The 60948-nt window shown below is 41.7% G+C and overlaps 9 protein-coding genes and 1 non-coding gene across 12 annotated transcripts in view; 2 read left to right on the top strand and 8 right to left on the bottom strand.

Moving 5' to 3' along the window:
- LOC8059391 (inactive leucine-rich repeat receptor-like protein kinase CORYNE) lies at positions 1169-5695 on the bottom strand. Its single transcript, XM_002456842.2, has 2 exons — positions 3888-5695; positions 1169-1907 (listed from the first exon to the last, which is right to left on the bottom strand). The coding sequence occupies exons 1-2, from the start codon at positions 4829-4831 to the stop codon at positions 1598-1600; spliced, it is 1254 nt and encodes a 417-aa protein (XP_002456887.1). The 5' UTR covers positions 4832-5695; the 3' UTR covers positions 1169-1597.
- Positions 7307-11847, top strand: LOC8059390. The gene is made up of 2 exons (XM_002458974.2): positions 7307-7472; positions 7607-11847. Exon 2 carries the CDS (start codon positions 7608-7610, stop codon positions 9906-9908), a length of 2301 nt encoding a protein of 766 aa, XP_002459019.1. The 5' UTR covers positions 7307-7472; position 7607; the 3' UTR covers positions 9909-11847.
- On the top strand, positions 12613-17015 carry LOC8081299. 2 transcript variants are annotated; one of them, XM_002458973.2, is made up of 3 exons: positions 12613-12887; positions 16237-16318; positions 16633-17015. In XM_002458973.2, the coding sequence occupies exons 1-3, from the start codon at positions 12729-12731 to the stop codon at positions 16842-16844; spliced, it is 453 nt and encodes a 150-aa protein (XP_002459018.1). In that variant the 5' UTR covers positions 12613-12728; the 3' UTR covers positions 16845-17015. The 2 variants fall into 2 exon arrangements, with proteins under 2 accessions (XP_002459018.1, XP_021311264.1); XM_021455589.1 differs by having other exon boundaries at positions 12672-12887; positions 16636-17015.
- Positions 18305-20263, bottom strand: LOC8081298 (trihelix transcription factor ASR3). Its single transcript, XM_021455588.1, has 3 exons — positions 19714-20263; positions 19559-19612; positions 18305-18932 (listed from the first exon to the last, which is right to left on the bottom strand). The coding sequence occupies exons 1-3, from the start codon at positions 20261-20263 to the stop codon at positions 18580-18582; spliced, it is 957 nt and encodes a 318-aa protein (XP_021311263.1). The 3' UTR covers positions 18305-18579.
- LOC8081297 (histone-lysine N-methyltransferase, H3 lysine-9 specific SUVH4) lies at positions 21351-29822 on the bottom strand. Of its 2 annotated transcripts, none has more exons than XM_002456840.2 (16): positions 29691-29822; positions 29102-29546; positions 28931-29020; positions 28696-28776; positions 28542-28596; positions 28292-28401; positions 26784-26963; positions 25284-25382; positions 25041-25139; positions 24584-24633; positions 23838-23926; positions 22749-22911; positions 22560-22665; positions 22148-22327; positions 21782-22012; positions 21351-21703 (listed from the first exon to the last, which is right to left on the bottom strand). In XM_002456840.2, exons 2-16 carry the CDS (start codon positions 29537-29539, stop codon positions 21590-21592), a joined length of 2085 nt encoding a protein of 694 aa, XP_002456885.1. In that variant the 5' UTR covers positions 29540-29546; positions 29691-29822; the 3' UTR covers positions 21351-21589. The 2 variants fall into 2 exon arrangements, with proteins under 2 accessions (XP_002456885.1, XP_021313638.1); XM_021457963.1 differs by having other exon boundaries at positions 28696-28773.
- Positions 35742-39949, bottom strand: LOC110433482 (serine protease Do-like HtrA). Its single transcript, XM_021455704.1, has 10 exons — positions 39596-39949; positions 39410-39520; positions 38634-38761; positions 38263-38546; positions 37088-37157; positions 36860-36990; positions 36619-36739; positions 36317-36403; positions 36087-36211; positions 35742-35996 (listed from the first exon to the last, which is right to left on the bottom strand). Exons 1-10 carry the CDS (start codon positions 39729-39731, stop codon positions 35960-35962), a joined length of 1230 nt encoding a protein of 409 aa, XP_021311379.1. The 5' UTR covers positions 39732-39949; the 3' UTR covers positions 35742-35959.
- Positions 39859-40398, bottom strand: LOC110433777 (predicted GPI-anchored protein 58). Its single transcript, XM_021456347.1, has 2 exons — positions 40329-40398; positions 39859-40178 (listed from the first exon to the last, which is right to left on the bottom strand). Exons 1-2 carry the CDS (start codon positions 40396-40398, stop codon positions 39859-39861), a joined length of 390 nt encoding a protein of 129 aa, XP_021312022.1.
- On the bottom strand, positions 42042-42113 carry TRNAK-UUU. The gene has a single exon. It is a non-coding gene; the product is annotated as a tRNA-Lys (tRNA).
- On the bottom strand, positions 42243-46229 carry LOC8081296 (random slug protein 5). Its single transcript, XM_002456839.2, has 6 exons — positions 45814-46229; positions 43451-43709; positions 43328-43364; positions 43100-43205; positions 42748-42858; positions 42243-42630 (listed from the first exon to the last, which is right to left on the bottom strand). The coding sequence occupies exons 1-6, from the start codon at positions 45913-45915 to the stop codon at positions 42505-42507; spliced, it is 741 nt and encodes a 246-aa protein (XP_002456884.1). The 5' UTR covers positions 45916-46229; the 3' UTR covers positions 42243-42504.
- Positions 59997-60948, bottom strand: part of LOC110434134 (omega-hydroxypalmitate O-feruloyl transferase-like) — a 1568-nt gene continuing 616 nt past the window's right edge. The window contains exon 1 of the mRNA XM_021457890.1: positions 59997-60948. This exon is cut by the window's right edge and continues 616 nt beyond it. Coding sequence (XP_021313565.1) covers positions 60219-60948 — 730 coding nt within the window. The 3' untranslated portion in view covers positions 59997-60218.

Here is a 60948-nt window from a genome sequence, read left to right as displayed (position 1 = left end):
CAAGATGACACAACTGAACAAGTTTGAGGACATATATGGGAGATTTTCAAGTTTAGGAAGCGAGATGACACTGCCGAACAAGTTTAGGTAAATAGTCATTTTGCAAGCTTAGGGACCAGGATGACACACCCGAATAAGTTTAGGGAGCAGTGATGGACTTTACTCCATACTATATATAATACTATATAGATACACAATAAAAATAATGAATCAAAAAAAAATCAAAACATCTCATAATTGATAACAAATGGAATATATCATTTTGGAATTTATTTTGACTTGCACATTTCAGAGCCACGCACTAGACACTATTTTGGTCTATTCTTTAGAAGGAGAATGGTAGATCACTCTCTCGTAGGTTGGAGAGACCACATCAATAGAGATTTTTTTTTCATCAAATGGAGATCTTTTGAGAGCCGGGTTTGTAATAAGGGATGGTTACGGTCACGTCGTATATAGAGGTCGTAAAAAAATCCCAGAAAACATATTTTGCCAGCTCTTGCTCATGTTCGGACTTCGGAGTGCTACTGCTCATCTTGTCGGATGGAAAGGTGAGCGCCGGGAACAGCCGCGCCGTTCAGTAGCCCACATGCAAAGGCTGCGATGCGGCATGCATGCTGTACTCGTGCGATGCTCGTCCTGCCACTGGGCCCCGTCAGCGCTACACGCATGGCCCACTGGCATGCATTGCATAGTGCCAGTGTGCCACCACACAACCCTGGCAGTCTTTGGGAAGAAATAGGCCTTGCCACTGCATCCCTGCAGCTCGCAGGCCTTGGCCACCCCGATCCCAATCGCTGCGTTGTGTGCAGTGCAGGGGCTCACCATCTCCTGAGGCCCATGGCCCATATCATGCATGCCATTCAGGCCACTGCAGGTAGACAGTGAAACAGGAGTGGTTGGGTCGGCATAAAAGCCCTTCAGAAATGGTGCTTGCAAATTGCAGTGCAGCGAGACCAGAGTCCAGAGCAAGGGACAAGAAGATAATTTTACCAATGGTCCGGTCTCAGTCACACATAGGATTCTTGTTACCGGTCTCAGTGTCTGACAGAGTCAAGGAGTCTAAGAACAGGCTGCACATGGAGGCAATCAAGCGAGCACAGTGCCCAGCAGTTCATGACCGCGGCAGTGCTCCTCTCCTCGCGAACACATGTGAGACGCAGAGGAATGCCATGGGAACTGTTGGCCCCAACAGCCTGTTAAATACTTGGCAACAGATCCATGGCACAGAGCACAGCACAACACATCTACAGGTTACAGCTAACACCAACGGATCCATGGCACAGAGCTTTCTACAGAAGATATATTCACAGCCCATGGGCAAAACAACCCAGGAAGCTCAACCACCAGCATGTAGCTACTACATGAGTACATGACTGAATCATACAGGGAACAGCCGCTGCTTGTATGCGGCTCTGAACTGTCGGGATCCCTTCCCCTGTCGACCATCGGCTTGTGATTCACAAGCACGACACTGGTAGTGATAGCTGCTACACTCACCTGTGCTGTGCAACAGTAAACATTGATCCAACAGGATCCGGCAACGCGCCCGTGATTTTAAGGACATGCGCAGCGCTCAGGAAACTTGCGATGATGATTATAAGCTGTGGAGCTGCATTAGCATTGCGACGAGCTCGTCGCTGGATGGCCGATCTGATGGCGAATCCGAGAGGCAGACGATGGCAATCCTGATTGCCATCAGCATCTCCTCTTCTTCTCCCTCGTCACCCAGGATGCTACTATCCAGTGCTTCTTTTGGATCCGCGGATTGCTGCACATGCCGGAGCCATCTGGCGAGGCCGCCCTGCCCAGCTTCTCCCGAGAAGAAAGAATCTGTTGGGTCTCTCCCAGTGAGCAGCACGCCCAGGATCATGCCAAGGGCATATACATCACTCTTATCTGTGTACCTGTACCATCAAATAGTTGAGTTTATATGAGATGAGGCGCCTACATGTGCGAGTCATTGTTGTCTTAAATCATCAAGAAGGAAATACTTGGACAGATCTGTAAGAAAAACTGGCATTCTAATAAGATCAACTAGTTTTGAACAGAAAAAGAAGATCAATTTTATTCAAAACAATCAGCATACTTCTTACTCTCAAGGGCGTAGATTCAAAATCCATCACTACCATGACTGAGGTAAAGCATTAACCAAGCCCTTATACATGGGTTAGATAAATGAGTCTGATTTTTCTTTTCTATGAGAAAGATATTAGAGTCTCGTAGAAAGGAACTGCTTAGAAATTAACCCTCTAAAAATTACTGTAGCTGGGTTTGTCAGGAAAGAGGACGGAATATGAACAATAGAATCCGAATGCCAATCCTCAAAGGATTTATTCTTTGATGGACATATGGAAGGTCCGTGTGAAAAAGATAGCAGAAACATTTTGGAGATGAAAAAGGGAGCAGGCCGGTATTCTGTATGCCCTCACGCAGGAATTTATGAAAAGCGGGAGCATCAAAGGCAGGCAAATTGAGGTCCTCTAGCAAAGTAAAGATTCTCATGTCGCAAAAAGCAAAAGTTAGATACTTTCACTAAGCCCTAGGGATAATCATCATTTTTATGCTTTATGCCTTCTCAGTTACTCTTCTGGCAAGTTTAATGACAGAGAAGACTACTAGTCGTAACCTGGAAAAACTGAATGGTAGCCTCCACACGTCAATGGATGTAGTATATTATCTAGCGTGTTAAGAAAACTTTAATAAAAAAATATTAAAAAAAAACTCGACCAGGGGGAGAGACGTCCCCCTGTTTTCGTTTTAAGAAGATGGTGCCATGCCCCCCTGATTTTCATCTTAAGAAGATGGTGCAATGACTCGAACCCGGGCTGGCTCAGCCAACCGCTTCTTTGGGGAGTTGTGCTGACCAGTTACACCGTGAGAGTGTTGGCTAATAAAAAAACGTGTAGTAAAAAAAGATACCAACCTAGGAGGAATAGGCACTTTTCATTGTTATTAATCATTATCATTAAGAGGAAAATAAACACTCAAATTTGAGTTGACGAGGGCTCGAACCAGCATGGTTGGGTGCATAACCACACCTCTCACTCTCAGGCTCCCACCCAACCAATTGAGATACACTTCCTATATAAAGTAGAAGTTGTAAGCTTAATATTTGTTTTGCCAAACCAAAGACATCAAACTGCCACTAGGTATTCTAAAACAATACTCAGATGCTTGGGCCATCAAAAAAAAAATACTCAGATGCTTGTGGTATGGTATCACTCCAAATCCAGGCGGATGTCACAACAAGATATAGTTTCCCTACAATGTCAACTAGCTCGACAATGCCAAACAAAAATATTAAAGGAACCTCTATATACGTCATAGATTTCTACAATTCCTTTCTTATCTCCATGTTTGTATAATGAAATGCCTTTGGTATTTGCATGGTCCAAGAATTTTATTAGAACAGTTGAGATTTGATATCAAAAGGTGAACATATACACACCAGCCATCTGGTTCTAGGATTTATATACATGCATAGCAATTAGCAAAGAACAAAGTCTGCAACATATTCTTCTTGTTCATGGGTAACCACTGGCCGAGCAAGAATGATATATGATCATCATCCATGAAGAATGCACATAAGTAACCTTCAGCTAATACTATAAAAGCTTGAATCACTTAGATTTATGTCTCCTTCTTCAGTTCAAGAGTAACTACCACAAAATTTTATTTGTATGATCAAATATGGGTCAACAATAAGCTAAGAGCCCTTAGAACATGGGTCTATATTTCAATACTCATACAAGACTTGGATTGTTTCCTGTAAAATTTCATGTTTTCCCACAGGTTTGTAAGAATGTTGATGAGATTATTCAGGAATTTAACTAGTTCTTTAAATCGACAAAAAAACACTGAAAATGGTAACGCATTGATGTTACCTGCTGCTTTGGTAGCATTCTGGAGCAGCGTAGAGGCCACTGCACAATTCTGGATCACCTGAACTTGCTGCAATCAGCCTTGCAACACCGCAATCTGTCAATATTGGCTCGAAGCCTTCGTCTAGCATCACATTGGATGGTTTGAGGTTGCAGTGGAGTATCCTCGGATTGCACTCAAAATGCAAGTGCCTCAATCCCTTGGCGATCCCGACAGCAATCCTGCTCCTGGCATCCCAACTGAGGCTGACTTGCTGCGACCTCACCCTCTTCATCACATCCTCGAGGCTCCCCCCAGGAACGAAGTCGTACACGAGCGAGAGGCGGTCCGGCTCACGGACGTACGCCTTGAGCGACAACACATTCTGGTGCCTGACGCGAGCAAGGACCTCAAGCTGCCTCTGCACCCTCCTCATGTCCGACTTGGACGCGCTCGGGGACATGGACGGCGAGGCCTCGGGGCGGCTGGCCGCCTCGAGCCGTTTGACGGCGACGGTGAGGTCGTTGTCGAGTGCGAGCTTGTAGTACTTGCCATGGGGCCCATGGGCGAGCGGCTGCGCGGCGGGGAGCGCGGCCAGGAGGTTCTTGGCGGAGATTTGCGGGACGAAGGAGACGGGGCCTTTGGCGATCGCGGGCGTGCTCTTGGCGTGCAGGATGGCGAGGCGGATGGCGTAGAGGAAGGCGAGCGCGAGGAGGAAGCCGGAGAGCGAGCCGAAGAGGACCCCGAGCGCGATGCGGCGGAGGCGCGCGGCGCCGCCGACCTGCGCCCGGGGAATACTGGTCCGCGGCGGCGGGGACTGCGTGGCCATGGGCTCCGAGTGGAGCGGCTGAGAGGAGGCCGGCGCGCACAGCGCGAGGAACGCGAGGAGGAGGAGGACAAGGGTGGTGGCCAGGAGCGGCAGGGTTTTGGTAGGGTTCCTGCTCGTCATCCTAGCTCCTACCACCATGAAACAAGTATGCAGGACTTGCTAGGAGAAACGAGCAAAATTCCTTGGACTTGGGAGAAACGGGTGAAGAAATCGATCAATGCTCAGGTTTTCCCTGTTCCACGCCCACCTCACTCACACACCCAGCACAGCAGCTTTCCTCCATGGAAATCAGAGAAAAACAACAGGAGACAAGATGCAAAGGATGCAAGAAGCGAGGAAGTTGCGGAGCTCCAAGAACTCGCGCATGACGCTCGTGATCTTTTCTCGCAGAAACTGCTCTACAAGGAAGACGAATCGAAAAGGCAGTCGCCCAAGGCGCGAGCGGCGTGGAGCTTGGAAGGAGGGGGAGTACCTGACGACGAAGAACCCAGACAGAGACAATACCGAGCGAAGGAGCACGGCACAACCTCCCGCCTCGCAAGCAGCAGGCGGCGGCTCACGCACGCACTTGTCGCTTCCCACCAAGAACTCAAAAGAAGAGGTTAGCGGCGCGGGCGCTCACCGCAGCAAGCATGATCTGCTCCTCCCTTTTTCTTTCTTTCACTCCTCTCACTGGTACCGAGCTGTGTGCTCCCTCCAGAAAGCTTCAAACCAAAACGACAGCAGGGAGCAAGAATTATCCAAAGCTGAGCCCTCGCCGGCCCGCTCGCTCGCTCACCTGGGGCACTGCTCGCAATAAGTTACTCGGAGAGCAGAGCAGTGTGGCATTGGTGTGGGCGCCCGGAGCTAAAAGCCGAGAGCATTCTTGACGCATCCCCTCCCCTCGCAGGCGGCTCGCGTCCTTCCACCTCCATTGCCGTGCGATGCGACCGGACCGGACCGGACCAGCCAGACATTCTCCTCCTCTCCTCCCCCCGTCCCCGCTCCCCGGCGCGCGCGCGACTGGCAATTCTTTTCTCCCGTTTCTACCCGCGGGGCCCGGGGGTGCAGCGCGGCGCGTGGCCGTAGCGGAGGAGCCCGAGACGGAGCAGAGATGCTTTGATGCCCGTGCACAGCAATTGCCCTTGCCCACGCTGTTTCGAATCTCTTCTTTTATCTGTCCTTCCTCAAAGTGAGAACTGTCGCTTCTCCCCACAGAACTGCCGCTGCTCGAGTAAAATTTTCTTTTCACCTGGAACACAGTAGCACTCCAGCGTCCACTGTCCAGTCAGTAATTTTTTCCCCTTCCCGGATTCGGTAATCTCGCTCGCCGTGGAAAACATCGGTCAAAATACACAGCAATTTAGGCCTTGTAACCCGATACACCTAAAAATCCAAAACTTTACAAGATTCTTCATCACATCGAATCTTGCGGCTCATGCATTGAGCATTAAATATAGATAAAAATAAAAACTAATTACACAGTTTGTCTGTAAATCGCGAGACGAATCTTTTAAGCCTAGTTACTCCATAATTGGACAATGTTTGTCAAATAAAAACGAAAATGCTACAGTGTCAAAATCCAAAAAAATTTGGATCTAAACAAGCCCTTAGAATACAGACAGTAGTACTGGTACTGTATTTCAGTACGCGCAAGTGATGTCACTGATCCTATAATGACTCGTTTTTTTACCGGTTTATCTAACTCTCTCCTAACTCATGAATTTAACTCGGGTGAACACTGTTTGGTAATGGTAATCTTGCATTCCTGCTCCTGCAAATGGATTACTGCTCCGGAACCGGAGGAGCAAAACAACTTTATTTGGGGACTTGGGGTCCTTTGGCTGCTGCTTTGGCGCTGGGGAAAAAATTATAGGCTTGAGATAAACATTTTTTTTTCTAATTTTGAAAAAGTATTAAACTTATTGCCCGGCAACGGATATTTCTCACAGCGCGATGAGCAAGTCTTATATCTCCAACTAAGTTTGCTATAAAATTATACTTTGTCTATTTCAAATTATAAGGCACTCGACTTTTTTAGATATAAAAATTTTCTATACACTTAAGTATACACGGTGTCTATATATATATATATATCAAAACGTCTTAAAATTTAGAAGTTGACTAAATATTTATTAATATTTCTTACATATATAGTAAATGTTAATGATTTTTCTGTATTTGATTAATTAAAACTGAAATGTTCTCCGGAAAGCGAGAACTGTGTTTGTTTTCGGCAGAGGTTTGCAGTAAAAAGCATGGGACGTCATTATACCGGGGCCCGTACTTTGAGGCCCTTTTTGCTTTTCCCGCCGCTTGTGTTCGGCCCCTCTTTTCGGCCACCGCGACGTGACCCTCACTGACGTGTGGGGACCTGGCTGCTCTCCCCACGTGCCGCGGAGGCGACGGCGAGACGCGAGACGGTCAGCCCATGTGAGGACCTCTTACCGGATGGGCCGTCGTTAAGTGAGATAGCATGCAGACCCATAATATTACCGGGCCAGGCCACAAAGAGGAGAGATCGAACAATATGGGCCGTACACATACTGTTCGCTACGGCTCCTTCGAGGCCCAGTTCTATTTGCATATACATCAGTATCGTAGAACTGGAAAGCCTCGGTTTCTTCTACGCTGGCAGCATAGCAAACAAATTTACGAGTACTGGCAACACCCAAATCGATCCGGCGAGGTAATCCATGGCTGGCTGCTGTGCTAGGGTTTAGGGCTTCCTCGCCCAATTCCATCCGCACCCACCCCTCCCACGGCGCTGCGGCCTCGCGGAGCAGGATCGATCGGTTCGGTAAGGACCCAATCCCCGTTCCCCCATTCCCTGTTGAATGCGCATTTCCGTCTGATCGAACGCCACGAGTTCGGTTAAAATCCGAATGGGAACCCGCGGCGCAATGCTTGCCTCTGACGGTGGTTCCGTCGCAGGATGGAGGACGGGGAGGCGGAGGAGGCGCAGCGGGACGCGATCACCGCGAGGATGCGGGGCCAGGACTACGCGGGCGCCAGGGCGCTGCTGCTGCGGACGCTGCAGACGAACCCCAGGCTCGAGGGCGCCCTGGAGATGCTCCCGGTGCTCGAGGTCCTCTGCTGCGCGGCCGCCACTGGCCGTGGGGGTGTGGACTGGTACAGGGTCCTCCAGGTGCTGCCCGGGGATGACGCCGCCAGGATCGAGGAGCGGTACAAGAGCATCGTGGCCCAGGTGGAGCCGGCCATGGGGGCTCTGCCCGGCGCCGAATTGGCCCTCAAGCTCGTCGACGAGGCGTACGCGGTGCTGTCTGATCCGGAGAAGCGAGAGGGGTTCGATTCGAGCAACGTTTTCACTCGGTTCGTTCGGTCTGGTGTTGTTGATGCGCCACCGCCTGGTGGTACAGTCGTCCGTTCTGACAGGGTGAGCAGTCTTCGCACAAAGGAGATTAGGGGGGCAGATGGTACGAGCAATGCAGCCTCGTATGTCAACCGAGCTGCCGACAGGCCATGCTTTGATGGAAGGTACCCCTTTCTTCCAAATGTGGCAAGTTCTTCCGGGACTAAGAGGATGGATCCTTGCTCTCTTGGTGATGATGGTGAGTTGCAGTCACCTGACGGCACTCATGTTGGCAAGAGGCAAAAGAGTGTCTCTGAAAAGGATGTTTATTGCGTGTCGCCCTCACAGGAAGATTGGGATGCCTGCTTTGATGATCCATCACCTGCCATGGAAGAAGATTTGGATGCCCACTTTGATGATCCATCTGGTGCCAAAGAAGATGAGCTCTGCACTAGCAAGCAGTATGAATATCATAACTTTGAGGAAGACAGGGCGATCGAGAATTTTGTTGCTGGCCAGGTTTGGGCAGCATATGACTGGGAGAGGTTTCCTCGTAGATATGGACTGATTGTTAAAGTACTGACGGATAAGATGCAGTTATATGTCTCATGGTTCAAGCCCTGTCCGCAAACTCCTGAAGAGAAGAAATGGTCCCATGCAGGCTTGCCATTGGTTTGTGGAACTTTCATTGCAGAAGAACACCATATCTCATTAATATGCCCAACTATGTTCTGTCACCAAATTTTCACCGATAACCCGAATCAAGATCTTGAGGTGTATCCCCAGGAAGGTGAGGTATGGGCCATTTACAGTAATTGGGACATTGGGTGGTACACCGATCCTAGGATGTGGAAGAGCAGTGCCTTCTCTATTGTTGAAATTCTTACCAGTTATTCTAGTGAATCAGGTTGCACTGTCGCACACTTGGTAAAGGTAGATGGGCATGGAAGTGTTTTCCAGAGGCGCTTCAAGAGTGGAACAGAGCACTTGTTACAAATACACAGGGACAATCTCATCACGTTTTCTCACAGGATCCCTTCTTTCAGATTTACTTCAGAGGCTGGAACTATGTTCGAGCTTGAACATTCCACGGTTCCAGAAAATATTCGCCAAGAAAATACATCAGCGTGTGTTTCTTATTTTTCTGAGCTTTCAGGTTTACATGATGACACAAATGGCTTCCCTGAAACTGCTGTTGCACAATTCTCAAATCCTTCATCAACAAGCAAAATGGAAGCTGGTTCCCCAATGCAAGCCATGATGAGCTACAACTACAATACCAAGTGGTCCCCCAAGGATTTTCTAGAGGGTCAAATATGGGCTGTGTTTGATTCTAGGGACCGGATGCCTAGGTCTTATGTCAGGATTATCCATGTGGTTTCATATACTTCAGTTTTTGTTTTGAAGTTGGAACCTCACCCTATGCTTAATGAAGAGATACAGTGGGTTGAAGATGGTCTACCAGTTGCATCTGGGGTATTTCGTGCTGGTACTCAAACTAGTTACAAGGATATCTGGGAGTTCTCACACCCTGTAGAGTGTGACTGGAGTGCAAAAAGGTCTTTTTACCGGATTTTCCCCCAAAAAGGGGAAATATGGGCAATGCTAAAAAATTGGAAGATCACCTTGAATAGCACTGACATTGACAAATGTGAACCTCGCATGGTTGAGATCCTCTCAGATTACTCTGATGAAAATGGAGTAAATGTGTGCAGCTTGGCTCGGGTAAAAAGTTGCTTTACCTTTTTTCATAGGGTAGTAATGGAAGATTTCCATTTGACAAGGTGGATTTCAAGGTCTGAAATGCTCAGCTTTTCCCATCGTGTTCCTGCTTTTGTGATTGTTGATATCAAAGATCATGATATACCAAAAGGGTCATGGCATCTGGAACCAAGTGCCCTTCCTACAAGGATCATACATTAACACATGTATAGTAGCAGAAGTAGCCAATAGCCCAATTGTAATGAACTATTGACTCCACCCTTCTCTATTGCTCCATTTTAAATTGCTCTACTTGTCTCCAGTAATGATCTTGTCCTTACTGTCACATTTGTGAAGATAACTGTTTGACCAACTCTTCAAAATTCCCATGTTTTACCAATTGCAGATCAGGTCTGACAGGTGTTACAAAATGAGAAAGTAATGTAACTTAAATTAAGGTTTACTGTAGCATCATTTTACCGCTGGCATCAACTGCCAATTGGTGCTGCTACAGGCTCCTCGGTTGGGATTATCTGTTGTGTCAGCCCTTTCTGTTCATTTAGTTGCTTCATGATGAGCACTGTATGCAATCACCAACTTCATTCCTGATTAATATTTTGTGTAATAAAACATTAATATAAAGGAAAATCTCTTTATTGAATCTGCCGACACTGCAGTACTGTTGAAGAAAAGGAAACACATAATCGTCAACCAATGATGTGTTTCAGTGTTCCTTGTGACAGGTTGCCCAAAATATCGTTGTCGCTTGTCACTGCTAGATAATTCTATTGAGATGATTTTAAAAAAAGAATTGTTATTCTGTAGTCACCCTCTTAAGCTGTTTGAAGGTCCATGAAACAAGAGGATGATGTCTTCTATAGTCAGCCTCTTAGGCTGTTTGGAGGTCCATATCAGCACATTATCAATCAAGTTTAACTGACTTTGTGGATACACTAAATACTCTATTATTATTATTATTTGGATATCTTGTAATGCTTGTTAGGTACTTGATTACTTTCCTTAGCTTCAGCCGCCCTATAAACTCATGCACATGTCGGCACTGAAATTTACAGTTCCAGTACAAAAAATGAATTGTGATAAATTTACTGAATTTCGTTCAATTATTGCATGCTGGATAACTTTTTTTCTTGGTTCCAACCTTGTAATATCCCCCATTCAAAGGAAATGTTAGGCGGGAATAAGTAGCATATTTTGTGGTCCTTTCATATGATGTAGCCAGCTTAGAATAAAATTAGACGATACCTTGGTATTAATGTACCCTTTTTCAATCTGACTTTTTGGTCTGCACTTGTATACTATTGTCAAATGTAGTACGCAACTAGTTTCCTGTAACTTTAAATGCTTATGCTGATTTAACTTACTATTTCTCCCATTTTTTTCAGACAAGACCTCACCAGCTGATTGCTTGTTGAGCGAGCAGTCTATGTGTTTTTCTTGTGCTCAAGTGCAACTGTTTTTAAGTGTTTTTGCATTCAAATACGAAGTTTCCTGCCTCCCAAGTGGATATAAGAACTTGAGAACGACAGAGACAGATAAATTCATGTTTGAGCAAGAGACTTGAAGTATTCTGTGGTATTCACATGCAACAATGGAGATTATTTTGAAAACCATCCAGATGTCAACATCACACCTAAATCATGCTGAGAGTTGCATATTACTCTGTAAACTACACGTTGCTAGTAATGCTCGAAGTGGAAGTTATTGTCCTTGCTGATGTTGGAACCTGAAAATGCAATCTTGGTCAGTAGCGTGCCTATGAAGGGTAGTAGGTGCTAGGTGGGCAGAGGCACTGCCCCCTTTTTTTTACATGGAATTTTGCAGCATTGTTTGAATTTTCGTTTGGGTACTCTGGGCTTTCAGCTATTTATGGTGATTTGTTGTGTATGTTTTTAACAATCTACTAGGTGCTAACAGTTTTCAAAGTTTTTAGGTAGTGTGTCGGTGTGCCCTTAAAAATGGGTGCAAGTACATCAAGAAAATGATAGCTGCTTACCCAATCAGGGTGTATGTCTGTCTTGTGTATGACATCGTCGGGGTTCAGTTTTTGTCATCCTTGTCTTTGGAGATTCAAGGCCATTTGATTTTCAGTTTCCTTTCACGTTTCTTGAATAAAGTCTGCTGAATTGCATTGAGCCGTGAATATGGAATTCAGTGGTTTTTATATATGTCTGAATCCCACCTTCTCGGTTCTAACTCCATCGTACTTTCAGTATTGGCGAACACTGAATGCATGCCAGCTATGATCTTGGGTTTTTGCTTTAATTCTGGCCTTCTTTGGGTTTGGGAGGTTGATGGTTCCTCTTTGCCTACCATTTAAAGAACAGTAGCATGTTGTCTCTTATCCTGGCCTTTTTGTTGTAAGTTTGAAGGATGAAGCACTATAGTATATGTGCTAACAGAATAGTAAAGATACCTAAAGATAGTAGAGAAAATATGTAGCAGAAACTACATACTATTTAGGTGTACCTAAAGGGCACTTCGATTCTCCTTTTTATATCACTGCAACTGTTGTTGCTCTGTTCCTTTATTTTCAATATCAACTCTACCTAGTACATTATAAAACCTTCACGCTATAAGGTGTCACAGTGAAAACAAAGAAGAGGGAGGAATCCAATACAGGGCCCACCTTCAGTTGGAAATTTGCACTAGCCTCCATGACAGCTGACATCATATATACATATAATCCTAGTCATCCAATGAAACTATGAAAGTGAATGACCATGACACATTGGGATGGACTGGGTGGGTCTTTGGAAAAGGAGATCCATCAGCAAATAAGCATGATTGCTGGAGTTCACCTTCCATTCATCCTACACCTAATTTCATTCACAAGTGATTAAAATAATCCGCCCTTCTCAGTGGGTGGTCTCGGCAAGTAACTGTTGTGACATGACATATTGACACCCTTTCTCTCTCTTTCTAGAATAGCTAGTATAAAAAGGAGAAGCCTTGGGTGCTGTCGATGGACAGGAAAGAGGGAGCTGAAGCCTCAAGAGGAGCTCGAGCCCACGCCACTCCGCCATGGACATGGAGCTGGAGCACGGAGGAGACGAAGACGAGAGAGGGAGTGATTCCTCCTCCTCCAAGAGGAGCTTCGGCGCTTCGTCGGATGCAACCGTCAGCAGCACACCAAGCAAGCTGCAAGCTCTGAGGTTTGCAGAGGACCTCTCTCTCCCATCGGTACGCGTTCTCCCTCTCTTTCTCATCATTATCAGCAAGCTGATCAGTGCCCAGAAATGAAAAATCTGCAATGGCTTGCATGTAGTTGGGTTCTTGAAATCCAGCTTAGATTATTATTACTCTGCTGAATCTAGAGCCATTCTTTCTGCCGAAGAATTCTGTTCTTCTTTCTTCGTCTAGGATGCTAGCCTTTGCCATTCCAGAAACCATGAGCCCTGTCCATCACTACATGTTTCTCAATGGAGCCTGTCAGTTCAGGCTTCAGTGGTAGTAATAACAGACTAACAGTAAAGTCACTCCATCCTTCACTGCATTTCGACAGACAGTCTCCATCTCCACACGTTCAGTGTCCGTTGTCCCACTGTACATCGAGGGAGAAGAGCTAGTTTATCTCCTTGGATTCTCAAAAGGGGGCCCCCATTTGCGATCGCTTTTGCTCTCCCAGTCCGGCTTTTAGCGTAAAGGTGAAAGGCGCTGCCCCTGTTACTGTTAGTGCCAATCCGCCAAACAACTCCACTGCAGGGAGCAGTCTACTTCCCTGTCTGTCTGTCTCTCTCTCTTTCTATCTCTTAACCTGCCCTGCACTGCCCTGCATGGAAATGGAAACGCAAGTGATCTGATCATCCTGGAGATCAGAATCTGTGAGCTACGCATTATTGTTGTTGTTCACATGGAAATCAATGGAGAGAGTAGCATGCAGTAACTTGTTGGCATGACTGAATCTGGTAGCAGACACCGGGCACGCATGCAGCAACTGTAGCCTGTTTCTTGCGCCGGTCTATGCTCTGCTATGCTATTGCTGCCGCTTGTTTCTTGTGCCGGTCTCGGCCACAGCTGAGCTGTCGGCTGTTGGCCGTTGCTGGGAGCTCGAGCTGCTTGTGTGGCCACGACGATGGTGAAGCCGTCACCGATTTCGGTGCCTCCTCCTCTCCTCTCGCAGTGTTTTTGACTTCTGACCATGCCCAAGCAGTAGACAAGGCTAAGGCATGAGCAGACATCACGTGCCAAGCATGAGCAGGCAACAACTGTAGCCGCCATGCCTGATGAATGCTCCTCGTTTAACTCTCACCAACTACTACCATCTTATTCCTACTTTTGAAGATTACTGCTACTAGTAGCAGGACGAGCATTAGCCTTTGCTTTGACCAACAAGTTTTCTGTCTATTATTTTCAATACAGAAAGAAATAAGAAATGAATTTAGGTGACAGTGCAGGAATGTTTGCATCCCTAGGGCTTGTTTAGTTCCAAACATTTTTGCAAAATGGACATTGTAGTATTTTGGTTTGTATTTGATAAATATTGTCCAATCGAACTAACTAGGTTTAAAAGATTCATCTCGCAAATTATAGGCAAACTATATAATTAGTTATTTTTTATCTATATTTAATGTTTTATGCATGTGCCACAAAATTCGATGTGACGGGAATCTGAAAAAAAATTCATTTTTTTCTGGAAACTAAACAAGGCCCTATTCGTGAAGCTAGGTTGCTTCAGAGTCATTTTCTCCGGGGTAGAGTACGTACTATCTGGTCGTATCCTGCAAGTTTATAACGTCAAATACAACGCATGTGCTAGGCAACACGTACACGTACGCTTCCTGTGACCTGATATGCATTAGACGCGCATGTGGAATTAAGAAGATTAGTTAAAACCATCCCCTTCACTCGTTTCTTATCCCATTTGATTTTGACCATGCATGTATACACACATGCATGCTCCCATTTGATTCAGTCCAGCATTTCGCCATCAGTTATAGCTCTGACCAAATATTATATCTATTTAATCTCCAGCATCTGCACACAAGTTTCTTACGTCTGGACAAAGGGAATTTCGATAACACAGATACTACAATGATTCACTCGATCGCTATCAGAGTATCAGGATGGATTTGTACTTTGTAGTAGTAGATTACACCGTAGAGTGAACAACAGAGCGTCAGCGATACTGACGCTAGCTTCTCACATCCTGCTTCTTCTTCTGAAGATTTTTTAGAGAGACGTTGTTGCGTACTGTACATGCCTTAGGCTTTGTTTACATCAAAAAGTTTTTGGATTTGGACAAACATTTTTCAATTATAGAGTAGCTAGGTTTAAAAGAACATTTTTATTTTTATTTGACAAACATTGTTCAATTATAGAGTAGCTAGGTTTAAAAGATTTGTTTCACGATTTACAAGCAAACTGTGTAATTAGTTTTTGTTTTCATCTATATTTAATACTCCATACATGTGCCGCAAGATTTGATGTAACGGGAAATTTTGAAAAGTTTTTTGTTTTTGGATGAACTAAACAAGACCTTACTGACATGCGTCATTACTGACATCCTCGCAGTAATTTTTATCCCGACAACAAGGGATGATGCCCACATGCATTTGCCCTACATGGTATCTGAAAAAGTCTTGGCCTGATCACTAGACCAAGAGAAAGATCACAACGGTAGGCGTGCGACTAGTCCAGACGACCCAGCCCAGGCCATTGCACGTGATACAGTATTCATGTGTCATACTATGTATAATGCAAGTGGCTTGCATAGCCAATAGATTAGCATATACTATATGTTAGTGATATTGTTATGATGTGCATGCTGTGTCATGGAGGCAGAGAGACAAGGAGATATAATACCACTGCTGGCTGGCTGACAGGACGTACTATAGGAGCAGCAGTACAATCTGCATTAGGGTTCAAGAGTGGCAGCCATGTGACTTTTGGTATTTGGGGGAGGAACATATGTACGCTATCGTAGTTCTTTTCCCCTGTGGTATATTCCTCGCAAATAGTTTATAAATATACAATGAACCCTAGTCGTACGTTCTGATTAGTGGAAGGTGGATTAATGGTTAGGTGTGTGATGGAGGCATAGGTAGCTAGTTAATTAACTAGCTTTTAATTAGGATATAAGCCTGTGACCACTTAACCGTTCATGATTAATGTCAACAGCTAAGGCGAGCCCTATCTATCTATCTAACCCAACTCGCATTGGCCAGCCGGCGTTGTAAACAAGCATCCATCTGATCGATCCATACGTGCCGTGCTATCGCTCAACGGATCGGTGGTTGGATAGCGATCGAGCTGGTCCATACTCCATTACCGTGCCTTATGCATTGGGTTGGGTGCCGTTTGGCAGGGATCTAGCTAGTTTCTCAAATAAGCATAAGTTAAACAACATGAAGGATCCCTGTCAAATGCAACCTTATTCATTATATTACGTAGAAGCAATGCAACTGCGAATGATGATGAGTTATATATGGTGGTGATGGATGGCAATAATGATGTTTATGGAGAGTGGATGCTAGTGTGTGTTGATGTAGAAAAGAAACTGATGAAGAGAAATTGCTGGAATAATGTGCAGGTGCAGGTGGTGGTGATGAGCGCCAACATGGGGTGCTCGCACTGCCGGCAGCGGGTCGCCAACGTCGTCTCCAAGATGAACGGTGAGCATCCACATTCAACGATGCCATGTACTCATGTCCGTTAATTAATTCACATAAATACATAAGGACCATCACCACTAATTACCTGTCATCAGGAGTTCATGACGCATCATCATGTGATGTCCGTAATGCGTTTACCTTTACTAGCAGCGCTAATCAAATGCATATATAGTTGTTCTTCCTTGTTACGCATCCATGCATCTTGCATTGGCCCACTGGCCGGCAGCCGGAGTACGTACGTGCGTACTGCTATACCTGCTCATCCGGCGGCATCAGCTCATGTCTGTGCTTTGGCTTGTTGTCCATTTCATTAGCAGGGCTGCTGGACTACATGGTGGACTTCGGCAAGAAGGAGGTGACGGTGCGCGGGAAGGTGGTGCACACCAAGAAGAAGAAGAAGAAACACAGGAAGGCACTGCTGGGTGGTGCTGCAGGTTGGGACGACGCCAGATCGACGGCGTCGTCTTCGCCCGGCGGCGGCCATGCCAGGACGCTGTCCTGGTTTTTGGGATGCTACGGCTCATGACCACCATATATAGCTAGTATATATAGTAGGTACTATAGTCTATATATATATATATACCGCATGCATATACAGAGTATCATACTGCTGTATGCTTGTTATATTTATATATACCTAGTAGCAGCTGCATATAGTTTTTAATAATAATAATCTGTTAGTAATCTGTTCCCTTTACTTCCATTGCTTTATTTCTTTTCATTCTGAATAATGTATTGTAGCATGCATGTATTAGCAAGCAGCCAGCCACATGTATATATGCCACGCACGTGCTCGTGCTCGTGCTCGTGCTCCGTGATCCCCCGTGTGTTCCCTCACGCATCCATTCAGCAGAGCAGATGTGTGTGTTCATTCAGATTCAGGGAGGACCATGCATTTTGCTTCCACGCTGTATCGATCGCTATCGTCTCACTCTCACCTACTGCATGCACTGGCCGAACAAGACCACCTCGCGTCGCGGTCTGCTGAACCGAGCACTAGCCGTAGGCCCCCCCCAGCACGGCGGAATAACCGGATCCGTGCTGGGGACACGCCGGAGCACCGCACCGGGCGCCGGAGTGACGCCTCAGATCGAGAATTCCATGGTGTCATGCGCCTGTGTCGCGGCTGCAGTGACAGACAAGGCGAGAAGAACAGAGCAAGAGTTAACTGACTGCTGGCCTGGTCGGCTCCTGTGTCGTCGCGGCGTCGCCTGAATATTCCTCCCTCACGTGCGCTGCTTGTGAAGCTGCTGTATGTAGCCCACTTGTCTGATGAGCGAGCAGAGCAGAACAGAGGCAGGAATATTCAGGCAGCAGCGTCTGAAGCCTGAACTGGAAAGACTCAAGCTGATGAGTGAGAGTGAGAGCTGTGCAGTGCTCATTGCTCACACAGTCACACCTGGCCTGGCCTCACTGTGAACTCGGCATCACAGTCACAGTGAGTACCATGAACAATGAAGGGTTTGTTGTGCATTTGAGTTGCAGCACATGTACATGAACATGACCCCTCAAACTCAAAAAGGAGCAAAAAAAAAAAAAAGCGAGTGAATTACGGATGAACAGAGCAGGGGTAGATTCAGATTCAGTCGGTAAAAGCACGGACCAAGAACCGATCGCTAATCATAGCAGGGAGAGGGAGAGGGAGTGAGGAAACCAAGAACCGATCGCTGCGGTGAGGTGCCTTTTCACAAAGATAGAAAAGCTCAACGCATTAGCAAAAGCGTGAGTGATCCAGGGACCAGGGCAGGGCAGGGCAGAGCATGCTCCAAACAGCAACAGGAACCAAGGGATCCAAATTCCAAAAGGTCGGGGTGATGTGAAGTGCTGGACGACGAAGACGAAATGCTCCTAAAAAAAGATGGGCTCAAAACAAGTGGGGCCCGGCTGCCTGTTCCAGACGACCCTGGACCTGGAGCCACCTCACGGCCCACGGCCCATGGCACAACATTTCAGACTTTTGAGCAAGACAAGACAGCAGCCATGTTCATCCATGTTTCAGAGTAGTATTTCCTCAAAAAAAGAAAAGTTTCAGAGTTGTAGATTCACTGGAGACAGGGCAGGTGGGTAGAGATCACATTGTTTCAGTAGGATTTAGGAGTTTCCAGTTCGCAATAATATGATGTATATATGCCACTGCTATACTCCATTGTATATCGTCACCCTTAATCCATGCGCCCTGGTACCTGAAATTCTGAATGCATGCATGATCGGCGACCCGAAGGCGACCGAAGCGTCCCAGCTCCCGTCGGCGACCGGGACCCTCAGAGCTTATCGGCGATCCTGCACACGGCGTCGGCGACCCTGTCCATGGCGCGAAGAAGAGCCGCCCTCTGCTCCCTGTCGGCGTCCCACATGCTCCTGTGCGCCTCCAGCTGCTGCGCCAGCGCCCGGTTGCCCCTCTCCAGGGCCTCGATCACCTGCTTCTCGATGCTGGCCTTCGCCGTCGCCGCCGCTGGCGGCGTGGCCGTCGCGGTGCCCTCTGCCTGATCCGCCACGAACGTCGCGTCGCTGTCCTTGAAGCCGCCGCCGCCGCCGCCACCGTGATGCGACGACGTCGAGTTCTTGTCCGACGCCGCCGCCGCCGCGCCCGCCTTCTTCTGGTCGCTCTCTGTCACTGCCGTGGCCACAAGCGAAACAACTTATCGTGCGGTTCATTGGAACTACGATTAATTTCGCAGAACTAAAACTTTTTGTGTGATGTCATAAAACTACAATCTATGTTGACCATTTCACAAACCTCCAGTCCTCCAACAATTTTTAACCATTGTAACAAATGCATACGAATTTCAATAAAAAACATTTTGGAGCCTGCTTGTCATCCAGACGTCCTAGTATAGGGAAAAAAACATATCATTCAGTTCTTTGGATCGCCTGAATACTACCGTATCTTTTTTTAGTTGTTAATCTCACAAGGTATAATGATTTTGTACATTTTCAAACTAGATTTCATATCGACCATTTCACAAACCTACAATAATTTTGACCCTGCTAAGTGCTAACAAATACCTACAAATTTCAGGAGCTAAAAAAGGTTGTGTGGATGTTTCCTCAAAAAAAAAAGGTTGTGGAGCCCACTTGTCATGCAAAATATGAAAAGAGTCCGCACCTATTTGGATGGCATTTTGACCCCCGGAAGCATAAAAGTTGTAGTTTGCCGAAATTTACTTTCTTTTTTTCATATAAAAAATACAAATCACGTGATAATGGCATAATGCATGCATGTAAACAATTCGGGCGCACCTGGACCAGAGCATTCGTGTTCAGAAGAGGCAGGAGGGGGCTCATACTTCTTCACTGCATGCAAACCAAACCAAACATATGATCGATCAGCTGATGCCATCCATGTCACGTACACGTGCACATACATGATACGTGCCAGTACAACGAGTGCTGACCTGATATTGGCATGACCATGATGGGCGGCTGCGGGTACACCCCTTCCAGGTCCCCGTCGCCGAAGTCCGGCGGCATCACGGCCGCGGCGACGCCGCCACCGGCGGACGCGCCGCAGACGAGCGCGTCGTACACCTCGCGGTCAAACGACGAGGGCAGCTGCCTGGCGCGCCGCTGGTCGCCGCGCATGTCCCAGAACGACTCGTGCTGCGCGTCGCCGGCAGCGCCGACGCCGGCGCCGGCGACGGCCTTCCCTTCCCACGCGACGATCTTCTTGAGGTCCCACGACAGGTTGCCCCACCGCTTCCGGCACTGCATGGGCCCGCGCTCCACGCCGTGGCGCCGGCAGTAGGCCGACACCGCCGCCCACTTTGGCCGCGGCCGCACCGCCGGCAGCTGCAGCCCGCCCCGCTCCATGGCGCGCCGAGCCTGGATCAGGACCAGCGTCTCGTGCCGCGTCCACCGCGGCAGCCGCGACCGTGGCGTGGACGCGGCGGCGGCAGCTGCAGCTGCAGCGGCCTCCACCGGCGGTGAGTTCTCGTTGGCAGACATCGTGCGCCGCGCTATGGCTATGAGGCCTCTCTCCAAGACGTCAGCCCCGGCTGGGATTTATCGGCTGCTTTTTCGTCTTAGCCTTTGAATCAGTTTTCAGCAGTGAGCATAATTTTACAAGAATTGAATGTGGTACAGCAAATGCAGCCTGGTTTAGTAGTATTACATATCCATGAGATCAGACAATTAGCAAGCAGTTTTTAATTGATGCCAATTAGCAACGAGTAACAATTAGTAAGGATTAAAACCAGAGATCAAATGAAATCTCACAGCTTACATCCAGCGAGATATGCAAATTACTAAATTAGTGTCATGATGAAATCATATGAATGAAGGCGTGACATATTAACAATTTGGCATACACCTCCAGCAACACGAACAACCGAAGCCTTTCCAGCTAGTGACAGTACCGAGAACCGAGATATCAAAAAATCGAAATTTAAGTCATTAGAGACCACAAGACATCCAAGAGACGATAGAATCGGTTGTACTACCTTAGGCCTTGTTTATATTCATTTTTTTTTTCTTTTTAGATTTGGACACTATAACACTTTCGTTTTAATTTGGCAAACATTGTCCAATTATTGAGTAAGTAGTCTTAAAAAATTTGTCTCGTGATTTATATGTAAATTGTGTAATTAATTTTTGTTTTCATCTATATTTAATGCTTCATACATGTGCCGTAAGATTTGATGTGACGGAGAATCTTGAAAAGTTTTTGGTTTTTGGAGTGAACTAAACAAGGCCTTAGAAAATGTTCAAAAAAAAGTTCAACAGGAGAAAATGCTACATAAATTGATCAGACAATAACATTATATATTTGACAATTTAGTTGCCATCACAATTTGAAAATGGCATCTGCGTACTCCATGTATCGATTGATTAGAAAAACACACACAACAGCACAATATAGAAAAAAAAATTCATATCCAAGCGATTGAGGAAACAAGTATAATATATATATATATATATATATATATATATATATATATATATATATATATATATATATATATATATATATATATATATATATATATATATATATATATATATATATATATATATATATATATTTATCTAGAGGTTAAGCGTTCCAAGACCTGATGTCCATAGATATCAGTTAATTGGTTGTCTGCAAAATATGCGCTACCATGACCAGCATGTCCTCTAACTCTCACAAATTAAGAATGCTCTAAAAGGAGATATCATAAGCTGCTCCTCTTTTGCTAAATATCAGAGCATGTCAACTACATAGATACCATGACTGCTTCCCTACAATATAAGTTGTTTCCTCCAAAATCCAAACAGAACACACTGCAGGGTCTAGTAGAGGCGCTTCCGGCAATCAGGAGCACCACAGTGGCAAGGCAGCTTCACAATTTTTCCATCAGGCCCAACAACACTGTCCAAGCGATAACCATAGTCATAGGATAGCTCCTGAAAAGCACATGGTAATCAGAAATTTTTTTTTGGTAGAGTCTACAGTTTTGTTGAGAGAACTCAAGCACTTCTCACCTGAAGAGGAAGTATAGTGTCAGCAGCAAAAAGCGTCACTTTTGCCAGTTTAACATCATTGTGTGAGCTCAAGACGCACTGGACGAAAAGGTTAGGTTGGCAGCTGTGATTTATAAATCTGGCAAAATTGCCAATAGAACTAGCGTCTATGCAGTACTCAGGTGCAGGTGGTGCATCTGAATCATCCTCAGGATGAAGATTAGGCAGGTGCATTTCAGATCCAGCTCTTTTCTGCAAGACAGAGTACATAGCATGAGTGTTCAAGAACAAATGTCCTAAAAGCATCTGATGAAATTTCAGCACAACTAAAATATAGGAGTAGAATTTGGCAATATTTCATGTTATAGTAAATGAGAAAACTATTACCTCCCTTCCATCCAAACCCTTCATGGTTTGAAGACAGTCGATGTCAAAACAATAGTTGTTTTGCGAACCATCCAAATCTTCAGTCCTCCTCAACACCCCTGTGTACTCGCAGATGGGAGCCCCAGGGAGGATAGTGTCCCAAGTCCTAACTCCCCAACCTTTTGAAGCTGTCTTAAATACCTGCAAAATTCAGCCAATAAGGAAAATATAGCTAGATACAAATGCTAGTAAGAGGTGTCACTCCTAACAGAAGAATTGTGAAAGGGGCCAAACTGTGGAAGCACAAGAAAGAATTTGTTTTCTTAATGAAACAAAACACAGATCTCCTGCGTTTTTTATAAGGGGAAAAAGTCTAAAATAGATATCCTAGGAAGTGTCAGAACACAAGACTCTTGGAAAGAGAAATACCAACCTCTAACCGATACTGCAAACCCTGTTGAGATGTTCTGTTTACACAATCATGGTTGCAACTGCAGTTAGCCCCACATTCAAATACAACTGCTTTGGGCTCCACCAACCTATAGAATTAGAGACAAAAATATTGAAAAACAATAGTTGCAAAATCCATCCAAGTGTTGAACTATTTAAACATTGCGCTTACCTGCCAATGTTCTTATGTGATACATAAGGCAGATCAGAACCATTGCGCTGAGCACATGAACAATTTTTGTTGGTAGCACAATCTCCTTCACAATCACAGCCAATAATACTAGATGGAATCTTGATGTCCTTTGGAATTTTTAGAGACTTCAAGTATGTGAAACCTAAATTGTTGCCAAAGGTGACACTAAGCAATCAGCCACTGATAATTAGTGTATAAATTGAAACAGGAACAGGAATAGAAACTACAAACAACAGTAGAACAAGATGACAAGAAAACAGATATGCTAGAAGCGACACGATAAATTCTTAAAATACAAGAAACATTTGGCACTGAATTCGGCAAGCTTAGTTACTATTATGTTTAGAAAGTTTCAAAGAGCACTTCATTGTATTATCTTGTTTGCTGGTACAACTTCCAAATATTCTTGTTCGGCAACTTGGCTAACTGTTGTTTGTAAACCGAACTGCAAATGGAAGTATTGTTATGTTCTACTCCCAACAGTTACAGAATAAGCTGTGTTTTGGACATAGACATGATCATCAAAATACAACTTTGACTACTAACTTTTGTTGTAATTAAATTTATAAAACATAGCAAAAGTATAATGTTATGAAACTACATATTATACAACATATCTGCATCGTTTTCAAAATATCCAAACTCAACATACAATGGCTGACACCAACTCAAAATGTCACTTATTTGAAACCCACAGAAGGAGGAAGAACCATTGGATAGTACAAGTTCCAAAAATCTGATTTGTGATATAAACTGCTATAGTGCTATTTGACGTATTCGGATGTAGCTTATTCAAAATTTAAAAGTCACACTGCACACATTTGCTCTAGGCCTTGTTTAGTTCTGAAAAAATTTCGGATTTCGCTACTGTAGCATTTTCGTTTTTATTTGATAAATATTGTCCATTTAATGCTTCATGCATGTGTCGCAAGATTCGATGTGACAGAGAATCTTGAAAACTTTTTGGATTTCGGGGTGAACTAAACAAGGCCCTAGTTTATTGGAACAATGCAAACTGCCCTGCAACAAAGAAAATATGAAATAGACACTTGATAAATTTGAACATACCAGATGGAGGAACAGGCGGATCATCAACCAAGTTAGTAGCAGGAATTGGAATATTTTCTTGCCCTCCAGAGATGTCGTCACAAACCAGTCTATCAAATTAAAACATGACATATGATTAAGTTTCATTCAAGGAAGCAAAACCTCTGTATCACTAAGACTAAGGTGATAAAATAGCAGCATAGCACAGTTGTGAAATGACCACAACCATATATGTTGATAGAGTACCGTCTAGTATGTCAAATCTTTAATGATATATTTAGTTATTAAGATTTCTATATAGTACAGATCCTTCTTTATCTCTAGTAGATTGGCATGTTTATACAGATACTTGAACTAAAAACTACTACTGTTTCAAAATGCAGGTCGGTTTAGTTTTGCTCTAAGTTAAATCTCTCTAGCTTTGACCAAGTTTATATAAAATAGTATTAAGATCTACAATACCAAATAAATAAATTATCAAGACATAATTCATAGTGGATTTAATGAAACTAATTTAATGTTTACATTATTCATTTTCTATAAACGTCAAAGATAGAGAAGTTTGACTTAGGACAAAACTAAAACGACTTGCATTTTGAAACCAAGGGAGAATATATAGTCGCACTCTAGGCTAAGGCATTGTATCCTCCGTGTTTAAGCACACATATAATCAATACGAGCTACTTTATTTTAGAACACATAACTTATCAGAAAAAAATGAATTCATGAATGGTAAAATAGAAACTTCAGATGTTTGGATCATTTACCCAGGTAATTCAGAAATAGTTGTGGGAGCTTCTGCACGAGTAAATCGCACCTGGATACACAGATATGTGATGACACAAACACATGATATTTCCGGTATATACAAAAATGCAAAGTTAAAATTACTCAAGGGAATACAAATTCCATTTAAAAGGTCAACTGGTCAAGAACAACTAGGTGGTTGTATTATTAGTACATTATCACAATTCTAAAGCATATTTCAGTTACAGAAAAAAAATGACACAAACATATTTCTGAAAGGAAAACTGCACTAGAACTAGCAATTTGTTAGTGATTGAATTAGCAAATCTGAGAAGTCTCATGTTATTTCCACATTTCTTCTCTATCGGTTGACACAATATAGTATAAAATAAGTGAAGGTCACCCATGCAAACTATAACAAGACAGTGGGTAATATCAGCACAACCAACTCAGTTGGTTGTCTCTGTTCAGGTATACCTCAGAAGTAGTCAATGATGGCTGACCCTCAAGCCGCTTCAATTTATATTTGAAAACAACATGGCCTTGCACTCCAGTCTGCACCCAGTCATGTACAACCTACAGATTATCCACACGAAATAATAAAAGTTGAATTGGTCAGATAATGCAAGAGAACTAGATACTAGCGAATCTATTTTTGGTGTGTATCAATCTCCATGGGATTGCAAATTAAAAAGCCCAAGATTTGAAAAATATAAAGACCTTGTAAAGTCCATCGTAGGTGTAGATCTTTCCTGTATAGCTATTCTTTGATAAATGGCCTCGAATAACTCGGACAGGATTACCATTGTACCTGCTATTCTGCAACAATAAAATAAAATGAGGTCAATAAAATGAGCTTCATTTATATAGAAGCTATAGATCAATTTATTCGAAAGTGTAAGACAAAACATTTGTGATCGATAAGAGAGAGAAAACTCAACCCGTCGGAAAAAGGCCCCGAAAGCTGGCTGCCTAGGACAGCACGTATATGTCTGTAGACAGTTACCTATCAATGGACGTTTTTTTTCATACAACCCAGGATTTGAACCCTGGGCTAGCACGTTTTTTTTCGTACAACCCAGGATTTGAAGCCTGGCCGACAGCCTCCCAACCAGAGGACCTACCACCACGCTCAACCAAGATGTTGAGTATATAAATTAACTCAGGCAGTCAGGCACTGAAATGTTAAATATGTCAGACATGCCATGGGTCATGGCTTGAACAACTGGAAACCAGCTTTAGCCTACATTAGGCCTTACGCAACATAACCTAAACCAATGTAAGTGTATGAAGTGTCTGCACAGACAAGATACATTTGATTAAACTATGTTTGGTTGTTTAAATTTTGTTGCATGTAGTCACCTCCATATTCTAGTTGAGGTGCCATGTTTTTAGTAAATAGTAAAGGCATGAAGGATGAGAATATTTCTTTTTGTATGCGCATCAGCTTGTGCAACCGTGCATATCTGGCATACTAGCCAATGCAGCACTAGGCCTGCTTTGAGCACTCACGAGCTAACTGCACTGCACAAGTCTGGAATAGTGTAATACAGGCAACCAATCAGACCCATAGAGTCCAACGAAGACTAGGCCTACCCTGCACACCTAGTAAACCACACTCATAACAAACCCACTTACACTTTTGTCTGTGTTTCACGTAAAAGTAAAAGGGTTAATTTAGGGCTAGTGCTATTGGATTTTGGACCAGCTAAGCTTATATGTTGGTGTTTCTCACCCTATGCAAGCAAGATGGGAATAAACACCCAACTTATCAAGTCAAGTTGGTATGTCACATTGGACATGAACCATGGGACAAATCAAGTCAAGTTGGTATGTCACATTACAGCACATTTTCTAGAAGAACTATAGTATTCCCTCTGTTCCAACTTCTAGTTCACTTTTGGTTGCCCTAAATCAAATTTCTTTAACTTCAATTGAGTTTTTAGAAAAATATGGACATCTACAAGTTGAAACAAAATCTCTATTAAAATTTATTTCATGAAGAGGTTGATTGAACAAACTTGATCATTTGATGTTCTAGATGTTTGTATGTTTTTGTATAAACTTTGTCAAAGTTTAGGAAGTTTAACTTAGGACAAAGCCAAAAATGAATTATAACTTGAAACAAAAGCATAACCACAAAAAAGTGGAACACAGTATATTACATACAAATATACAAATGATATGACTAAGTAACAAATAAGAACCATTGAAACCAACCTTCAATGCTAAATTGCCACGTGTCAATTGCTGAGAGCCAATTTGGCGATGGTTACCAAGTAAATCGTTTCCTCCTTGACCCGTATAAATAATTTCATCGGCCTTGTCTAGATCATCTTCATATATCCCCGACATTACAATACAGGTGGCTAGTGGAAAAGTTAACTTCTCATACTCCTTCTGCATAATTAAATTCAAAATTATTAGTTACGTTACATGGTCACTCCATTTAGGAGTCATTTCTGGTTTGTTTTAGAAGCTAGAAATGGAATAGCCAATAAATTGCTCAACATTTAGAAAAATACAAAGAAACAACTACAAGATGCTGCAACAAAGAATTACTTTTTTAGAAGCTAGAAATGGAATAGCCAATAAATTGCTCAACATTTAGAAAAATACAAAGAAACAACTACAAGATGCTGCAACAAAGAATTACTTCCTCCAATCACAAATATAAGTCCATGAGACATTCACGCTTGTACACACAATATCTATAAAAATATATTATCTTAACTAATGTAGATCTTGCCAATTGATATTAAAATACAAACAGATCTATATAACATGATCTATTTTTCATAATGAATCTTTATTTTTCTCAAACAACGCAAGAGATCTTTGTGTCAATTAACTAAGTAGGAAAATAAACAAATGAGGCAGAGCCAACTCCCCTAGGCCACCTAGTACAAGGCTAACAATGTCACACGCTGAAAACAAAAACACGACAAAATAAAAACATCAGGAGCCTAAGCATCCAACGTCAACGACCTACATAGGATCTATGTAAAGCCTTAGCACCAACCCAGCACCATATATTACACTCCTCATGAACTACAAGCAGAACCTTTCGAAAGCAAGGACTACCACCCTCAAAGACACAGTGGTCCATATGTTTCCAAATCTCGCAAGCAACTAAGTATGAACAAATAAAGCCCTTCTGTTTATCTCAGGAACAGCCTTGATTTTCTTGCTCCACCAGCTACTGAAACGAGAGTCCTCTGGTTGTGGTGCAAAAGGAAGCAACCCAACACAAAAAAACGGTCCAAACCTGCCTTACAAACACACAAGCAATCAAGATATGCTTCATCAGCCTGATCACACAAGAGACAAACTGCAGGGTGGTAAGCCCCAAACTTGCAAGGCGATCAGCAGTCCAGCTCATAGTGAATCTAGTAATACAAATCTTGCCGGTTGATATAAAATTCAGATATTGATAATCAAAGGTAAAGAAAAGTTTGACTAAAGACACACCTAGATGGACTTAAATATCTGATCAGAAGGAGTAGACACTTGGGAATGCTGAAAGGGAAATGCTAATATTGAATAATTACAAACAGCAGTAAAAGCATGTTGGATCAAGGTGTAATTCTGTCAAATGAACACAAGAAATGCTCTCATGTTCAGAACGAAGTAAACTTCCAAATTTCCCAATCCAATACCGGCCATCTATTTCTATTTTTTCTTGAAAAACGTCTCTACACTCCTACAGAAATGTCTGCTGCTGTTACCTTTCCTTGGTATTTCATCCCCATGTAGTCAATTCCATTGAGCCAATGGCTGTGGATGCCCAACACTACCATTTCAGCACGAGAATAAAATCGATCACCAACATCAATCCCTGAGAAGGATTGGATAAGAGCATCACTTTGCACATCGATATAGTACAATGGAAATGTGGGGACAAAATATATAACTGAATTCATGCGCCTCAAACTTCAGAATACAACTTTTTTCCTTGGAGAGAAGTAGAAGATTAACCTGGTAAATGCCCAATCCTCTTCTCTGGATAAAGCACGGCATTCATTTCTTGCATCTGGAATTTCAACAATAACAATAAGACCAGCAAGCATAGCAAACTCATACAGGGGTACAGCTTGGTAATGGAGAAGATTAGCAAAGATCAACACGGTACCTTGGTGATTGCCTTCAGATCAGGCCGCTTTGACGGGCGTTTCTCTTTCTCCTCAGCTTCAGCTTGTTGCTTACTGCTCTTCTGCATATAAGGGCAAAGGAGCGTACAAATTTAGTGAACAGTTTTCACCATGGCACGACTCAATGACTCATAGACCCACAGCACAGTTAACGAACAAACGCATACGAGAAAACGGTACTGCATACAAAACTCAAGACAGCGCTAAGATTTGCACCTTTTTACCCCCTTTGGTCTGACGTTTGAGGCCACTCTTAGTCTTAGCCTCAATCTCTTGTAGCGCAGCCTGTGCTCTCTTCTGCTCCTCCTGTACCAAAATGCTTACAAATTCAGCGAAAAACATGAACCAAACTGGATAATACCTGTACATTCAGACACACAAAGGTACCTGCACAAAGTGGAGGTAGTGGCTGTTGAACGCCCTCAATGTCTCTTTCACCCTCAGCTTGGCGCTCTTCCCGGTTCCCATCGCATCGTCTTCCGTAGCAACGCCAGCGCAAGAGACCGGCACCGCCGCAATCACGGGCATCGGCTTCCTCTCACCCGCCTCCACCTTGGAGTACTTCCTGCCCGGGCTCTTGGCACCCTGCTGCGCCGCCGCCAGCTCCGGCTTCTCCTCATCCCTCTTCCGCTTGCCCCGGCCCCGGCCACCGGGCTTTTTAGGAGGCTCCTGGTCCGCGTAGCTGGGACGGGTTGGCCTATTGAGGCAACGAGCACTGCGGCGCAGCACGAGCTCCTCCACCACCAGCGGCGGCGGCAAGGTCAGGGGAGCGGCGTCCATGAACGTCGGGCTCGGCACCGGCGCCACCGAATCCACCTTCGCCATCCACCAGCTTCACCACACCAGCCCCAACAAAACCCCAACAAAGTTAGAACAGTGAAACCGAAACCCCCACTTGCAAACGAGCGCAGCAATCGCCTTCGCAGCGGGTCTCAGACCGCCGCGTCGGGAGCAGCCAGAGAGACGAGGTGCTCACCGTTCCGATACTGCCGCAGAAGACGAGAAGCTCACCCTGCGCTCCGCGATAGCGGGAATGGCGGAAGCCGAAGGGAGGGGGGGAGAGCGAAGCGTCCAGAACAGAGCAAAATGGGAGCAAAATAGGTAGGGTGGGGTGTTGCGCACGCGCTGCGCGTCCTCGGCCTTTTTCTGGCTGCGGAGGCAAGATGACTATACTGCCCCTGGGTGTTGGGCGTATTAACGCGGACTGCCACGGCGGGATGGGCTGGCCGTGTTTGCCCGGGCGAGTTTGAATTTTGGGCGAGGCGCACATTGGGCGGCTGAGGATTGGCGATTCGAATCGCAGGCGCTCGCAGCACCGTTCGATTGGGGGATGCAGTGTTTGAACCCGACATGCGCCAGTGGTGTGCGTGTACTAGGCCAACGGGCAACGAACCAATGCAGGGTTTCCTTGCATACCTTCCGTACTCTCTGTATGGTTTCTAGGAGCTAAAAAGGGTAAACTAGTTGTGGGGCTGGGCTTTTTATGGATTTCAGGCAATGCAGGAGTTGTGTGGTTTCAAATTTTGAATTTCAAAACAGCTGTCTGATTGTGACTAAAGGACAAGGTGTGTAGTCAGTTACATCACACAGTATGATGTGACATGTTGTCTCACTGTTTATTGTTTTATATGATAGAGTTGTTATGCTCTTTGAATTTTGTCACGGATATACAACTATGACTAGAAGACAGTGTACATTCAATTGTGTCATATGTGTGCTACATCAATATAGTGGTGTTGTCATCTTTTGACTAACGTCTTCATCAAAGAGCACTCGTTTAATGGTCATAAATAAGTATACCTCCTGCCACCCACCTTATACCAACCAAAACCAACTAAGTAAGGTGGCTGCAACAAGCAACTTGTGACAGATCAGTGCAACAAAGGATTTGGCACGTTTGGTTTTGTAGCCAGCTAGCCTCGTCATAACACTCGAAAAGCTTGCCAACACCAAAAAAATGCTGGCATAGCTTGTTGGCACAGCTTGCCAGCACGCACACTCCGAGAATTGCTAGTTGGCTATTCAAATATATTTATAATTTTAGTTTCTTACTCTGTAAGGTTGGTCGATATTTGCCTAAGAAACCAAAGGCGCTCTCATTAGGAGTTTTTGCCTAAGAAACAAAATGTGTCCTTGTTTAGGACTTTTAGCCTATGTTTGCTTCACCTTCTAAAAGAATCTCATTAAATATGAGACATGACATGGTGTCATATGGCTAGGTGAAGAAGATCAACAAGAGGCGAGGCTTGGCTACAAAGGACTAAATTGCAAGTGTGAAGGACGAGTTAGAGACTCAGGTGTGATGGATCGTCAAGGCATTGAAGTGTGAGTGAAGGGCTTGGCACTGATGAACCGAGGTAATGGTGAAGAGCAAGCAAGGCTACAATCAATGAACCAACAAGGCCACGTGAAGTTGTGAAGTGGAATGTATCATTCATGGAAGATCAAGTCTGAGTGTTGATTTGTTGTGGTGATCGAGTGGTTTGATGGAGAATGAAGGAGGAGTTCATGCTATAGACAATTGTCTAGGTAGCGTGGTTGTCTATATTGATGGATGACCATTGTTCATCATTTAATCTAGATAGATGGGGTTACATGCTTGTTGTGGCATCACCGACATGGCGATAGAATAGATTGTGCAAGGCAAAGGTATATTTGTAGGGCATTTCATTTCACCGGTCATGGGTTAAGTAGAGAAGTGTTTGACCGGGTTTAGGATATATAGCCATACTATCAAGAGTGGCTTTCTTGTGAACTAAATGGTTATCTAGTGCCACTAGGATAGATCTAACTTGTGTTGCGTTTAGATCGAGCGGCCTACGAAGCAATCAAGTGTAAATGCTTTGAAAATATTTTGAAATGGTAACTTAGTGCTAAAGTGTTGGTGTTATTGTCAAACACATTTAGAGTTAGCACGCTTGTGAAAACAACTTGAGAGATGCACTTGGTGGTGCTTTTTTGCACTCGCCTAAGCCCTCCGGTGTGCACCATAGTTGGTGTACCGAAGGTTCCAAAAAGTGCATATTGAATGGATGGAAATGTGCTCGCACATTACCTTTCTGGAACATGCGCTGGAGATTTTTTATAATAGTCTAACAGTAGGACGGGAAACAACATTTCAATGCACCAAAGCTATGTGCACCAATGAGTAGTTCCTAAGAAGGTTTAAGCATGCGTTTTGGGCTGTTTTGAGCACCAAAGCTCTCCGGTGTGCACAGGAGTGGTGCACTAGAGAGTAACTCTAGAGAGTTCTAGAGAGATACAGAGAGGGCATCGGAGCTCTCCAATGTGTACCAGTCTACCAGAGTGATACTCTAGAGAGAGTTTTCAACATGTTGTTTGGTTGTTGTTTGCACGTGCACTCTAGAGTGGTACACCAAAGCTTTGCCTAGGCAACAACTAGTTTTATAGCCATTGGAATTCGCCGTTGGGAAACTTCGGTGTGAACTCTAGTCCTCACCCATCGAGACCTACTATCTTGGCACCTTAGTATTACATTGTATAAGATCTTTTGTAAGGTGCAAGTGTTAATAAATAGACGGACGAAGTCGTGGCTACACGATTAGTTTAATTCCGCATCTTATATCAGCTAGTCATAGTGATTAGATTTAGAAAGTCATTCACCTTCCTCTAGTTGGCCATCTTGACCCTGCACGAGCCCTGCTCACGTACCCATGAGCGGTGCGATGGCTTGGTCACAAGACAGTAAGAGCAACACGACGAGCATCAGATTCTCTTGGTGAGTAGTGTCGCGAGGCAACAGGGAAGAGAGCATGGTGCAGGACAGCTAGAGCAGCGATGATGATCGGGAGGAAGCGTGAGAGAGAAGGGCACAACGACTAGGTATTTTGGTTTTGGGGAGAGAAGCAAAAATAATAGAAACCAAGCACAACCATAAGAAGCCACTCTAAATATATGTGGCTTCAAGTAATATCATCAGTCGAATCTAAGATTGAACGATCACCAAGGTGATATGGATCCCCCTATTGGCCTTGGAGCCTAGATGTTCTCTTGACTACTAATAATCTACTCCCTCCGTCTAAAAATAATTATCGTTCTCGCTTTCCGAGAAATAACTTTGATTAAATATATATTAAAAAATATCAATATTTATGTTACATAATTAGCATCATTGGAAAGATCTTTGAATCTAATTTTTAATAAATTTATTTAGAGATATAAATATTACACGTATTTTTTACAAATCGAGTCAAACTATGACACGGAAACCGAAAACGACGTTTAATTTGGGACACATGGAGTATATATATACTCTTAGCTAATCCCTACTAGATATTCAATCTTTTTATACAAGATGTCCACGTCATTACTCACTAAGTGACTCGCTAATTTATAATCATTTCATGCGAGCTATCAATGTCATCTCTTCTTAATTACAAAATTTATCCATGTCTTCTCTATTATGTGCAATATTTTTATTCTTTAATCTATCATTGTACAAGTTATTTGTTTCATCATTTTATCATTCGATAATATGATCTAACATTGTATTGTATTAGCTTCCATTAGCTTACCAACTTTTACCAATTCGACGTAATAAAAATAACATGAAATCCAAGCTCATATATATACCACAGTACCCAAGGAACTATATAATAATGTTATATACAAATTTACAAATTTATTTCTACTAGCAAATATGCCCGTGCGTTGCAACGGGAGAAAAACATCAAATGAATATAGAAAGTGATGACATAATGTTACATATCTATTTATATTTATACTTTTTATAAAATTTAAATTCCATAATTTATTTAATTAATAACCATGACGTCTATAGGATAGTTAATATTTACAATAATATATAGTTTGGAGACATATTTATTTAATAATAAAAATAAAAATTAGGTAAACCTTATCTTACTCTAATATTATCTCTTAATATACCTTAGTATTATATTAAAACATGAGAAGTTTGTTGCTAGCTTTATTTTTTATTTAGATTAGAATTCCTATAAAATATGATATATCAGTTAAATGTATGTAGATTATGAACATATGGGCTTATGAAGTATTCATATGACATAACAACACATCGTGCAAAGGTAGTGGAAGCATCTTTTTTATATTTTTACATATTTAAATTGATTGTAAACTATTTAGCAAGCATAAATTTAGGTAAATTAGTAAATCAGTGAGATATGCATGAGTGGTGCTAAAACTTTTACCACAAATTAAGCATCACATTAAATAGGCTACCATAAAATTTTTATAATAATTGCAGTAAGATAACTACAATTTCAATTTTATACTAAAAAGTATAGGCAAGCATCTCCAGCAACAGAATGTACTAAAATTTATGATATTTTTTATTTTGTAATTTTAAAAATTTCTATGAATTACTACACATTTATCAATTTCCAGCCAAATTAAAGAATAAAATAAAAGTAAATTAATAGGACAAACACTTTGCACCTATTTTTTGTTTACTCCATAGATCTACATATGTGGAGCTGAACAAAATTTGTTTTGTAATTTTTAGATTTTTTTATGAATTACTATGTATTTATTAAATTTTAGCTGAATTAAAGAATAAAAGAACAATGTATTGGGAACCTGGAGAATTCTATTTTCTTTTTGTTTTGTACACGCGTTGGAGCTGACGGCACGCTACCGATTCCGGAGCCGACGGGCTATGGATCCCGGACAGGAAAATAATAGTAAATTTTACATTGGGAACCCTAGAAAATATTCTATTTTCTTTTTACTCTCTTACAAGCGTTAGATGGCTTACGAGACCGATTCCGGTAGACGCGGCAGGGCAGAAAAAATATTGGACACACTGAAATTTTCTCCTTTTATAAATAGGTATAGAAAAAAGATCTGCGGCAACACACCGGATATTCTTCGTATGGTTTTGACCAATTACTCCGTGAAAAGAGGCCGCATGAGCAAGGACCAAATGATTATGAGAGACATTTTTTATTCACTACAGTCACCTCAATATAATAACTGATAAGTGATCACATGGTTGTAACATATTTATCAGCTCCAATACATACTCTAGGTCCACACTACCAGTACCACAATAGCGTTTGGTTCGGGGGTTTGTTATATGACATGTAATTGGATCATGCTGTTATTAGATACAACCTTTATAAAAACAACAACTCTCCTGCCACTATGCTATCCGAATATCATTATTGTCTTCATTAGTCTTGTGAGATCACACCAACTGTGTTTATGGTGTAGCCACCTAGCTTGTACCATAGGAAACAAAAGCTCTACCTTTTGAGAGACAAAAGCTATGCGGGGAAGGACCGTCGGCTATCAACGGAGTTACCTGATCGGAAGAAAAAAAAATATTACTATAGCTTTAAAACTTTATTATAGAAAAAGATAAAACATAAATATGTATCATTCGAGTCCTCGTTTCCTATGAGTATTTGATAGTTTTTTCTTTCTTACAATAATTTTTCTCTCATCATGTCGTTATTTCAGTCTTTATTATCTATTGATAGTTTTTTCTCCAATCGCAATAGTTTTTTCTCTCGTTATAAAAGAAAGAAAAGGACATGTTAGTATTTTCTCTCGTTGTAACACAATGACATATTTGCTAGCTCTTTGTCAAAACTAGGTGCAAAGTAGGTCATATAACCTCACCAAATCCTTAAGACAACTCTTAAGGCTTGATCATAATTCATATCAACGAAAGTTTCTAACTCTATGACCATTCTGAAACTGTCGTGTTTCAGTATCTAACATCGTCATCTTTCTCATCCGGAGATGCACCCATTCTATTCTATAGTCTCAAGATTCAACTAATACTTCATTGGTTGTCATTTGTGGAAGTATATGTACATGCATTGGCATCAGATCGAAATTGCTACTTTGTTGGTTGCCATTTGTATAAGTTTATGATTGACATCAGATACATAATTACATTGAATTGTTAGCAGATTTATTTTAAAAGTTCCAGTATACTCAGATATAGAAAATAATCTTAATATTTATGACTGAACTCAAAACCGGTAAGCAAGAGGAGTTACAGGCGAAACACAAAAGGTTTGAAGGTGGTATAGGCCAAGAAACCTAGCAAAAATATTGTTGTGTGCAACAATACGAAAATGAATTGTTGGGCCATTATGCTTCATGTATTTTACATCAGCAATCTAAAAGTCTGTTTAACTAGCATCCAACATAAATAAAAATGGTTCGAACAAATGAAATACAGCATACACCATTTCTGAATTAGGCGCTAGGTAATGTAGAATCTCCATCTGGCTAGAAAAATCCTCCATAGTAGCTTGAGATTGGCCACCTGCCACAGTTAGATGAAGCAGATAAGGATACGGCAAGTGTTCAAAGTTAAACTGGTGTATCGGTGGGTGAGTAGGGGTATGGTAACAACTTGTGAAAGTTCTCCTCCTCAGCCTCTTCCACGGGAAGATGTATTGATTTCGTACTGCCATCCTCGGCCTTTACAACAGTCAGCTCCACCGCTTTTCCAATATTTTCCGCCAAGATTTCGAACAACTAGTCAAACCAAATTGAAACAAGGTACACGTGAGTGCAATCACACAACAAACAGTGCCAATGCCACAAAGTTTCAATTTCATAATTAAACAGTTGTGGAAGTGCCTGCAAATTTGTAGCAACACGTCTTCTATTGCATCCAATAATAAGATCCTTTTGTTGTAGTCCCAGTGATAAAACTGCACGCGATGCCTTGTAGGAGACAAGCATCCAGGTAGTAAGTTTTTTTCCCCAAAAAAATGGTACATTAGATAGATGAATGAATTAGCATCACTTATAAGTTATATTGTTTACAATCTAATATAGCTACACTTACATATTCAACGAGCAATTAATCAATTATGAATCATGAACATGATTTATACATTTATAAGTAAATAAAGGCAAATAATGAACATAGAACGTACCAGCTCAACAAGAATACCATCCAACCCTTCATGCAAAGACACGGGGACTTTCACCCAAGGTGAAGACTGGGCATTATGCAAATTCACACCCAAAACCCTTATAGTTGGACGACAATACTTCCTGTAAAAGAACCTTGCAAATAAGACAATACTTCCTGTAAAAGAACCTTGCAGAAGGCATGGAGCTTATTCCCATCTAACACTACCAAAGATGACAGTGATCAATAAATGAGAAGCATACCCTGTATTTTTGAAATGTTCCCACCATCTTAAAATGATGTTAGATGGTAGGAAAGGAGTACAAGTCAGACTTTGAAAAAGCATTCCAACAACCCTTCCATTTCTGTTTATCGCTGGACCTCCAATTGCACCCTACAAGGAAATGATGGTATCACAAAGAGGAGAAAACTAGGGTTAATTAGATCCATGCCTTGCCGGATAACAAAGAAATAAGATAATTTATATTTACATATGTGTTTAAAAATGTTGCTATCTGCATTTCTTGGCAAAGTTTGCGGAAAGCAGTCCAACGATCAGTGCTGAAACAAAAATAAGAAACTAAAGTTAGTGCCACTGTTATTACATTTGATAATATCTCTAACCACACTAATGCCCTTACCTATAGCAGTTATTAATATATTCTTCCTATTTTTTTTACTTATGGTCCACTTTCTTGCTTTCTATCCTGCTTTTTATCTCATTCATATTGTTTAAACTCCTATCTTTGACATCAGCTACATGTATCTGTGTGGAAGTATATTGAACATGGGTCAAAAGTTGGTAACAGGCTCACAGCAAATTAACATACATTGTAAGCCAAATAAGAATTCAAAACTTCTTAAATTCCAATTTGAGTATATATGTTGATTGAAAAAAAAATCCAAACTCAAATTGTGCATCTTTACCATTCAGTCAAATATGGACATGTGTGCTTTGGACATTCAGAATAATGAAATAAGTATGCAAAACAATTAATAGTTGTGATATGATGAATAAACCTTAAGGGATATAAATGAGCATTAGGCTTTACAAAAATCCAAGTGACTATATACTGCTATAAAAGGATACACAGATGTCCAATTCAATCAAATGCAGATAATAAAATATCTGGATGGAAAAAACAGATAAAATTTGCATCCTTGTTTTAGTGAGAGATTCAAAAATGAATTTGAATAATGAGGAAGCCTCTGTTCCAATGGAAACATCCATTTCAGGGTTGAAGCCCCCTTGGCCCATGGTGGTGCATAGTAAGAAACAAGCCACGCTCACAATAGATACCTCCAATGGCCCATTGCTACTCGCTGGATCTCTAAATGCATACTTACAGATAAGGCTGGATTAACTAATTAGATGCTGGATTTAGAAAAAGAAACATTCAGTTTTTAGTATTGAGATCCTACTACTTGTATTAACTAATTAAAAGTTTAAAAATGGATTCCATATAAATATTATTATGACAATCCATATCATGTTTTCGTATCAATTTCTATTCCCTATGTAAATTACGTGTACAAGGCCTAGTGTGCCTCAACAACAACAAAAAAACAGTCTTTGATATTAAATTCTAGTTGTAACTAACTAAAAGCTGGATTCCATATAAATATTATGATAACCATCCAGCAAAACTAGATAGATGTATAATACCTGTAAACTCCACGATGCGCTCGAAGCGCAAAGGGCTCTTCTGGCCATCGACCGAGTCCAATAATGGTATCTCCAGGATAGAGGTTTTCATGACTTGAATGAGGCAGAATACTACATGTTTCTAGTTGAGGATCCCTTGAATTTCTATTTTCACTGATCTCCACCAATTTCATAGGTTTGACAACACGGTCAAATGAAACAGATAGAACTAATAAATTCCAGTGATAGTCACATGCTGCTACAGTGGCATCATAACAGGTACCATCAAATAGATATACTTTTATCTACAATAAGTATAACACAAATTAGAAACTTGCATTCCCTCCAAAAACAAAAGAACAGTTAAGAATGTTAATAAATTTGAAGACAACCTTTTCAATGCCTGGAAAGCAAGGCTCACGTCTAGCTATTTTTGCTGATGAAAAGACTGTCCCAATCATACTAGCTTCATCAAAATCAGCAACAAATCCTGAACCTTTCCACATCTGGTCACCATCAGCTATTAAACAGAATAGTTTGATGCATTAGAACAGTTTCAAAAATTAACTCATAAGAACCATACTTTGGTCTGCAAAATCAAGGGGCTGTTTGGATTGTTCCCTCACTTTACCACACCTTAGCTGTGGCGAGCCAAAAGCATGGCAGCTCTTTTGCTTGCCAGAGAATTGGCAGAGATCGCTGCTGAAAGCTGAAGCAAAATTTGCAGCGTGCCAGACTTGCGGCAAGCTTGGGAAGCCATCCAAATACAGAGCTATGTTTTTGTGGCAAGCTGTGGCAAGCTGTGGAAGCAATCCAAACAGGCCCTGATTTATAGGTTTCATACGCTGTCTATTTGACTGTGCACACTGGGATTCAAGCCTTGTGATCTCATAAAAAAACAAGGAATAAGTAAACCGATATAGCATAGTGTTAGTACTAGAGAGAAAGAAAGATAAATAACTGTTACTTACAAAAAAAGAAAAATATGTTCTGTTTTACAGTTGCCAACACAATGGTTCGATAAAAATATTAGAGCATCTCCAAGAGACTAGGTAAAATTATATTCTAAACTACAAAATTTAGCCATTGTGTAAAATAAAAAACTCATTCAAAACATAGAGTTCCACAGCAGACTTTGTATAAGATAGCTAGTGAAATATGAAGTTACCATCGATGGAGGCGACGGCGACCACTGCCTGGGAGACCTGAGCCACAACCATCCTAGTTTCTGTGTCGATTGGCAGATTTGCCTCCCGGGGTATCACCACAGCACCCTCATCTGATTATATAGTTATAATTTCAGAGCCATGAAGCAGGTAAAACAAGACAACGTTTGAAGAGAGGCTAGGCTCACCTGCGCTGCCGGAACACTGGGGCACATAGAACAGTGCAGGCAGGTTCCAAGGGTGCTCAGTCGGGACGATAGGATCAACTTCGCTCCGCTTAGCCGGCGGCACGCCGAGATCAGGATCACACCCTGGTTCCGCCATGGCGCGCACTAATCGCGAGATTGGGGTTTTTTTTCGGCAGTGGTCCTTTGGTGGGGGTGGTAGGGTCGGGGCTGGGGGCGGAGATAAGCCAAGGAGAAACTAGGGAGAGCAGTCGAGAATTTGAAGCCTATTTGTTTGCTGGCTCCGCCTCTTGGCCATGCCGGGCGGGTGCAGTTGGTTTGGTCTGGGGCGCGCGCGCTCTCCCGTACTCTCGTTGGCGGCGGCTGGGCGCGGAGGAGGCGGGCGCAATGCGGGGGCTCAGGCGCTGCGTGGGGGAGCGAGCGGGGGCGCGGGCGACCGGAACCGGGGCCGCGCGGCCGTGCGAGCGGCACAGGCGCGCTGCACCTGGCGCAGGAGTCACACGGATCGCAGCGGCGATCCGGGTCCCTGGAACGGACGTCCCAGAACGCGGTTCAGGGACGGTTCGTACGTACGACGGTTCGCTGCCTGGAACGTGTCCCAAAGCACATCGGATCATCAATCAATAGGATGAACACCGGCGACGAAGCGGAGCCGCAGAGAGCAGCGGCGCGGCGCTGGGCTGCGCCAGTGCTTGGGCCAGGCATTGGTGGCAAGTCGGCGACGCGGCGCTGGGACCGGCCGGCCGGGCGCTAGCGGCGGCGCGGCGCCGGGAGCATGGGACCAGGTGCATGCCGCTGATGTCCATCGAGGAGAGTTGGGGCTTGTTCAGATGCAAAAAGTTTTTAGCATTTTTGTTTTTATTTGACAAACATTGTCTAATTATGGAGTAACTAGGCTTAAAAGATTCGTCTCGTGATTTACAGGTAAACTGTGCAATTAGTTATTCTTTTTATCTATATTTACTACTTCATGCATGTGCCGCAAGATTCGATGTGACAGATAATCTTATAAAGTTTTGGGTTTTTGGATGTATGCCTCGGTCAATTTTGAGTCTTGGGTCTCGTTTATATCTAAATTTTTTTTGTATTTTAACATCGTAGTACTTTTGTTCTTATTTAACAAACATTATTTAATTATAGAGTAACTAGGCTTAAAAGATTTGTCTCGTGGTTTACAAGTAAATTGTATAATTAGTTTTTATTTTTATCTATATCTAATGCTCTATGCATGTGCCGCAAGATTTGATGTGACGAAAAACTTTAAAAAGTTTTTGGTTTTCAAGTAAACAAGGCCTTGGAGACAATGGGCCTGCAGCGGTGCAGCACAAGACAGTGAGAGAATGGATTTGTGCTTTTTAATTAAATTATATAATAATAATCATTTATATATTGATAATGTTCTAAGAGCCTGTTTGGATACACAGCTTGTACGAGCACTTAGGCCTTGTTTAGTTATAAAATATTTTGCAAAATCGACACTGTAGCTCTTTCGTTTGTATTTGACAAATATTGTCCAATCACGGACTAACTAGGATCAAAAGATTCGCTTCGTCAATTTCGACAAAACTGTGCAATTAGTTTTTATTTTTGTCTATATTTAATACTTCATGCATGTGTCTAAAGATTCGATGTGACGGAAAATTAAAAAATTTCAAAATTTTTTGAGAACTAAACAAGGCCTTAAGCCACAGGTCATACAAACCAAAAGGCACAGCTTGCACTAGCATTACACTCAGATTTGGATACGCCGTCTATTGCATACAATCAAGCATAGCCAACACTAATCAGTACAGGAAAGTGGAGAAGAGAGAAAATCAAGGAACAAGAAACCAAGAACTGCAGTTTTTGTTTTTGCTTATTTTATTATTATTATTATTATTATTATTATTATTATTATTATTATTATTATAAGCAGAACTACAGAATTGGAGTAGATAGAGAATGGCCTAATGAGAAGGGAAGGGGAAGTGGGGAACAAAGAAATCAAGTAACAATAAGTCAATAACTTGATCAAGAATGGGGAAGGGGATAGGGGATGAACTCACAGCTGATCGCCGGATCCACGTCTTGGGGCTGTAGATCGTCGCTGGAGGCTCGTGCCGGTGGCCGGCGAGCGGGGGACGAGGCTCCTCCCTCTTTGCGTCGCGCGCGTGTGCGCTGCAAGCGGCGCGTCGGGGGCTATGGGCCTAGGGCGTGCGGGCGCCGGGAGCAGAGGGAAGGGTGCGTTGGGCTGCCCCATATCGGATACGCCACGAAACTTTGAACAGCCCTGCTTGAAAGTTGAATCTCTGCAGCAATAAGGTCTTGTGTAGATGTGAAAATTTTTTAGATTTCGCTACAGATTTATTTAATGTGATAGAGAATCTTGAAAACTTTTGGGTTTTTGGACGAACTAAACAAGGCATAAAAGTGTAAAAAAAAAGGCTTAAAAAATATTTAAAAAAGGAAACGCCGTCCGTGGGGATCGAACCCACGACCACGTGGTTAAAAGCCACGCGCTCTACCACTGAGCTAGGACGGCCAGGACACTGGGAATGGTTACTTTCGATATATGTCAGTAAAGAAACCCCCCAAAGAGTGCTTCCGGGTTCAGACTAACTTCACTCAGCTGAAAAGAAAAGGATAACGTGAACCGGAGAGAACAGTCGTGTTGGGCTTGGTAGGTGTCTTCTTGTTCATGTTTAAATAGTAGCCCAGATCTTGGTCTGCATCAATTGACCCAGGCAACAGCCAACAGCAGCTCGTTAAATTAAAACAAGACGTACGCAAGCAGAGAGAGCTCATGTTTAATGTTTTACAGCAGCTACACAGTTACTGTGGAAGCAACAGATACATGTCTGTCGTGTCAAACCCATGGTCACGGGCCATGCCCATGCTGTGTTACCCACCATTCACCAACGCGTGCGGTGCGGTCATACACTCATATAGTCCTTGAGTGGGATCACGTCCATCTTCCCTCCGAGGAACTTCGGGAGCTGGGTCTCGTCGATCTCCCGCCGCAGCGTCTCCTGCAGTCTCTTGTCCTCCACGAACACGAACTGCGAACATTGTGCAACACACAGTCAGGAGGATATCAATCTAGCAGTTTCTCATTTCCAAATGCAACCAGCAGCTGGGGTTCGGAGATCGATCCACATGAGGAAAACATCGATCACCTTGTCCCTGGTGTTGGTGTCGATGAAGGGGTAGATCATCTTCCACGCCTTCATGAAGATGTAGGGCACGTGGATCATCAGCGCCTTGCCCAGCCGCTCCGGGTAGTAGTTCTGCACGAGGCAGAGGAGGATAATTTTTTTTTTATAGCGATCGTACATGAAGCACGTCTTTTATTAAGAAGAATAGAGCAAAGTTACGCAGAGGAGGATAATCAGAGAACGAATTTCGTGTTGTGTCAAAGGAGGAGAAACTTTTCTATCAGAAAAAAGAGGAGGGGAAAACTTTTGTGTGCTTTTATATTTATTTATTTATTTACTGAAAGCGTGCAGAAATAATAGCTGGTAGGTGTACCTGCATGATCTCTATAGCCGCAATGTATGCCCGAATGTCCCAGTTTGAGTAGCCCCAGCCCTTGAGATCAACGATGCAGAGGAATTTCTCCTGGCCTCTGGGGATTCTGCATTTTGTCCCCGTGATGAAAAATTGATTATACGTTATATACGAGACGATGTTTTGCAGTGCGTGGCAGATCGAATTAACCAGAAGCTCAGAAGAAGCTGCAGATTGACTGATGATTACCTGGCACAGATCTTGTCGAAGAGGTAGACAACAAAACCTGCACAAGAAGAGCCAGCCGTGCTGGGTATCACAAATGCTAGCAAGGACAAGGAGGGAGCCACAAGTGCGTGCGTGCGTGCGTACTCTTGAGCTCCGCCATGTCACGGCAGGCGGAGAAGTGCCTGGCGGGGAAGGCGACGAGGAAGGGGCGGCCGGCCCTGTCGACGCCGCCCATGCACACCTTGTCCTGCGCCAGCTCCCGGCGCACTGCCTCCTCCGGCACGGACCCGCCGGGCGCCGCCTCCCTCCGCCACTTGAGGAACTTGAGCAACATGGCGCCGGCCTTGTCCACGTTGTGGTCGCGCGCGCGCAGGAACCGACGCAGCGTCAGGTTGTCCACCTCCTGCACGCGTGGCACGACGCCAAAATTTTAAAAAAAAATGGCAGCTTGATTACTCCAATCAGTTTCTGAATGACAGCGATTACTGAAAGGTTTTCTCGAGAAGAAATGTAATGCAGAGAATAGTAACTAGTGACATGTGCATGGATGGATCTCACTGTTTTTTTTTAAAGAAGAATCTAAATAGGTCCATGCCTTGTCTCCTTTGACTTGACCAACAGCAACAGGGAACGATGGATCAGACAGAGGATTGATGGGCAGAATGGCTGGCATGTCCGTGTCTCATGTCTGTATTTCTTTTTCAACATGATGCCTCCGGCTTTGAGGCTATTTTACTAAGGCCTTGTTTAGTTGGCAAAAACTTTTGTTTTTGGCTACTGTAGCATTTCGTTTTTATTTGACAAACATTATCCAATCACGAAGTAACTAGGCTCAAAAGATTCATCTCACAAATTACAGGTAAACTGTGCAGTTAGTTTTTATTTTTGTTTATATTTAATGCTCCATGCATGCGACCAAAGATTTGATGTGACGGGGAATCTTGAAAATTTTTGCGAACTAAACAAGGCCTTAACAAGGCTTAAGGCCTTGTTTAGTTTGGGAAAATTTTTGGATTTCGCTACTGTAGCACTTTCGTTTGTTTGTGGCAAATATTATCCAATCATAGACTAACTAGGATCAAAAGATTCGTCTCGCGATTTACAGGTAAACTGCGTAATTAGTTTTTGTTTTCATCTATATTTAATGCTTCATGCATGTGCCGTAAGATTCGATGTGACGGGGAATCTTGAAAAATTTTGGGAACTAAACAAGGCCTAATGCAAATCTGCAATATTCTGTAGTAGAATAGTATAGCCGCCATGCTTGGCTTGTAGAGCATTTTATATTCATGAATGCGATATGCGAAGTGCCCAAGTGCGTGCCACACCCTGTGACTTGATTGTTTGAACACCCATCGACAGTACTCCTACCCAACGTCGCGCTCTGTTACTGCCTTTATTACTGGCTTGCTGCCAGGTGATAGAATGGGGCATACTGTATTAAATTGTCAAGTTATAATAGTTCGTTTTGCCTTTGTCCTAACTTAAAAAAAATATTTCAATACCTACAAGTTAAATAAAATGCACTATCAAGAGAATTTCTCAATAATTTGACGAAATTAATTCAATCTTGTGTATTTGAGAGCAAAATTGGTCCAAAATTAGAGAAGTTTGACTTAGTACGAACTTAAAATGATTTATATTCTGATGAATTATGAAATGGAGGGGGTTACCCGTATATATTTTTAAAAAACATGGCAACAACTCTCCCCGTTCCTGGATTGAATTGACATTTATAATAGATAAGAGAGGGGATGATGCATGCCAACCTTTTAACTGCAAATTAAGGAACCAAGAACGGTATGACAAAAAAAATGATGATGATTCATTAACTATCTTTCAAGTATTGCTTTAATTTCAACATGGATCGGACAGACTCTACATACTGAAAGTTTTGCTTTAGTTACCTATAGAAATTTATTTGAAGGAAAGTCTATAAAAGAATAATGACATCAGGCTGGTATTAGTTTCACTGAAAAGTAATAATCAAGTAATGTAAATTCAAAAACATTCTTCTCCTCCGTAGTGGTGATTTCTTCTTAAGCTGTGTATACGTACGTTCATCCAACCGAGCTCTTGTTGATGGCAAAAGTAGTAGTAGGGGGGGTGTTTGGGACTGCTCTGCTCCACGTTTTTCAGCTCTGCTCTACGTTTTTTAGCCAAACGGTTTTATCTCCACGCACTCAGTTCGAGAAAAAAATATGGAGTTGTGAGAGCACCTAAAATGGAGTTGCTTCATGATAGAGTTTGTGGAGCAGAGTTTATGGAGCAGTTCCAAACAGCTCCTTAATGTAGTAGTATTATGTTAACGCTAAAAAGAAACACTGCTTCCAAAGCCGGGAAGAAGAAGAAGAAGAAGAACAGTGCAGGGCAAGAAAAAAGAACAAGCAACGATGATGCATCAGCAGTGCAGGCTGGGTGAGAGACTTGAGGTAGACGACGGACTGCAACAGGCGATCGAGCTAGCAATGGCCAGGGAGGGGGATCGATGAGCAGGAGCAGCTCACCTTGGCTTGGGGGTCCTGCGCTTGCACCGTGGCCCTGAGCTGGGCGACCTTGAGCCACTCCCCTTCCCCCGCCGCTCCGCCTCCTCCCGCCGTGCTCGCCATCTCCTTCAATCCCTCGCTCCTCCTCGACCGATCCGCACAGCAGCAGATGCTCAAGCGAACAGGAGGTGGCCGCGGCCGGCGGGTGGTGTGGAGGATCGGATCGGAGTTCTTGCGTTGGCGATGCAGCTGGTCGGTCGTGAACCCCAATTATAATTATATACAGAGAGAGACTCCAATGTCTTCATCTTCTTCTTGTGTTGTGGTTGTTACAAAAACAATACATACAGTAGCGATAAGCAAGGAAGCAGCCAGCGTGGGTCGCATGGCGTGCGAGCGGACTTGTCTTTGTTTCCGATTTCTTTTTTTTTTTTCGCCTTTGTGTGATCCCCTTGAAGCGAGGGCTCGCAAAGTCAGACGCCGACGATGTGACCGGGCGACGGCCCTGCTCCGCGACGACGGGGGGATCGGAGGAATATTTTCCCGCCGGGATACCATCGCGTGCCGTCGTGGCGCTCATTGGCCGCACGCTCTGCTGTAGAGTGTACTGTAGACCGTAGACTGTAGACTGTAGAGTAACTAATCCTTGCCTGTAGCGATGAGTTCACCGGATTATTAGGGTCCGCCCATGTGTTTTGTCAACATGGAAAGATGGTCAGTCATGTCGACCTATTGATCGTGCATTCCTCTGAGTGCTCTTGGAGCTTTATTTTCCATTGTAACTAAAAATAATTTCAAAATAGCATGAACCTGAACTAAAATTCTCAAAACTAGCCAATTGATGAATTAAGCCAAAACTGATAGTATGACTTTGTCACAGACGACACTATTTGACGAACGTTCAGTGACAACGAAACCAACGGTCAATCTCCGACCGGCATTTTCTTTCCCGTTTTGGAAAGCGCACGTATTACTTTCTATTTTTGGACAAAACAGGGAATCGTTTCTCTTTCTCTTTTCAGGCATTCGATTCTCTTTTCGCATTCTTTTGCTGCATCACTGGTTCGTTAATTTTTTAATTTTTTTAAGAAGCATGTGCTCATAACTTGTAAAACATAATTAAAAATCATAACTTTTGCGATAAACTTAGCAGTACTAACTTAGCAGTGCTTTTAGACAACATAACTTCCAGGAATAACTTTACATTGGTAACTTAGTTATTCTCCTGCATTCTCTTTTATGTTTGAAGAGACGTTTTTTTTTCTCTTTTTGGAAAACTAAACATTCGGGAAATGGGAAGAGGGATTATAAAAGGGTGGGGGGGATAAGATAAAAGTAAGTTTTACAACTTAAACTGCATAATACATTCCATAGAATGATGATGCACCCTTGGAAAGCCAAGATAAATAAATGTTTTTGTAACTTGTGCAGTGATAATCTCAACATCTGATTCTTCAATTCGTAGATCTGGAAAATAATTAAAATAATTAAATTATAAAATTTAAAATAACAAATACAAAACACAAGTTAGATGCATTACTGTTAATAGTAACTTAGACAAGTAAGTTAACCATGCAGCACATGAAAAACGCAAGTTACTTATATAACTTTGTACACTAACTTAATATCGTAAGTTAGTAGTCTATACATAAAAAGAGGAATTAGATACATAAGTCAGTACAATGAACTAAGTTATGCTGCATAACCATGAAAAAATGTAATAATTAAAGTACAAAAACCTTACCTTCTATACCTTGTTGATGTATAATTTGGAAGGTTTATACCCTGACAAGTTTAAAGAACAAACAAATATAAGGATTCCATCAAACACAAAAAATAAGTTACAGAAAGTAAATACATACATGTTGCTCAGCTATGTCACGTATTGCAGGTAACAAGAATTGATTGTCCTCATGGGTACACAAATAGTATGTCAATGCCTCACGAATAGGCTTTGCGTGCTCCTGGATGATAATAAAAATTAGAAAAATATCTTGTCAACTAATCACAATTGCCAAACAAAATTTGACAAAATACCTCTTTGAAATAAAGGTGAGTTTGGCCATCATAAGATTTTAGTGTTTGAAGAACAAATACTCCACTGTCATTTCTGCAAATAATATTATTTTGTAAGTACTAAAGAAAGAGAAAGATTCATAAGATCTTTCTAGAAAGTTGTGGAGAAGTAAAAAAAACATACTGGCTTGTTGAATTGGACACACTAGCAAAAGCAAAGCCCATCCTATACACATCAACTCTTCTTGATGCTGGATATGAAAACTTGAACACTTTGCGAAAGTTACTGACAATTACAAAAGCATCTTCTTTGACAATATTCAAGTCCTTGAATGGACAGATGACTTCAAACCTTCTTTCCCTCATGTTTGCAATAACAACATACCAATATCTATTCTTGCATGCTGGAACAAAAACCTTTTCAAAACAAAAATATTTTATAAATTTGAACATAAATATCAGAAATTCATAAAAACCCAAACAAAAAAGTAGTAAGGAATGAATTTAATAAACAACTTACAAGGTCCGCATTGTCTAGACTATATCCAATGCATCTCTCCGAGAAATGATAAGAAATATTACTTGGAACAAGTTCAGAATTTTGAAGTTCAACCTGACAAATATGCATATAAATTTAATAAAATATATTCAAAAGCAAAATCGTATTTAGGTGCCCATTTAAGAAGAAAAAGTTAGATATACATGTAGCAAAACAAAACTTAAGCATATAATTTAATAAATCAAGTCCAATATATACGTAGATAAGTACAATAACATAATAATATAAAAACTTATCTACAGTAAGTTAGACAAAAGTTAATATTCACAAATCATGTCCATAAACTAAGGCATAAGTTATGTGGATGAAACCTAAATATATAAGTTATGTTTAAAATGTTAGACATATCAAGAATTAGATATAAAAAGTTAGACATCAGGTTATGTGCATGAAAGTGGAAATAAATGTTTCAGAAGAAACTTAAAACAGACTACAACAAAACATTAATTTATCAAGTACAATTATTAGAACATTTGAAAATAATTAAATATAACAAGTTCAATTAAAAGAAAATATTAGCACACTTTATACAAGTACTGAAAACATACAAGTACTGTGCAAAATAAGTACAAGAAAATATATAATCCCAACTGTGAAATAAAACAAGAGACGCTTATGAATAATAATAAATTACCTAAAAAGGAACCAAAAATGAAAAAAAATAAACAAGGAATGATAGAATAAAAAAGGAACTCACAGAAACAGAGTGGGAAAAAATATGTTTACACCACTCAAACGAAGGTAGAGAGTCCAACATATGTTTATGAAATTGCTCTTCCATTATTGCAACTGCCATAATGTTCATCACATGAGGAGAAATTGAACCATATACTTGCATTGACAATCCAAATGTCCGGTGGTCTACCCAATTAACTTTCAACATTTTAATAATCCTAGGGCTGGCGAAGAAAAAATGATAGAAATGTTAAATAATAATCATCTTGTAAGTAAATAGAATTTAATAGTTTGGTACACAAAAAAATCAAATATGTTACCTTCTAGCAGGATATGGACCAAGAATATTGGAAACAATGTACTGGTGAATAGCTTTTTCTACATCATTTGAAATGAAGACATGCTTGAAGACCGATGCATTACAAGGTATTGAACTTTGTTCAGGAGATTCAAATTCCATTGTAGGAGATTGCATGGATCTCATATTTTGAATCAACAAAACTGAGTCATCTAACTGCTTCACAGTGTCTTCATCCCAATAATCATCAAAATTATCAAAGGAAGATGCAGCAGTTTGTATTCTGTTATGAGGTGCACTACAACTGACATGTACCTGTTTTCCACAATATTTAGTCTCCAATTGTATTTTTTGATGAGATTGTGGTGAATCACTTTGGTTACTAGATTGAGAAATATCAAATTTTAATTTCTTCTTTACTCCATCTGAAACAATATCCATTGGTTCAAAGTCCACCTCTATTGCTCTCTTTGTTTCCAAAATAGTTTGAACATTACATATTGGCCTTTTCTTCAATGGCATCACATAAGAAGCCTGTGTAGGCATTACTGATTTGACATCTAGGATCTTTTCTTTTGCCTTGGGAACAAATGTTGTGGAGGTTGTCTCTAAATTAAGAATAGACAGAGTCAATTTGGAAACACTTTCTGGACTGGGCAAAGGATCAGGTTCCTGGTATTCATTTTTGATAATTGAGTGCAGCAAATCTTGTAAAATAGGTTCTCCAAATTCATCAATGTCATTAATTTCTTCAACTTCAATTGGAGACAAACTGTCAACTACCCTGTGGAAAAGTTCTTCATAGCAACCAAAAGTATCTGAAATTTCAATTTCAGGAAGACGAAGCAGCTCAAAATTTGATAACCGAACACTCTTCTTTGATTCATGATTCACAATTGGTTGAACTTGATCAGTAGTTGTTAAAGACGGATGAACAACTTTATCAGTATTCTCGCATAAATCATTTGACATAGGTAACTTGCACTGAGAATCAAATTTTGTTGACAACATGAGTGAACTGTTGTTCTGATTGATCTTTATAATCTCAGCTGTTTTGATGATCTGATCAATAATTGCAGGCCTTGTCACCTGAACAAAGTTTGACCACATTTCTTCATAGGTATCTTGAAGCTGAATGCGAACCTGTTGAAGCATTGAGAAGGAAAAGAACTTACAATGTTACAATAGAAAAAAAAAATCTAATAACCACAGAGCACTAGAGTTACACAAGTAAAACAAATTTGATTGTAGAAAACAAAACAATAACTAAATAGTAAAAATACACAACATAAGGTTACTGTTAAGAGTTATAAGAAAAATTAGGCCCTTAACATATGTAGACTAAGTTAACCATAAAAGTTATATACCTAACTTCAACTTTAAATTAATTATATACTATCTCTGTAACCTACTGTATATATGTTGTATTGTGTAGCTTACAAATATAAACATGTTTTTAAATATAAAAAACACAATAATGGTTGAACCAAACAATTAGATGTAAAAGAAAGTAATATTACATTACTGAATTCTTCACCAGGAAGAATAGAAGAAAGGATTTGTTGAACATCCAGTTCTGACTCAATAGATAAGCCTTTTGTAAGATTAACTTTACTGAATGGTGTCAATGAGATGTCCTTCATCTAAATAACAGATCAAGAATTATATAAATATATAAATTGTCAACCATAGTTGCACAAAAAATATTCCACAAATCAAGTACAAAAAAGTGCACAAAAGTATTCAAAATACTTACAGGTTTCCTGCCAAACATTCATATCATTATCTTTCATAGTAAGTTGTGATAATATGACTAATTTGTGTAATTTTGTTTAGGAGGTACTAATGAAAGAAAATATTGACTTTAGCTCTTTCAAGTATAATTTTCTGGACGTTGTTGGTTTCAAAATCAGTAAAGCTTCATTTGTAAGAATTCAAGTTTGTTTCTTTTGTTATGTACTAAATTAATATTTTTTTTAAAAAAATTGTGTTTAATATTTTTTTCTTTGTAACAACTACATATTCCTTGCTTTATACATAATCAGTGGATACTCATTGTAGTCAACTTCCTCCGGAAATGCTTTATTATTCTTGACCCAGCTCCACATATAGAGGCAACAACAAGATCAACAGTTGAAATTGTTATTCAGAATTTCAAAAGACTTTTTGTTATGGCTTACGAGAACTCAAACCACAATGTTATGGATTTTCCTATTTTATATGCTAATGTTCCTAAGCATAGATTAAGGTTTCATCTCAAAATTTAACAAACTCATCATTCAATATTTGTTTTTCATCATGTATTATTTGACAGAGCCATTTTGTTTTTTTTATTTTGTAGCAATGATTCTGGTGTCTTTGTCATTCAATTTATGCAAACTTTCAATGGATCTACTGTTCAACCTTTCTCTCATGTAAGATATTTTTTTGTTCTCCTAATTTGCATTGAATTTTGTTTCTTGACAACAGATCTACTAACATTTTGATTTTGTACAGCTTGATATAATTGCTCTACGTGCAAGATTCCTATTTCAACTTGCTTTCACTATTCACAACAAAGCTAATGCTGAATTTGTGGAGTCATTCTATCATGCAAATGTAATAATGCTTTCAAAGTTTTATTTTTTCCTTTATTGTTGTGCTATTTTAATGTGTTTTTTCTTCTTATCTCATTTTGTTTATACTTCATGAATCTTCAGGTCCACTTGTTTGCCAATTTCAAATGAATGGTTTTCAGATGTATTTCAACTTTCCATACAATAATCATTGTTGTTGAGCAAATTCAACTGATCCACCTACAAACTTTTCAAGATTGGGTTTTGGTTTTCTTTCTTAGAGCTTCGTGAGAGTGGTCTATGGACCTAACTTTGTATTTTTGCTTGATGTTAATGGAAGATGTATAACATTTTTATATAGATCTTTTACAAGTTACATGGTAACTTATGTAGATGTAACCTACGTATCAGGCCTTGTTTAGTTTCTAAAAAATGCATCTTGATACAAAAAATGCATCTTGATGGACACAGTAGTAAGTGGTTGTCATATATGCAGGTATTATACATGAAAAGAGGTTAAAACTTATACTATCCTCAAACTTAATCACTAATAGGGTACATATGGCCAACAAAGAAGTATCTAAATTAACAAGTATATGCAAAAAACCCAAAAGACCAACTAATGACCAAATAATAGGGTACATATAGCCAAGATTTATGCAGTATGGGTAGCATTGGCTTTAGCATTAAGTATCAAGTTGCAGGAACAGATTAATTAATTCACCTGACCAGGCATAGAGTGGCAATGTTTATTGCTGGGAATTAAGAAAAAATAGCATAAACAAAAAGTTTGTTGCTGACAATTAAGAAAAAATAGGATAATTACAAGCTAAATAACACAAAAGTACCTCATCACTACAATTAGGGCCAGCAGTGGAACGAATGAAATTATCAACATCAGGATGCAACTCCTCTCCACAGAAAATACGAAAAGCAGTAGAGTCAGGAACTACTGTCTGCCTTGAATGAATATCAAATTCCAAATTTTCATGCAGTGTATCTAAAGGACCCTTTATAATCTGCACAAGAGAACAAAAAAATGTTAGCAATTCAAAATATGTACAGCTGACCAAGCCATGAAATAGTAAATAGATGGTCAATCTACCTTTCTCATTTTCTTAGATGTCCTATGCGGTGAAGAAGGACCACCAACATCTGGTGCAAAAGGTGACTCATTCGAAACTTGAACACTGCACCCTCTCTTACTTCTTCGATTCAAATCAGTCTTTCCAAAAACAGTAGAGTGTAGTGGTTTAATCTACAAGATCAACACTATAGGATTAAACAAAACATCCAGAAATCACTAGAAAAAAAAACAACTCAAAATTGAAAATTTGAATTATAACAACACCTGCATGTCTTTAAATTTGGGGTAATGTACAATAAACTTTTCAACCAAATCATCAGTCCAAGCATCAATACGAGGTATTATCCGCGGAACTGTCTCCGGAACAATAATCATCTCTGAAGCCAAATAATCAAAGTAGGCAGTCTGAATGGAAAATAAGAACAAAATCAAACACCATAGACATATAAATGAAAAAAAAGAAACAAATGTTAATCTAAACTATATATCAATTAAGCTTTATACCAGTCATATCAAGAAACTAGTACTCCTATATAAGATAATGCATACCAAGATCAGACATGCATATAATAAAAGGTCATAATAAGATGCAATCAAACATGTCAACTTCACAAATGAAAATAGAGAAATCTTCAAGATTGCAGACACTTCTTGTTAATGCAGTTCCATGCCATCACATTTTATCTCGGTCTCACCTCAGTTTTCAACTACCAAAATTATTAAGGATTTAACTATTAAAGGCTCAAAAGCAATAGAACTGCACGCAGCTAGGAGTCTATACTCACAAGAAAATTTGTTGGTAACTTCCTAGTTAGCAACAAGTGATAATTTCAAAGTTAACATACTCAAAATAGACAAGTCAATTGTAGACTTAAAAACATTTCTAATCGAACAAAGCAAGTAAACAACATTCAAAACTTGCTGCACAATTTAACTAGAAATATAAAATGTATGAGTGAGCAGTAAATGAAATACTTACAAAGAGCACAAATATGCAGCCAGACAAAGTTGGTTTATCAGAAGTGCTTCCTTTAGACAAAGACTGTTGGAATTTGCAAAGCCCAGAATTCAAACAACTGACCACTGCATCACACCAATCATAAGACTTGATCTTTTTCACTGAGCGGATCCCATCATAGTAATGACAACTGTCTCTGAATGAACTGCTCGGGCACAGGAATATAGACAGCACTACTAAAATGAAGATCCTAACAAATCTATCACCCACAAGCTCAGGAGTAATCATTGCAATAAGATCTTGAATCTTTGGAGCTAACGGTCCTGGTGTTGTTTCATTAGCAATAAAAGATTTTAATTCTAGAGAAGCTCTTGATTTAATCTTCACTTCACCATTAGGAATTCCAAGAATCAAATGGACTATGTGACCATCTATCTTGAATTCATTAGTCCCTGGAATTTTGATACACTGTGTATTCTTATCATAGCACCTTGCCAGCCAGACAATAAGTTGCTTATAAGGCATAATACTGCATTTCAGCTTAAGAATGGAACCAAACCCACATTGTTGAACCAACTTTTTCTGAGGTTCAGTAAGAACACGTATCAGGTTCATCAACTTGGGCATTGAAAATTGACTTTGGAATGACTGAAATTTAAAAAAAGACTAATTAGAACTTTCTCAGTCATTAACCACAAATGAAATATCCAACCTACAAAACTTATAGAATAAGTTTAATATATACATTCAAAAAAATGTTATAGGAAAAAGCTAGTAAGTAAAAAAAATGTCATATGCATGCAGCAGCACCACCAAACATGTCTATATGTTGAACAGTACTTGCCAGTAGCTTAAAACAGCAAATTAATATTCCATGAGCCAAAGGATTATGACCACAACCAAATACAATAGAAAATCATTATCAAGTGTCAAACTTGTTCAGGCTACACAACTTAACATAAAACATTACAAAAACCTAACACAAGTTAGGACCAAACTTAAACATTCAAATTAGGAGCACAAATTAAACTTACAAGTTACCAACACAAACTTAAAATATGAACTTGAACATACTAACTTAAACAATCAAGTTGGAGCACAAGTTAAACTTACAACTTAGCAGCAAAAACTTAAAACATGCAACTTGGACATACTCAACTTTAACATACTAACTTAACACAGAGCTTAACACAGAACTCATACATATAAGTTATGTCTGCAAATAAACTTGTTCACGCTATAGAACTTAACACAGAACATTAGGACCAAACTTAAACATTCAAATTAGGAGCACAAATTAAACTTACAAGTTACCAGCACAAACTTAAAATATGAACTTGAACATACTAACTTAAACAATCAAGTTGGAGCACAAGTTAAACTTACAACTTAGCAGCAAAAACTTAAAACATGCAACTTGGACATACTCAACTTTAACATACTAACTTAACACAGAGCTTAACACAAAACTCATACATATAAGTTATGTCTGCAAATAAACTTGTTCACGCTACAGAACTTAACACAGAACATACAATAGAAAATCATCATCAACTTGAACACACAAGTTATAAAATCAACTTCAACGTACAAGCTGATAAACAATATTTAACCAAAGAACTCATATATATAAGTTATGTCTGCAAATAATACACAGTGCTACTCAGTCAATTTCGCAAAAATAAATAACAAATAAGAATTCACAGAGTAAAAGATCAGTCACCGTAGATTCATTGTTTATGCTCTCTCCACTGTCACTCCCAACATTGTCCTCAGAACCAACAGAATAATCATTATTAGAAGACTGTAACTCCAAATCACCACTTGTTTTGGACTTGTCTCCTTCAGAAGAAGGATCTTCATCATCAGACATCTGTAAACAATTTAAAAATTCATAATCACTTAATAAAACATATCATAACTAATAATATGAATCAATTGATAGTAAAATCCTTGTTCTAATTTCATAAATAAAAAACCCAACCCATGTCGTGTGATGGAACACAGTTCTTGCAAATACAGTTAATATACTACAGCTGCAACATTTGTATAGGAAGGGAAGGGGAAATACTACCAATAGGACCCATTCAAATACAAGTTTCAGAACAAACCCATGTGTTTGTGTTCCACACTGACATTAAGCCACAGTTACCAGGCCACAATATGATCCACAAGATACAATGAAAGCATGAAGAGTCTTCAGGCAATCCTGTGCAGGTCTAAACTGCGCTGCTCCCTGGCAATATAGCGCGGTACCACTTACCGCGATAACATATCAAACATCTGCCATTCCAATCTCCCAAAACCAACTGTATAATCTGCAGGCAAAATTCCAATCCACCCAGGGCACTAGAAGCTGAGCAGCAACACAATTATCGTGAAGCGAAATCCTAAACGCCCAGGGCGAAGTACAAACCAGCTAGCAAGCGCCAAGCGCGGCGTACCTTGTACCCGACAGGGGCGTTGGCCTCGCGGGCGTGTATTTGCAGGCGACCGCCGCACGCGGAGTCGTCCTCCTCCGCGGCGTCCTCGTTGGGGCTCGACTTCGAGGACACCGCGCTCACCCTCACGCTCCGCCTCCCGGGCTCCGACCCCGACGTCCGCAAGCGCGCCGCCTCCGCCTACGCCTCCACCTCCACCCCCGTCTCCCTTCCCCGCACCCCACGGGCCTCTGCCTCCGACGAGGCTCCGCCCGCCCCCAAGTAACGTACGCTCGCTCGCGAGGCACCGACGCCGACGCTCCAGCGCAAGGTGGACCTCGAGGCCTACGCGGGCTACGACACAGGCACGAATCCAAGGTCGGACGGGGCCGAGGCAATGGCCAGCGCGACGGCGGCGGACTAGCTAGGGTTAGGGCCAATGCCGGTGACACCGGAGCACAACGAGAAGCGGGGAGAAAAGGATGTGAGCAATACCTTCCAACGACGCCCGGAGTACACCGAATGCCGACCCCCTCGAAAATCCAATGCCGTCGGCAAGGTTCGCCGGCGTCGGAGTGTTGGCGGAGAAGAAGAAGAGGAGCGGGATGAAGTCGCGCGTCCGCCGTTTCGTTTGGTTGAGTCGACCGTAGAAGCAGGGGACGGGTGAAAGGTCCTAATATGGCTAGAGGGGGGGTGAATAGCCTATTTAAAAATTCTACAAACTCACTAGAGCAAAAGGTTAGTAAATAACAAAGCGAAGCTTTTTGCTCCCAACAATTCTAGTTGCTAAGATCAATATGCACACAAGAGCTAAGTCACTACTTACACTAGAAAGCTACCTAAAGTTTCTATACAAGTAAGTAAGCTACTCTAGTTTGCGGGAATGTAAAAAGATGGTTTGAACTTTATACCACCGCGTAGAGGGGATGAACCAATCAATAATATGAAGTCCAATCACCGGGAGAAATCCAATGAACAATTACAATGGAGACACACAATTTTTCTCCCGAGGTTCACGTGCTTGCCGGCACGCTACGTCCCCGTTGTGTCGCCCAACACTTGGTGGTTCAGTGGCTAAGAGGTGTAGCACGAACCTCGTCCTCACTAGGACACCACAAGAACCTACCCACAAGTGAGGTAACTCAATGACACGAGCAATCCACTAGAGTTACCTTTCGGCTCTCCGCCGGGGAAGATACAAGCCCCCTCACAATCACCGGGAGATGGCCACGAACAATCACCAACTCGTGCCAAAGCTCCTCCGCTGCTCCAAGCCATCTAGGTGGCGGCAACCACCAAGAGTAACAAGAAAACCGCAGCTAGAACGATCCCCAAGTGCCACTAGATGCAATCACTCAAGCAAATGCACTTGGAATCACTCCCAATCTCACAAAGATGTTTAATCTATGAAGGAGATGAGTGGGAGTTGTTTGCTTAGGCTCACAAGGATGTCTAGTAGTCAAGAATGCCAAGAGTGAGCCCCAAGCCGACCAAACACGTATTTATAGCCCCTCAAACAAATAGAGCCGTTAGCTCTTTCACTGGGCGAAATGCGGGGTCACCGGACGCTCTTAAAGGGGCACCGGACGCTCAACACCAGCGTCCGGTGCTCCAACGTCAGCCGCGTGTCAGAGTCTAAGGTAACCTGCAGAGCACCAGACACTAAGCAGGTTGGCACCGGACGCGTCCGGTGCACACCGGACTCATGCGCAGAGAGCTCCGCAAACTCGCAGGGTCACCGGACGCAAGCCACCGGACCCATGCGCAGAGAGGGTCGCAAAACGCCCGCACACCGGACGCTAACCACCGGACGCTCAAGCCAGCGTCCGGTGCCTATCGTCCGGTGCCTAACCCTAACCGAGTCAGGCAGCCTGCACACCGGACGCTCAGACACAGCGTCTGGTGCCTCTGAGCCAGCGTCCGGTGAGTGTTCCTCTGCGAGAAACACTCCCGCGACTTCTCCAATTTTCCCACCGGCGCAATAGAAAAAATGCACTTCATTTTCTCGACCTCCTTCTCAAAGTGTGCCAACACCACAACGTGTAAACCAACAAGTGCACGTGTGTTAGCATTTTCACAATCATTTTCTTCGAAGGAGTTAGGTTAGCTCACTAGGTTATAAATGCATGCACATGAACAATGACACCTAGTGGCACTCGATAACCGCTTAGCCAAAGAATTCCCCTCTTTATAGTACGGCTATCTATCCTAAATGTGATCACACCCTCTATGGTGTCTTGATCACCAAAACGAAAACCCTAAGCAATACCTTTGCCTTGATCTCCATAGGGTTTTGTTTTTCTCTTTCTTCTTTTTCAAGTTGAGCACTTGATCATCTTGTGGTCATCACCATCATCACCATGATCATCACTTGCTCCATCACTTGGCATGTACCAACCTCATTAAGTCTACACACACTTAGTATAGAGGTTAGTACTAGGGTTTCATCAATTATCCAAAACCAAACTAGGACTTTCAACGGGGATGGGGGAGGGATATTTTTAAAAAGAAATTTCGGAAGCTAGAAGCGGGAACGGAAAAGGAAAGGAGAAACCCGGTCGGATCGTTCGCTGGATTAAGAAGTATTGAACGACCGCGAAAGGGGAATTGGGTAATTTCTGGCGCCAACGAAGGGCTGCTCTAAAACATCTACTCTCTCCTCCCACCAAAAAAACTCACTATGAGTCTCTTTTCGGTCAAACTTTTTAAAAATTTAACTAGATTGGTAAACAGGTATTAGCAACATTTGTATTTCTAAATTAATTTATTATAAAAAATATTCAATGATTTGTCTAATGATACTAATTATGTACCATAAATATGAATATTTTCTTGTATATATAGTTAAAGTAATAAAAATTGACTTCTTAGGAGCGAGAATGGTACTTCCTTTTCATAGAATGGTACTTTTTATGGGAAGAGAGATTAGTTTAGAACGTTCCCTCTTTAATATTTCATAGATATTTGTTGCTAAAGTAAAAAATATTCATGAGTGATAATATTTTATCGATATATTTATTTATTTATTTTATATATAGGGAAATTATTATCTACTCTCAAAGAGTAGTTACTCCCATGTGTATATCTTTAGATTTAAAACGTATATGGCCTAACAAAGTGTAAGTTGACAAAGTATATAATCATATTAGACTATCTAGCGTAATATGTATTCCAAGTATGTATACATAGTGTAATAGTGTTATAATAAATATATTAAAAATATGGTCTTTTTTGAAAAAAAAAATCACACAGTAAGATTTCGAGTATCTTAAAATGAGTATATAAGAGTATCTCCAATAGACTTTCTAAATCTCACTCTCTAATAACCATTTAGAGTCATTTGTATAAAAATCGTTTTCTATATATTTTTTCACTCTCCAACAGTTTTCTATATCTTATACACACTCTAGAAAGCCATCATCGTCTTCTATTTTTGGCTAGCGAAAAATCCGAAATAAAAGATGACTATATTTAGATCATCATTTAGAGAAGTTGTTGGAGGCTAGCTTGTCACCAGAATCTCTATTCCTCATTTAGTAAGAATACGAAGAGTCTCTTAGAGACGCTCTAAATATACTCAAACTGATAAATAAGTATATACTCATACACAAATAAGTATATACTCATACACAATGTGGTTTAGTGAAGATGAAAGTAACTACTCTCCTGAAGTAGGAAAAATACATCCATATAATGTAATAATATAATAATATATATTTTCGACCCAAGGTCTTGGAGGTATAATCCTGATAAGAGTGAAGGTAAATTATATTATTTTATAAAATGTGAGCCCACTAATAATGCGTGCAATGCGTCAAAGAATCACCAATTTTCCCTTACGATTTATGAAGACACATTTCACACCAGATCTACCGTTTCTTGGAATGCCTGCATACATGACACAGGCATCCCAATAACCAGCACTATGCTCTGGCTGTCACGCATGCCGCGCAGAAACATTGCCACCTCCTTCTGCGGCAGCTCCGCCGGCCCAGAGTAGATTGCTTCACCCCATCCAAAGTTGGCCGCGCGAAACCCGAGGCGATTCCAAGCAGTGACCAGTGTCGTCGCTGTTAGCGACGGGCGAGCACCGCTGTTCAACTCGATGTAGTCAACGGCGGAACGGATGAACGCATCGTCGGTGCGCACGATGGCATCTCTGATGGAACGGGCAGCCACGGACAGTGGTTTGCTGAGGAGATCACTGGCCGTGGAGATGCAGCAGGCAAAGGTGATGGCGTTGCCCCAGAACCCCGGCGGCAATGGCGGATCGACGCGCAGGCGGCCGTCCACGGCGAACAGCAGCTTGCTCTTCTGCTCCGGGAGCATCCGCAGGGCTCGCGTCCTTGTTACCCAGACGAACGCCGTGAGCGCGACGAAGATGGAGCTCTTGGTTTCGTCGCTCGCGGCTTGCTTCAGCCTGCCGAGCTTGGCGGCGTCGAAGGTGAAGGAGCGGTACACGAACGGCTCGTCGTCGAATATTCCGGCGAGGCCAGAGACGTCCTCGATCTCTGTGAACTCGTCATGCCGGAAGTCGATCGTCGGGATCGGCCGGGCGCGCTGCACCGTGCGGTCGAGGTACGGCGGC

This window comes from Sorghum bicolor, chromosome 3, assembly GCF_000003195.3.
Source record: "Sorghum bicolor cultivar BTx623 chromosome 3, Sorghum_bicolor_NCBIv3, whole genome shotgun sequence".
Classification (NCBI taxonomy): Eukaryota; Viridiplantae; Streptophyta; class Magnoliopsida; order Poales; family Poaceae; genus Sorghum; species Sorghum bicolor.
This window is presented reverse-complemented; position numbering and strand designations above follow the sequence as displayed.

What these genes read in the sequence shown, in the direction of transcription:
- LOC8059391 (XM_002456842.2), bottom strand. Translation starts at nt 4,831, where the DNA reads ATGGTGGTAGGAGCTAGGATGACGAGCAGGAACCCTACCAAAACCCTG. An exon ending in GAATGCTACCAAAGCAGCAG is followed by an intron (nt 1,908 to 3,887) that starts GTAACATCAATG and finishes TTGATGGTACAG; the next exon opens with GTACACAGATAAGAGTGATG.
- LOC8059390 (XM_002458974.2), top strand. Translation starts at nt 7,608, where the DNA reads ATGGAGGACGGGGAGGCGGAGGAGGCGCAGCGGGACGCGATCACCGCG.
- LOC8081299 (XM_002458973.2), top strand. Translation starts at nt 12,729, where the DNA reads ATGGACATGGAGCTGGAGCACGGAGGAGACGAAGACGAGAGAGGGAGT. An exon ending in AGGACCTCTCTCTCCCATCG is followed by an intron (nt 12,888 to 16,236) that starts GTACGCGTTCTC and finishes AATAATGTGCAG; the next exon opens with GTGCAGGTGGTGGTGATGAG. An exon ending in CGTCGTCTCCAAGATGAACG is followed by an intron (nt 16,319 to 16,632) that starts GTGAGCATCCAC and finishes CCATTTCATTAG; the next exon opens with CAGGGCTGCTGGACTACATG.
- LOC8081298 (XM_021455588.1), bottom strand. Translation starts at nt 20,263, where the DNA reads ATGTCTGCCAACGAGAACTCACCGCCGGTGGAGGCCGCTGCAGCTGCA. An exon ending in CATGGTCATGCCAATATCAG is followed by an intron (nt 19,613 to 19,713) that starts GTCAGCACTCGT and finishes GTTTGCATGCAG; the next exon opens with TGAAGAAGTATGAGCCCCCT. An exon ending in ACACGAATGCTCTGGTCCAG is followed by an intron (nt 18,933 to 19,558) that starts GTGCGCCCGAAT and finishes TGGCCACGGCAG; the next exon opens with TGACAGAGAGCGACCAGAAG.
- LOC8081297 (XM_002456840.2), bottom strand. Translation starts at nt 29,539, where the DNA reads ATGGCGAAGGTGGATTCGGTGGCGCCGGTGCCGAGCCCGACGTTCATG. An exon ending in ACTACCTCCACTTTGTGCAG is followed by an intron (nt 29,021 to 29,101) that starts GTACCTTTGTGT and finishes ATTTTGGTACAG; the next exon opens with GAGGAGCAGAAGAGAGCACA. An exon ending in ATCTGAAGGCAATCACCAAG is followed by an intron (nt 28,597 to 28,695) that starts GTACCGTGTTGA and finishes TTGAAATTCCAG; the next exon opens with ATGCAAGAAATGAATGCCGT.
- LOC110433482 (XM_021455704.1), bottom strand. Translation starts at nt 39,731, where the DNA reads ATGGCGGAACCAGGGTGTGATCCTGATCTCGGCGTGCCGCCGGCTAAG. An exon ending in GCGCATCGTGGAGTTTACAG is followed by an intron (nt 37,158 to 38,262) that starts GTATTATACATC and finishes TTTTTGTTTCAG; the next exon opens with CACTGATCGTTGGACTGCTT. An exon ending in GTGTTGCTACAAATTTGCAG is followed by an intron (nt 36,212 to 36,316) that starts GCACTTCCACAA and finishes TGGTTTGACTAG; the next exon opens with TTGTTCGAAATCTTGGCGGA.
- LOC110433777 (XM_021456347.1), bottom strand. Translation starts at nt 40,398, where the DNA reads ATGGACATCAGCGGCATGCACCTGGTCCCATGCTCCCGGCGCCGCGCC. An exon ending in CGCTAGCGCCCGGCCGGCCG is followed by an intron (nt 40,179 to 40,328) that starts GTCCCAGCGCCG and finishes GACACGTTCCAG; the next exon opens with GCAGCGAACCGTCGTACGTA.
- LOC8081296 (XM_002456839.2), bottom strand. Translation starts at nt 45,915, where the DNA reads ATGGCGAGCACGGCGGGAGGAGGCGGAGCGGCGGGGGAAGGGGAGTGG. An exon ending in CGCAGGACCCCCAAGCCAAG is followed by an intron (nt 43,710 to 45,813) that starts GTGAGCTGCTCC and finishes CCACGCGTGCAG; the next exon opens with GAGGTGGACAACCTGACGCT. An exon ending in CGGCTATAGAGATCATGCAG is followed by an intron (nt 42,859 to 43,099) that starts GTACACCTACCA and finishes TGCCTCGTGCAG; the next exon opens with AACTACTACCCGGAGCGGCT.